The following is a 72089-nucleotide window of genomic DNA, read 5'->3' as shown; positions in this document are numbered from 1 at the left end:
ATAAGCTGATTTGCCTTATCATCATTCTTTGGAAAGTATTTGTGAATGTACACTGACAAATTCTCTCTGTTGAAACCCTCAACATGAATGAATGTGTAGAGCTTCATTAGATCACCATCTGATCTAATCTCTACTGCTCTCCATGGGCGAGTGGTCACCAAGACTGGGCAAGAGGCAAGTTGATCTGAACAAAGAATATCTACAAGTCTAATATCACTAGTCTCAGATGAGCTTCCACATGCCTGATCTGAGGAGGTGACACTTGGCTGCGATGGCTGAAATTGCATTTGATCAGTAGGCTGTGATTCCCAAGATTTTGTCTTCATGATTTTGCCACTGATTTCGTCTAGCCCATCGAATGCAATAAATACCTTGTCAGGATTTGACCGGATATACTCGGTAATCTGAGAAACCGTTGCTGGATTGTTTTTGGCCAGATAAGACTTTGCAATCTCGCCAATAGTGTGTTGCTTAAATTCACGTAGAGGAACAATCAAGACCCACACAAAGTGACTGAAATGCCTCGCTCCAATCCAGTCCCAGGCAATCTTAGCACAAAATGTAGTTTTTCCAGCCCCTGCCTCTCCCTGAACCATGATCCGCTTGGGGAACTCTCCGTTGACTTTGAGATCAAGGATATCATTGTAATCTAGCAATCGCTTCTCTGTCCCATGTTCTTCTTGTAAGACGAGATTAGTATGCATGTCTTCAAACTGCACAATGGAAGCAGGATTGAGAGGGTCAGTTCTGATCTTACAGAGAGTTGACCTATACTTGAACTTGAAATCATTTGCACACCGCTCAACAAGTTCAGGAGAAAGTGGTTTGGTCTGAGATTCAGCTGAAGAAGGTTTGGCCTGTGATTCGAGCAGTCTTGATGGCCCTCCTAAAAATACAAAATCCATATTCACATGATTACAAGTGGTTCTTAAGATCGGATATCGCAATGGCAAAAATTAATGTAGGACGGATGGACAGACAACCCCAAAACATATTTTATCCGGCACCACCTTTGGTGGGTGGATGCATCATTACAGTTATCATAATGGGATGATGCAAAAGAATATAATTTGTTAACAAAAATAGCTGGCAAACATTGAATTCTGCTGTCACTAAAAGTACTGGAACTATATTGGTGTAGAGAAAATATATAGGATTAACAAAGTTATTAGTGCATTATAAAACATGCATGGGGTCTGATAAAATTTGACACTGTAAATTGTGACAAATGTATAAAACACAGAGCACTCACTATCTCTATAGTTCAGTTTTATGCACAGTTTTCTATGTCTTCTGGTGTAGAAGAATTAGTATCTGTTTACCTGTGCTGTTGGGAGTTAGAGGTTCATTGAGTAATCTGTCCGATAAGCCACCCAAGTCAATCTCTCGAAGTGCGTCTGCCAAAAGCTGTCGTCTGTTTGAGTGTGGAGGTTGCTGCTTGACTTTCCATTTCATGAATACCCGCAAAAATGCATTAGAATAATTATTCGACATCTGAATCAGGATTGCCTGTAGCTGAGCTAAGGGGATCCCTAGAGATATCCCTACAGCATCGTAGTAAGATGGAGGGATAGCATGGGCCAGCTTCAGGAACTCCATATCACTGACAGTACTGTAAAATGAATAATAAATCAATTGGGAACAATAGAATACTAGTTAGAGAGCATCCTATTGGCTGTAAGCTATCATGAGACACTTAACAATTTTTATTATGTGCTCGAGCATGCAATAAAAAAGCCTGCGGATGTCAAAATACATTGACGGTGATATTAACATTTGAAACAGTTTGGCAACCTTGGTTTCACTGGGTCACAACATTGCTTGCCCAACACAGCAGTAGTCACCATATTGTGTCCAACTCAAATCGGGTTGGCCAAACTCTGTGTATAGATGGCTCTGGGCAAGGTAAGGGTAATCATTAAAAAAAAAGCAGATTCTGGCAGTGTAATACAATAATGATGGTGATAATAATGATGGTGATAGTAATTAAAATAATATTAGAAGAAAAGGGTTACTACTACTTTTAATAATAATAATAATAAGGCCAAATAACAAAAATAACGTGTTTCTTTTCCGACTTTAAACAAAAATTAGGAGGCAGGGCATTACTATAAACTATTTTGCTATTTTTTGCTATTTTTTCCAAGATGGCTGTCATGCTAATTATAGTTGGCTAAGACTATTTATTGACAGATATTGTGCTTTGTGAGTATACTGACGCAATGTAAGACAAAACATATGATTTGTATCCCTTTAGAAGCTTTTAAAACAAAATTTATATATCCCAGGCTTCTTTGTTGTGTGTGGCTTTATTTGGGGGGTTTGGGGAGCCATTTTTCTTCTGAATAGTAGGAAAAACTAGATGGAATTTTGACTGCGCGTAGTCGAAAATGATGCCTCCGCCACAGAGCAATTTAAACAAGTTTGGAGTTTAAATCTCCAGTGGTTCTTGAGATATCATGATAACAATCTCAATGTATGGAATTTCATTAGTTGACCTCTGTGACCCTTGACCTTTGACCTACGTGCTCCAAAATCTTATCAGATTGTCTTCCTATGGTGATACACACTATCATTAAGTTTGAAGTTTAAATCTCCAGTGGTTCTTGAGATATTATGATATGGTGATACATACTATCATTAAGTTTTAAGTGAAAATTCTCCAGTGGTTCTTGAGATATCGCGATAACGATCTCAATGTATGGAATTTCATAAGTTGACCTCTGTGACCCTTGACCTTTGACCTACGTGCTCCAAAATCTAATCAGATTGTCTTCCTATGGTGATACACACTATCATTAAGTTTGAAGTTTAAATCTCCAGTGGTTCTTGAGATATTATGATAACAATCTCAATGTATGGAATTTCATAAGTTGACCTCTGTGACCCTTGACCTTTGACCTACGTGCTCCAAAATCTAATCAGATCGTCTTCCTATGGTGATACATACTATCCTTAAGTTTGAAGTTTTTACATCTCCAGTGGTTCTTGAGATATCATGATAACAATCTCAATGTATGGAATTTCATAAGTTGACCTCTATGACCCTTGACCTTTGACCTACGTGCTCCAAAATGTAATCAGATTGTTTTCCTATAGTGATACACACTATCACTAAGTTTGAAGTTTAAATCTCCAGTGGTTCTTGAGATATCATGATAACAATCTCAATGTATGGAATTTCATAAGTTGACCTCTGTGACCCTTGACCTTTGACATACGTGCTCCAAAATCTAATCAGATCGTCTTCCTATGGTGATACATACTATCCTTAAGTTTGAAGTTTAAATCTCAAATGGTTCTTGAGATATCGCGCTAACAAACTCAATACAAGGAATTTCATAAGTTGACCTCTGTGACCTGTGACCTTTGACCTACGTACTCCAAAATCTAATCAGATCGTCTTCCTATGGTGATAAATACTATTCCCGAGTCTTAAGTTTAAATCTTAAATGGTTCTTGAGATATTGTGATAACGGTCAAACGGGACGGACGTACGGACGGACAACCCGAAAACATGATGCCTCCGGCACCACCTTCGGTGGCGGAGGCATAAAAAGGAGGTGACGGCCAAAAAGGAGGCGGGCGGGGACGAGAAACACTGCATTTTGGTTATTTGGCCTAATAACAATAATAATGTTTAAATTATTATTATTACTAAATAAGTTGATGATAATCATGTGGTGATGATAATCATGTGGTGATGATTATTATCATTATTATCATCATCAAATTCATCATATTTATTTTCTATATCAAGCCTAGTCAATGTAATTGGCTTACCTGTACTCTGAATCATCAGGTCATCGCTTTGGGTTGGTTGTGGAGTTAGCCAACCTTTTGAAAAAACATGCCCCTTTTATTCACAAAATGTCGGTGGCTAATGTGAAATAAACCCCTCTCATTTATAATTGGTCTGGTCTAATTTGCCAGACACTATGTGAAAACCCTACTGCAAATCTACGAAAGATTTCATCCTGAACTTGCATCTTTACATGAACTTTTGTTTCATGAAGGGTCGTCTAACGCAATGACCCGACCGGACGCGATGACCCAATGAATCAAGGTCAGCCAGTATATGCGTACCTTTCTGCAGTGTCAGGACCTGGATTAGTTTCAACGTCACCAGATCTCATCAAGAGGATCAGGAGCAGATAGAGGAGGCAGAATCCATCCATGGTGTAAGATGTCCTTCTCATTCAACAGCAGTTTAGTTCTCTAGAAAGTGCATGGGGATGCCATATAGGCAACAATACCTGAAAACAATATTCAGAAATATCTACGTTATATACATAAAACAGATTGAATACAGATTCTTGAAATTTGCAGCCGTATTTTAAACTGTTACTGTCAATGGATGACGACATCTTCCTTCATGCGCAGTAACAGTTTAAATTACGTTTGGGTTTGACAGCCCTGTATATTGTAATAAGTTATGCGCTATACAAGTACGGATTATTATTATGGAATAACCATGACACATATGTATGGAAATTGCTGAATATGCATGTATCAAAGAGACAAAACCCTCCTCCACCTCTTGCATATTCAGCAATTTCGAGCGAATGGTGGTCTATATCATGCGCCAATACCGCGCATGCGTACTGTCTCTTCGCCATGTTAAATCGACGATACAACATTAATAAATCGTGAGGTTAGGACGAAGAATCACCCTTTTTCCCATCGAAGACCTCTTGCATTATAATTTCAAATGGTTGGAATTTGGAAAGATGCCCAACCCAGAGGAGTAAAAAAATCATTGAAAGTCAAAATTGTATTACCGGTACTACCTCTTTACATTGCAAAAAAATGTGCCCCAGATCTCTGCAATTATTCCAGTTCGACTGTGTGACCAAAGTTTGCGCGTGACCTAGGTTCGCTATCTCCAAAAATTGGCAAGATTTCGAAAATCTGATATCACCAATGGAAAGAGGAATGTAAAATTACCCACAGAGTTTTCTCTGGAATCAGGTGTGAAATTATGAAAATATTGACAAAAGATTGGCAAATTATGTGCTCATTTGCGCCATTCCGAAAAAATCACTTACTTACTTACCGATAAGGGTCTGGAAATATTCATTTTGAGAGCAGTCCTCAAAATTGTATAAGTAGGCCTAACTAATAAGCAAATTATGAAATCACCTTATTTTTTATGGATCGTATTTTTGTATAAATCGGCTGTAAACCCTGTGCATGAAGTTAGGTCAAATTGTTTTTATGACTCTTTTAGATGCAGCGTGCACGCACGATCGGACACCAAATTTTAAAGGGACTTGGTAACATTGTTCAGATAAGAGATAGTGGTGCTAAGGTAGTGACTTCAATGCTAGATGTACAATTAAAGATAATCTGAAAATTTGAGTGAAAACTGAAAACGGACCATTATTCATGGTACAAATTGGGAAAAACTGATCTGATCAATTCCTTAATTCTCCCAACTATATTATTACAATTTAATTACATTTTAGGTGAATAGAAATCTCACAAAACAATAAAATGGCTCTACATTCCATTCCAGACATTTAAGTGTTGACAGATTATTTTATAGCCTGTTTTATGCCTTTTTGTCATGGAAAAATGGTTGGGAAAATTCAAAAATGGTTGGGAGAATTTACTGTTAATCACTGTTAGAGGGTGTCGTACATCGACGCCTTCAAAGAAAACCATAGGTATCTTCGTGGTTTGAGAATTTTTTTTAGGATTTTTTGCATGTCAGAGGGTTAGTACAGTCTAGAAGGAATATAGTAAGTAACATTTTATACAAAAATTAAGCAATTTTTTCATCAACCTTCAACAATTTTACCAAGTCACTTTAAGATTGCGATATCTCCGAAACCTTTTGAAAATAAATTTTCTAGTTCAACAAATTTGCAGTAAAATAATTTGCCGTCCATTTGGTATTAGATCTAACTAAAATAAATGAATTTGTGTACAATATGAAAAATCATGGATCGAATATCACATTTTCTAATATGTTCTAAAATCTCTGCGAACTTTGGTCACCCCTTCATCCGGTAATAAGGTTCATAAGTTAATAAAGGGGGTAGAAAATCAAGAAAATGAGATCATTGCCATCAATACGCATTAGCATTGACCCTTGGCCCTGGCACTATAGTACCGGTATGCGTTGCTGGTGTGTGTGCGGACATCCAAGCCCCATCATTGATACAACAAACATTTCATTTGTAACAAGCCAGGAACAAGGTTATATTTGAAATAGACTAACCTTGTTTAAGTTTGATCAGGTTTGCAAAGACAGCATGTCGTCGTCGACAGACTCCAATATAAATCTGCTGCAACTGAAGAAAGATCGGATCTTAAAATTTAGTAAGATCAATCACTGAATCGAACTCGGACGCGGCAGGATACGCGTACGTGCAAATTTCTGGCAGCAGAAAGATGGCGACTGGGTGGGTCGCGGGGGGGAGCTAATGAAAGGGGGAATCCCCGGCTGCGCGTATTTTGTCTTTTTTCTTACATTCAGCAAAATAAGTTCTATGTTCGCGCGGGGTACACAGTGTAGACAATCTTCATATCTCTATTGTTGTGTAAGCTTAAAAGTGAATCGCATGACTATGATGTTATATTCTGAAAAACAAATAAGCATGTTTATTCTCTCAAATCTTTCTTCAATTTCTTTTAAAGAGTCTTTACGATATCATTAATTTTCAGAAGACCGTGGACAATTAACCCCCGTTGAACATTACCGCCCCCCACCCATGGAGGACAATTACCCCCACCCCTGAAAATTACCCCCTAGGACAATTCAACCTCCCCCCCTCCCCCTCGGAAAATTCACCCCATCCCCAACAGTGCACGGCCCTGATAATGCTAGGTTAATTTTTTTTCGGAGGGGAATTTTCCGGGGGTGATTGTCCACAGGGGGAATTGTCATAGAACCCTAATTCCTATACAGATTGAAATACTTGTACTATACCTCTAATTTGAGATTAAGCAAAATTTAAGTCGTTTTATATGTACATTAATCCCTTGTTTTACATAATTATCTTTAAATATCGATCGAAACAATATCAAGTTGGGTGCATGGCTCCAAATGGGGTGCCTCAAAGAGGTTGTTAGGGGGAAATTTACAAATAGGGAGAGATACATATGGGGGAAGGGGCGTGAGTGAGGGCGAGGGAGAGAGAGAGAGAGACGGAGAAAAGTCCAGAATTTAGATAAGCAAAGAGAAAGATACGGAGAGAGGGCGAGAAGACAGTCTGCATGAGGCAAAGAGAGAGAGAGTGGAGGAGAGAGCGAGAGAAAGGGGAGGGGGGGGGTCGATGGAAAGCAATATACATTCTACATGAAAGAGAAAGAAAAACTAACTTTTTAACACTATGAGTAATCTGATTCCTTTTTTTTTTGGTCGCATCTCTCCAATCTAATGTCCATTGCTGCGTTGCTGGCTGAAGGATGTGGAAAACATGCAAATTATTATGCATTTCATTATCTATCACATATTTACATCCATGTTGAATTGAAGAAAACAAAGCATTTCCTTTGTCAATAAAAAGGTTTCCTCCACTAAATTCTATCACACCATTCAACACATTGTTTCTTGGGTCTTGTAACTTTTAAGATGAATTAGAAACTTAAAGAATAATTATGTGAACATTAGGCTCTCTTCTTGTCCCCTGCATTCTGGACTGGACATGCTTGCCGGCATGCTTGGGGGGGATGAAGGATAACATTTTCCGACATGTTTGCAAACCTTTGTTAAAAGTCGCCTATAAGAGATTGAACTTTAAAGTGTTTTTGTTGACTTCAACAGGTACAAAATGAGCTCGATGCCGTTGTAGCGTGTGGTCGACAACCATAATGCTGCCACAGGTTACTGAAACCGATGCCTAAGTGAGTATAGAGGGGACACGACCCCCCCCCCCCCCCCCCAAAAAAAAAAGAGGAGGAAAGAGCAAGGCTGGTATCCTGTTTTTCTTGCTTTCCGTTTCTTTCTTTCTTTTCTGTTCTGCTTGGTACAGAGATTGAGGACTTGTGCCCCCTCCCCCCCCCCCCCCCTGAGAATTGTGGAACCCCAACCGAACCCCAATTAACTGCCGGTCTCCGATGTTTATCCATGATAAGATTCTCCACCCGGGTATAGTTACAGTATAACAGCCCCGATACAAATATCAATTGAATAAAACTTAGGCAACTCAAGGACTGGGTTTTTTAATTACGGTAGTGGTTTTCTCCTTTTTTAGGGAAGCACAGTTAACCACACCCAAAACCTCGAAGGGAATTAGATAGTTGTGCCTTTTAATTGGCTTCAAGGCAAAGTTTAGCCAGGGGATCGTCTCTTGCTCATTTACTTTTAATATAGCGAGCAATTCGAGAGGCTATGATTTTTAGATTTAACCGCTCATATCACATTGGGTATCGTATCACTGTGCCCCCTGCCCCCCCCCCCCCCTCCCTCGCGAGAGGGCCGCCTCTGGCTCAACTATTTGAAACAGGTGAACCAATAAACTTCTCAGTAGCCAATTGTTTATTTATAAATGTTTACGAAGCACTAATTAGCAATTTATTTTCGAAAGCAATACATGTCAAAGAATTTTTTTGACACGGGATCCACTGTTCAAACATTTCAGCATTGGTGTATGTGATGTGGAAAGTTTCATTGACATTTTGTGCCATTGTCTCATAGATAGACAGATATTGATATCACTTAATGAAGTTCATTTATCTACTTTTAAAAGATAAGATTTGCTGATTTTTATTCATTAATGCTGTAATATATCTGTGTGTCTTCAACACAAAGCTGAATTGAATGTATGGGTTGTATGGAATAACAATAATTGTATTTGTAATTTTCATAATCCAATTTTCCTGTCTAACTTGTATATTGTATACTAAATGAAAGATGAGAGATATTGAATGGTGAAAAAAGAAAAGAAAGTTTGGATGAGAGGGGAGGTAAGGGAAACGAGTGTTTTACAGTAATTGAATACTCGCAAAAAGATACTTTTATTGAAGAGTTGAATGGGTAAATCAAATTCACTACATTATCTTTTTATTTCACGTTCTCTCTCCGTATGCATTTCTCTTTTCCCCTCTGTATCCCTATCCCTATCTTTCCATCTCTCTCTTTCTCTTTTCTCTCGCTCTCTCTCTCTCTCTCTATAAATATATTCCTCTCTCTCTTTATTGATGAACAGGGATACCCCTTGCTTTTGTTTCTTCTTTCTTGTTATTGATTACTCTACTATTCTTTCAACTCTCACACCCGCCATCATTTTCTGATATGACTGGAACATAAGTTAACAAGACACAAATACTACATTAACCAAAAGAAATAGAATAACAAACATAAACAAAAAGTTACTGTATGAGAGAGAGAGAGAGAGAGAGAAATACAAAAAAATAATGGCAGTCACTGTGGTAAAATATACAAAATTTCCGGAATTCATAAGGGGTTAGTTCAATAAAATATATTTCCTTTATTTTCACACCTAATTAGTATCTCATTTTCTCTTTCATCTCTCATTCTTTTATCCATACTTTTCTGATCCTATTTTCCAAATAATCACCAATAAGATAAATCATATTTCATTTGATTTTCAAATTTATTCAAACTTCGCACTCGAATCTGAATCTTATCAAGCTTAAATATATCAATAGAGTATATATAGATTAAATGAAATATATAAAAAAATATCCCGAACCAGATACAATGAACATTTCAATAAGATGAATATATGCTTGTATGTACATGCATACAGTCATATTTTACATAAAGAGGATATACATCAGCTTCCCTCACCTAAGAATTAGCATAAGCACCTGCATATATGAACCGAAAAAATTCAGAATTTCCTGAGTGATGTTATATTTACCTGAGGCCATAGGCTGAAGATGAATTATAACGGTACGAGGGGAATTCTGAATATGGAGGTGAATAAATGTTACAATGAAAATGCATGCAATATTTCGTGTAGAGAACTAGAAGAAATGTGCACGGCCTAATTCACTTTTGCACGCGTTATAACATGCAAAATAAGGTTGTTATATTGCACTGTTGTGCAAAAATAACAGAATGTCGAGTGTCGCGTGACACCATTTCAGCTATAGGATACAAATAAACCATAATCAAACTACATCTAGTACATTCTTCCGTCTCATTTGTACATCACAATGTTTAGATATCTAAGGCACCGCAAAATATATTTTTGAAATTCATGATCATCCAATACACATAGAAAGACCGTCTCCTTTGTACATCAAAATGTTTAAATATCTAAGGCACTAAAAAGTAGTTCATGATCATCCAATATAGGCCTACATAGAAAGACCTGTTTAGTACATCATTTTGCATTACATAATTCAGAATAAACTCACAGATCTGAGCGATTTGCATTGTCTCTTACAAAAATCAAAGTGGATTATGAAAATGACATTACTTGATCAGAAGAGGATGGTGATAAAAAGGCAAGGTAATGGAATGCTCATCAGAGTAGTGTCTATGTTTGTATCTTATAAGCCAATCAGGAATGCAAGCTTACTAAAATATAAAATATATTTACAAGGCAAGTTTGGCAAACATATACCGGTTCAAAATATACATGTATCATAATCTGGAATATGTATCATCAAAATTATTGAAATCCAGTACTAAATACAATTAAAATACACATGTATGGTAAAAAATATATAGCAGCATATTTACATGTACACTGGAATGATGTAAAGAAAATCCAGGAAAATATTTCCTCAAATGGATTTAATATAGTACTGGTGGATGTAGTTAAACATGTACAAACAATAATCCATTTTAAATTAAATATCACACTGATAACTCAGTTATGCTACATTGACAAAAGAGACATGTATCTTAAAATTATAGAAGCATATTAACATGTACACTGGAATGATGTAAAGAAAATCCAGGAAAATATTTCTTCAGATGGATTTTTAAAATCTAGAACTGGATGTATTTCTAAATTTACAAACAATAATCTATGTCAGACAAAATGTTACACTGATAACTCGGGCCTTTATTCATACACCCTTACCAGACAAAGCCAGTTCTCAACTATCATATTGAGTTCTATCAAGTTCATAGACAAGATAACTAGAGCAATGTGGCTCTTAACATATGGGTCATTTCTGGTAACAAATTCACAAGTTGGTTTAGATTCTACTTAATTATATTTTGTATCGAACATGTGCAATGACATTGACAAATACAGTGACATTTCAAAAGATAATTTGACATATTACATACTTTAACTCATAACTCACTTTGTGAAAGTTGAGTGGTATTTCATACATTGCATGCAAATCACCTAAAACAAAGTGGTTAAAGTCTACAGTACACATGAACTTGGTAAATGCACTACATAAACTTTCTAATGCACTAACATCCTTGACAAGGCATTAATCAACATTTGCCACTCTCCACCCAGGTATAAACGGGCACCCGATATGCCAAAGTGCGACACATTTGGCCGCTGCCTAGGACCACGGTAATAATGATCGAGCGCAAGGTGCGTCATGGCTTGACGGCATCACTATATCAGAAGCCACCGTTATTATCATTATAACAACTAGTTGCTGGCCGTGTCACCTTCTATTGACTGGCATAATGCATGATCTTAGCTGAGAAAAAAATGACCCCTTTTTATTTTCAGAAAACATTTCCACACAACATGACCCCTTTCTGCATAAACAGGTACACAGTTGGCTCTTGATGCAACTCTGTTTTGGGCTATTAAGTACACATTCACAAAACATTGTGACAATATTATGATCCCTTTCTCTTGAAATGTTTATTCTTAACACCAGGGCCCCATTTCACAAAACTTGTACCGTAATCAGTGACAAATGACAGTTTTAGTTATAAGCTAGTGAAATCCTTGCTTCTGATTGGTTATCAGCAGATTTGTCAATGACTTTTGTCATTTGTCATTGAAAAAAGGCTGTGAGAAGCGGGTCGCTGATAGTGGGCTGTACTCATCTAACTGAAAAGAAGAAAAGGCCCTTTTACAAATATTCAAATATTTGCAAACCTGGCCGTAAATTACCCCCTTTTACCCACTATTTCTTGCTACCAGTCCAGGGTCCCATTTCACACAACTTGACAAATGACAGTTTAGTAATAAGCTAGTGAAATCCTTGCTTCTGATTGGTTATCAGCAGATTTGTCAATGATTTTTGTCATTTATCATTGAAAAACGCTTTATGAAATGGGTCCCGGGACTTGGAACTAACAGGCTATCCGAGACACATGGACGCCCAAAATCTAGGTCCGGACCCCCAGAATATGGATGTTTTTACATAGGGCTAATGCATACAGACTGTAACAAGTTAAATCTGAACCTCTTTTCCAAATAACAGTTAGTGTGGAGCACTGTATCATGCATACACAAAGTCAAGATGAAGTGATACCAGTGGGACACTGTCTTACTCTACTGATACCATAGCAATTAGACTTCATACTTTGATTGTTTCTCTGGGATTTCAGGATCATCCTGTGGAACTCTTGACTGAGTACAAGTAGCTTGCCTCTTGTAAGGCCTGCTCAAGCTACTGCTACCTTCTCTGTATCTCTGAGATAATTGAAATACAGTATATGGTGTATTGCCAACATGCTGTTGAGGGTGGTCTGATGAGGGTAATGTCCTTCTTGGATAGTGTACATCGGCCATTGGTTGCTGTTAAGGGTGGTCTGATGGTGGTAATGCCCTTCTTGGATAGTGTACATCACCCATAGGTTGCTGTTGAGGGTAGTTTGATGGTGGTATTGTCATTCTTGGATAATGTACATCACCCATAGGTTGCTGTTGAGGGTAGTTTAATGGTGGTATTGTCATTCTTGGATAGTGTACATCACCCATGGGTTGCTGTTGAGGGTTGTCTGATGGTGGTAATGCCCTTCTTGGATAGTGTACATCACCCATGGGTTGCTGTTGAGGGTGGTCTGATGGTGGTAATGCCCTTCTTGGATAGTGTACATCACCCATGGGTTGCTGTTGAGGGTGGTCTGAAGGTGGTAATGTCCTTCTTGGATAGTGTACATCACCCATGGGTTGCTGTTGAGGGTGGTCTGATGGTGGAAATGTCCTTCTTGGATAGTGTACATCACCCATGGGTTGCTGTTGAGGGTGGTCTGATGATGGTAATGTCCTTCTTAGATAGTTTACATCACCCATGGGTTGCTGTTGAGGGTGGTCTGATGGTGGTAATGCCCATCTTGTAGAGTGTACATCACTGATGGGTTGCTGTTGAGGGTGGTCTGATGATCGTAATGTCCTTCTTGGATAGTGTACATCACCCATGGGTTGCTGTTGAGAGTGGTCTGCTGGTGGTAATGTCGTTCTTGGATAGTGTACATCACCCATGGGTTGCTGTTGAGAGTGGTCTGCTGGTGGTAATGTCCTTCTTGGATAGTGTACATCACCCATGGGTTGCTGTTGAGAGTGGTCTGATGATCGTAATGTCCTTCTTGGATAGTGTACATCACCCATGGGTTGCTGTTGAGAGTGGTCTGCTGGTGGTAATGTCGTTCTTGGATAGTGTACATCACCCATGGGTTGCTGTTGAGAGTGGTCTGCTGGTGGTAATGTCCTTCTTGGATAGTGTACATCACCCATGGGTTGCTGTTGAGAGTGGTCTGCTGGTGGTAATGTCCTTCTTTGATAGTGTACATCACCCATAGATTGCTGTTGAGGGTGGTCTGATGATGGTAATGTCCTTCTTGGATAGTGTACATCACCCAAGGGTTGCTGTTGAGGGTGGTCTGATGGTGGTAATGTCCTTCTTGGATAGTGTACATCACCCATAGATTGCTGTTGAGGGTGGTCTGATGATGGTAATGTCCTTCTTGGATAGTGTACATCACCCAAGGGTTGCTGTTGAGGGTGGTCTGATGGTGGTAATGTCCTTCTTGGATAGTGTACATCACCCATGGGTTGCTGTTGAGGGTGGTCTGATGGTGGTATTGTCCTTCTTGGATAATTTACATCACCCATGGGTAGTAGTTTAGGGTGGTCTGTTAGTGATAATGTCCTTGTTAGATGAAGTACATCAGCCATGGGGTGCTGTTGAGGGTGGTCTCTACCAGTACTGCTTGCACCTTCGATTGGGGACAAAACGTTGGTGGAATGTGATACCTGACTGGAAGAACCTGGTCTACTTGTTCTTTCCCGTCCAATTGGTGGATAACGGGAAGCTGAATGGAATCCTGTAGTGGAGGAATTCTGACTAGGCCGAGGTCGGCTAGATCCTGACAGCTCTACAATCTCTGGTTGAAAAGGTGCATCTAAAACGTGCCTTTTTGACATGGCAGGTTGATGATATCCAGAGACTGGATAGTTAGACAACAAAGCAAGGCTGGATATAGAGGCATGGTAGGATTGAGTGTAGTGATCCTGACTTGACCAAGGCATGATGGTACGTGTAGCACTTGTGCTCTCAGGAACCAGTGGCGGATACTGTGTTGGTGAAAGGTACCCTGCAGACATGGCAGGTTGATCATGTCTCGAGACTGGAGGGTTAGGAGGTGGAGCAGAACTTGACATAGTGGCATGGTAGATAGAATCATACCCGAAATAACGACTGTAAGGAATGATGGGAAAATGAGTAACGTTTGAGTTGTCCAAGTCGGCTGAGCTATAAGAAAATAGACTTTTTTCTTACTATCTGTTTGCCAGATGAGAAATAAGAAATGAACTACAGGGTTAGGAGGTGGAGCAGAACTTGACATAGTGGCATGGTAGGTAGAATCGTACCTGAAATAACGACTGTAAGGAATGATGGGAAAATGAGTAACGTTTGAGTTGTCCAAGTCGGCTGAGCTATAAGAAAATAGACTTTTTTCTTACCATCTGTTTGCCAGATGAGAAATAAGAAATGAACTACTATTGGTCTTTATGAAACCATTTAAGAAACATTTTGATCAGTAATGAAGAAGAAGAAAAAAAGAAATAGAAGAGACTGTAGTCCCTCCCCTCCCCCCCCCCCCCCCCCCCAACACAAAAATTCAAAAATTTTAAGTTGATTGATTCCACTTTAGGAATTTGTTCAATAAAGCTGTTACTAAATATAGATCTGTCAGACAAGAAATCATCAATTTTTTCAGGTAAACAGTATCACAATATTGCATGCTCCAAGCAGGGGTATCAGCATTGTAGCTTTCCTTAGTTTTCCATTAGAGGCTCTTTTTTCTATATCACACTTTTCATGAAAAGTCTAAATGCTGTTATCTGAGTTTTTTACAGTTTTTAAAATCACATACCGGTATACTTTACTGACCTTGAGAGGGAGTGAAGAAATGAGTTCAAGTCATTTTGAGTAAATCCATTCAACCTGAAGTTTCCCTTCCTGATCTGAGGAAAACAACCCTGTAACATATAATAGCAACATTGCTTGTAAACTTTGTATCAGTTTCTAGTAAGTGGATCTATTTCATTCTTGCATATAATCTATTTTCTTGGGAATATACACTCCAGAGCTACAGTTACATCCCTTACAAAAAAATTTAAAAAAATAAAAATGAAAAAAGGTAGATTAAGAAAAATGTTGCGCAGTAGATAAATCACAAATCATCATCTTACATGAGACCTTTAGGGATGAATGAATGTGGCGGGGAGGGGGTATCCCCAAAATGCCTGTTTTTACACAGGAAAAGTGTCCCTTTTTCTTTGTAAGAAGTGCCACTTCCCCTTTAAATAAGTGCCCTATTCACCTCTGATAAGTGCCCCTTTTATTTTGACACCTGCCCCTTTTCTTTCGACAAGTTTCCTGTTTTCTTTGCAATAAGTGTCCATTTAACATTCTCATAAGAGCCCACTTCACCTCTGATAATTGCCCTTATTGAAATCTGATAGATGCCCCTTTTCTTTCAACAAATGCCCCTTTTCCTATATAAATAAGTGCCCATTTTATATTCTCATAAGTGCCGCTTCTCATGTGCGAGAAGTGCCACATTTTCATCTCTGATAATTACCCTTTTACTTTGACACGTGCTCCTTTTCTTTTCTAATAAATGTCTTTATCCCTTTTGATAAGTGTCCCCTTTGCCTTTCACCATAAAATGTGCCCGTAATTTAAAGCAACTAAGGGCACCGTATGTTTCTTATCAAAGGTCTTTTCAGTCTTTCATGATGAGATTGTTCTTATAACCCCATCAGGATGGTTTTTTACTCTTTACAAGATGTAATTTTTCGCACTGCGACCTCACAAATGTCAAAATTTCAAATGAATATTCAGACCATCACACCCAACTGCAAAGTATGATTATTAGCAGTATCTTGTACTATGGAAGGAGAAAAGCATATATTGAAATCATCCCTGATAATTTAATCACAATATAGGAGTATATACCAATGTCTGAAAATAGAATAGTTTTGCTTTGAGATTTCCCCAGTGAGTGCCTTTTTTTGTTCCCCCCTCCCACTTTGGAAGATGCTTCGCCACCCCTGTTGTGGCGGCTCATGCTATAGTGCATATCTGCCATATATGACATGCGATTGGGCTTATTTTAGTGAATTTGGCACGCCAAATTACTTGCTGGAAATATTTTGCATGTTGTTAAACTTGCAAACAGTGATTTGTGGAATTCACAATAGTGAATCCTCACGAAAATAACTACTTCTAAACAGTAATGCAAGGACAATGAGCCTCGGGACAATTACCCCCTAGACAATAACTCCCCCAACACAACTACTCCCATGACAATTACATGTTGCCCCAGGTCAATTAAGGGATGGTGACTAGGGATGACGGGGCTTTCCTCAAGGGAACAGGGTGTGGTGGTATGTGGAGGGGTTCCCACGGAAGAACTTTTTCAATTCAATAAACTTAAATCATACTTTAGCACAATGTAGAAATATTAATTGAAAGTTGCTTTTTTTAACAATTATCTAAAACATGTGCGGAGGAGAAGGGGGAAATAACAGAAAAGGGCAACTTACAGAAGGTGAAAATGAGGTGGAAAAATGCTTTCTAAGACATTAGTATATCCCTACTATATTGTTCTTGAATAGCAGCCCACAACAGCCCATATGTATACCTGCATAGATGATGTCTTTGCTTTCAATGTAGAGTAGAACTCAAGACACACGTCTGATTTTGATCGTAATACATCCATCGGTTCTAATGATAACGCGATCAAAAGCTATTTTTGCATACATAATGAGCCCCATTTGATGGTGACCTTGACCTCATGACCCCAAAATCTAATCAGTTCATTGCCTCAGCAAGATACATACATGTCCTGACTTTCATGGTAATCTGTCCATCTGTTCTTATGATAATGTGATCACAAGCTATTTTTGCATACATATTGAGCCGTGAGCTTTGACCTTTAACCTTGTGACCCCAAACTATAATCAATTAATTGGCTCTGCAAGATACATACATGACCTAAGTAGGTCAGGAATCCATCAATCAGTTCTTGAGATAAAGCGATCACAAGCCTTTTTCGCATATATAATGAGTCCTGTGACCTTTGACCTTTGATCTCGTAACCCCAAAATCTAATCAATTCATTGGCTCCGCAAGTTACATACATGACCAAAGTTTGGTAGGAATCCATCAGACGGTTCTTGAGATAACGCGATAACGAGAGTGGGACGTACGGACGGACGGACAACCCGAAAACATAATGCCTCCGGCTACTTCATAACGGAGGCATTACAATAAAAATAAAATAAAAAAGGGTGACTTGCAGAGAAGAAAAGAAAAGGGGGAGAAGGAGCGTTAGTAATAATACAATAAATCGAATACATCTGCTGAATGAATGCAGGTTCTTTCATGGATGGGTAAACAATGCTTTCACACATTTAAATTTCAACTGAATCAGTACATGTGTAGTTTGCTTTAATTCATTGTTCCAATATACCAAGTGAATGGCCTTTTAAAAAGGGTGTTTGGAGAAAAAAACATATATACATGTGCACTTTACAACTATTACTGCCGTTTCTTTCTTGCAATGACCCTCCATGACATGTACATTAGGACACACATACCTGTATGGATGATGCCTTTGCTTTCAATGTAGAGTAGAACTCCTCATTGAGATGCATACCAAGTGTCAGGTCAGTCAGGTTGGGCATAGAACACAGTGCTTCTACTAGGAGAGGTAATGAGGCTGGTGTGGGACACAGGAGACCATCAAGCTTGACAGTCTGGACCTGCATTGTTTATGAATATATTTAAGCATCACGTCTATTCATCCATATGTTTTACTCACTAATTTCTGACTGTATTCTAACATTTCACCCGAATTCCATTAATTACATAGTTGTATTCATAATAACATTCTCAACAAAAATGATTGAATAGATTTTATTTTCAAATTCAATTCTTGTCTACTAAGAAAAAGAATACACTAAAGTTTCTATGGAGAGGATTATTTAGTAAAGGTAATTTATTTTTAAATTCCTTATGTATTCTTTATAGGGCTTCCAACCTGTTTGCATTAATGAGTCCTACTCCTACTTACACTGAAATGTATAATACCAATAGATATGCATTTGCTATTAATGTATTAAAGGTATTCATAACTCTGGATTTCATATGCACAAGACCCTTAAAGTCAGGAGGTTTGTTGCCATGGTTCAGTTTGGTTAATTCAAGCCTCTATAAAGAATGGCTCCTAAAAAACTATATGACATATTTTTACTACCAATCAAACTTGGAAAAGGTTGAATTTTGATTATTAGTCAAATAAATGTCAATCTTAGACACACTTGAATTTCAACTGAATCAGTACATGTGTAGTTTGCTTTATTCCATGTTTCATAACTGTTCCAAAGGGTGATTGGCGAAATTAATAAAAATAAATAAAGTGGTCTATACATGTGAACCATATAACTATTACTGCTGTTTCTGTCGATCAACGAACCTCCATGACATTTACATTAGGACACACATACCTGTATGGATGATGCCTTTGCTTTCAATGCAGAGTAGAACTCCTCATGGAGAACCCATCCAAGTGTCAGGTCAGTCAGGTTGGGCATAGAACATAGTGCTTCTGCTAGGAGATACGATGAGGCTACTGTGGGACACCGGAGATAATCAAGCTTGACAGTCTGGACCTGCATTGTTTGTCAATATATTTAAGCATCACGTCTATACATGCATATGTTATATTTACTAATTTCTGTCTGTATTCTTACATTTTATACTGTGAGGATCTTATTCAAATTAGGTAGTTCTTTGTGAGCCCATGTAAGTTATACGAGGATCATATGCAAATTAGATGTTCTTTTGTGAGCCCATATAAGTTATGCGAGGATCGTATGCAAATTAGATGTTCTTTGTGAGCCCAGTTATGAACAGGTGCTTAATGTAGATTTCCACTTCACTAGATGAATAGCTAAGTGTATTCAAGTGTACACAATATCTAGGTTCTGTCAGGTGTATAGAATTGCAGACTCTTTGTATGACACATTTTCATTTGTGTGTGCTAGTAAAAATGCACATGCAGACTGCTCACTTGGATAATTGATCTTGAAGAGAGAGGTCTGTGTTACAGTTTTGGGGGTATTTCCAAGGAAAGAAACCGGCGGGGTGTGGTGCCATGCAACCCAGTGCACGCTGAGACTGTTCTTCCCTCTTCTCAATGCCGAATTGTAAGTACATTTTTATACATCATTGCATGTAAACCTAGGTCATTTTTATATGCTTAAACAGTCGTTGTTATGGTCATTTAGAGAGGATAATGTGAAGTTGTTTTATTACCGAATGATATGTATTTTGTTTGGCTGAGTCCTTTAAAATATGGACATTTAAAGAGGATAGATATGAAGCTGTTTTATATCCGAATGATATGTATTTTGTGTGTGGCTGAGTCCTTTAAAATATGGACACTTTTGCTAATGTTGGAAACCGATGTAATACAAGTGGTATTGTGCATTTTTGTGTTAATTTTAGGACCTATGCTATTAAGATTCCGGTCTTTTATTAATTTAGACGGCGGTCAACGTACGGGTCAACCTCGGCCATATATATAGTCAACCTTGGACTACGTATACTCGAGCAACCTCGGCTAGGACAGAGTCGGGTGTTTCAAGGTCATTCAAGGGTTATCTTCAACCAGATCAACGGGGCGCATCTCTAGCTTTCCACTGTTCAAGGCAATCACTCGCCGTCGCTACTGGTCAACACACGTTCGTCGTTACAGTCGTCGCATATAGTTTCATCGAAGTATCAACGTTAAATGAACTCAGAGAAGACAAACATTTATTTAAGCTTCATTGAATGCCAGTATCCTATTTACAGATAATTATTATTTTGTAAACGACAATAATATGATGTGTTCTATTTGAGCAAGGATATTTGTAATATCCTCCTTGATTTGAGTTACATTAAATGTTTCATTCAACCAATATTTCTGGAATCCTTTGGTAGTATTATTCAGAGTGGTTAAGTATAGCCTATTCTAGATTAGTGAGCTAATACAAGCGAGCTATCGCACGTGACATATACAAATTCCTCAAATTACATAGTTGTATTCATAATAACATTCTCAACAAAACAATTGAATAGATTGTATTTTCTAATTCAATTCTTGTCTATTGAGAAAAAGAACACACTAATGTTTCTATTGAAAGGATTATTTAGTAAAGGCAATTTTTTTTTAAAATTCCTTATGTATTCTTTATAGGGCTTCCAACCTGTTTGCATGGATAAGTCCTACTCCTACTTACACTGAAATTCATAATACCAATACATATATATTTGCTGTTAATGTATTGAAGGTATTCATGAATCTGGATTTCATATGCACAAGATCCCTAAGTCAAAAGGTTTGTTGCTATGGTTCATTTAGGTAAATTCAAGCCTCTATAAAAAATGGCTCTTAAAAAACTATATGGCATATTTTTACTATCAATCAAACTTGGAAATGGTTGAATTTTTATTATTAGTCAAATCAATGTCAATTTTAGACACACTTGAATTTTAATTAAATCAGTACATGTGTAGTTTGCTTTATTCCATGTTTCATGACTGTTCCAAAGGGTGATTGGAGAAAAAAAGAAATATAAACTGGTATATACATGTGCACCATATAAATATTACTGCTGCTTCTGTCATTCAATGACCCTCCATGACATTAACATTAGGACACACATACCTGTATGGATGATGCCTTTGCTTTCAATGTAGAGAAGAACTCCTCATTGAGAAACCCTCCAAGTGTCAGGTCAGTCAGGTTGGGCATAGAACACAGTGCTTCTGCTAGGAGATGTATTGAGGCTGGTGTGGGACAAAGGAGACTTTCAAGCTGGAGAGTCTGGACCTGCATTGTTTGTCAATATATTTAAGCAGCACATATATACATGCATATGTTATATTTACTAATTTCTGTTTGTATTCTTATATTTTACACAAATTCCTCAAATTACATATAGTTGTATTCATAATAACATTCTAAACAAAATTGATCGAATAGAATTTCTTTACAAATTCAATTCTTGTCTATTGAGAAAAAGAATACAATAAAGTTTCTATGGAGAAGATGATTTAGTAAGAGCGATTTAAAAAAATTCTATACATGTATTCTTTATAGGTCTTCCAACGTGTTTGCATTGATAAGTCCTACTCCTACCATAGACCTACGATACCCATAAATAAACATTTGCTATTAATGTATTTAAGGTATTCATAATTCTGGATTTCAAGAGCACAAGACCTGTCATTCAGAAGGTTTGTTGCTATGGTTCAGTTTGGTCAATTCAAGTCTTAACAACCTAATGAGGCTGGGGTACCGTATTTGAAGTTTTCCTACGACAGGGGGGGGGGGGGGGAGGAATTTCAAGTGAAGTGTATTGAATACTATGGTAATTTCAATTTTTTGAAAATCCACTCATTTGCATATATATGGTAATTCATGCAAATAATATCATAAAATTCACATTTTTACCCCTAAATCATATATTAGTCGTCCTTCGACTATTTGGAATAATAATACAACTAAACTAGATGGATGTTCAACTGCACGCAGTCGAAAATGATACCTCTGCCATACAGCAACAACAAAAGCGATTTAAAAAATTCAAGTTTGATTGTAATCCACCAACAGGTTCTATGTCTCGCTTTTTGCTACGCAGGCGAGACAAAATGGTTGATTTGAATGCTCTGTTACAAAGTTTTATATTAAAGTGGATATTGCACTACTTCTCCCACGAAAAATCAAAGTGGAAAAAGATAATTGATGTTTTCTTTAAAAAAGTGGGCAATTTAAAATATGTGTTAAATAGTAAATGTACAAAAGATGATATGAAGTTCTGTTTAAAGAATATAAAAATGCCCCAATATTACAAGAATATGGTATAAACTTGGTTTGACTTTAAAGGGATAGTAGAACGTAAGACGCCAATTGATTTACAATGTACTAATGTTAGAAGTGAAGACATATGGTATAACTCAAATATAAGAGATCATAACAAAAATGTATTATTTATTAAAAAATGGTTTGATGTAGGCCTTTTGAAAATTAATGATGTCGTACAAAACTCTAGATTTATGTCTTTGAGGGAAATTGAAGAAAAATTTGAGAAAAAACATGCTTCTTTGTTTCAAGAATATTACATCATAGTAAATGCGATTCCCAAAGTTTGGAAACAGAATATTTTAAGACAGGTACATGTATATGATGCGACACAGGAAGAAAATGAAGGTGTCATGAAAAATGTCTCAATGGATGTTAACACTAAACAAAAGTCGAAGTTTTTCTACTTTACGTTGTCTATTCATTCAATTGTTAGACCTCCAATCAAAGAGAAATGGGAAGAAATGTTAAATAGTACCGAACAAATCGACTGGAAAGTCCTATGGTCATTTAATTTACAAGCTATGAAAGAAAAGGAAAAAAAAGAAAAGAAGAGATATTTTGGTCAGCCTTCGCGCATAGTGCGAGTCTTCGGGCTGGTGAAGACGCACTGGACAAATAGCTGGATATTTTGCCAAATAGCAGCTTATTTTGCAAACTAGCCCAAGAAATCTTGGGATGATTATCTCGACTTAATATCCCGCTAATTGCAACTTTGGGCTGATGAAGACGTAAATTAACTGGATAATTTGCGATCGGGATATTAAAAAATAACGGGATATTTGGCAATCTGGAGCTGATGTAGACAGACCTACATATATGTTTAGATTATAGCAGTTCTTCTCATAAACAAACTAGAATGATATTGAAGATATGCTTCTGATATTAGGGAGACCTTTAACACAATAAATAAACGTCACTGGTAGTACTTCAAGTTAAAGGTACTATGTCCCATTTACAGGCCCAAAAAATGAAAAGGTTAAATTTCAACAGCATTTGAAAGTCAATACTTATTTAGAAATTCCCTCAAAACAAAAGGGCTTGAAGAATTGCCTTTTTGACATAAAATAATGACCATTAGTTGTCGAATCGACATAAGCGATTGAAATAACCTAAGTAATAGTCCGATTTTCAGACCCTTGTCCCGAATGGTCGTACGTTTTGTGCTGCACAAAGATTCAATCAGTTTAATTTTGGCCATTACAAGTAGTGGGTTATTGATATAGACAAACGCTCATGTACCTGTTACAGCTCATTTTATGTATATGTTATTACCAAAGAAAAAAAGATGTCAGTCACTCACACAACAGTGTCTGACAGTGAAGTCTAGAAAGTAAACAAGTTTCCTTGCATAATTTGAATACTAGGACACTGCTAATGTTTAAATTTTACAGATAGGACATACACCCTGTACATGACAAATTCATAATTCCTGCACAGTTCTACAGAATTTGATGTTGGCTGCAAAAGCTGACATAGTATCTTTAAAGGGGAAGTCCATCCTGATATTACGTTGGTTTCAATAGAAGCAGATCTAGACAATAAAGGGAACAGGTCAGTGAAAGTTTGAGCAAATTCCGGTTCAAATAAGAACATTATGAATTTTTTGAAATTGCGATCAATCAAACACAAATTGTCAACAATGTGACGTATCTTGTGAGCCCGCCCCCCCCCCTCCAATATGCTCTTTGTTATTGATGACGGATTATATATTTTTGTCCATACATATTTGAAATATGGGTGCATGTATGATTGAAAATTTACTAGAGGAAATAAAAATATTTCAATTTTCTTACAAGAGACATCACAGATTTGCAAATATGTGTTTCACTGATGACAACATAATAAATTCATAACTTTAGTATCTTTAATCTGATATTACTCAAACTTTCACTAATTTTTCCCTCTTATTTATCTGCTGTTATTCAGACCAAGTTAATATCAGGGTGGACTTCCCCGTTAAGTACATGTACGTTGTGATCTTCCACGGTTTGCACGGTTATAGTATTCACACTTAAATGTTTTTTTCAAGACTGCTGCTGCCTTAGTGAAAAGAACCAGCATATACATATATGAGACATTAAAAGGAATTAAAGAAAAGTAAAATGTATATTAGAAAAGGGAAGAGATGATAATGGAATGGAATGAAATTAAATAAAAACACTCACACATACATGTACATCACAATTGTGGATGAACCGCTCACCTTTGATTCTTTTCCTTTCCTTGCAAGTGTTTCAAAAAAACAATGATGGAATGCACTTTGTAGAGAAACTTCCTTCAAAGATGGCATGGAGCATATTATCTCTGCCACATCCAGTGACGTAGTAGGTCCACAATTTCTCTTAATATAGAGGGTAACCTGGATAAAATGACAAAGTGGTTACTGATGGGATGCAAAATAGAGATGTTCTCTTGGATGTTAGGCATACATGTGTATTACCTACATAAGCGGTTGCCCTAAATGTGCTGCAAGAAATACACAGATTAAGAGGGAAAAGGAAATAAATAAGATGGTTTGTTGACAAAACAGGAGATAGCTGAATATGTTGTTTTCAGGCGCGGATCCAGGATTTCTTAGGGGTGGGGGCCCAAATTTGAAATCAATTTGAAATTTAGTGTGCTGAAATATGAAAATCGTGCCGGCCAATATTTCGTTCAGTGGGGAGGGGGGGGGGGGGGGGGGGGGGGGGGGGGGGGGGGGGTAGTGAGAACAATTTTTTTTTTTTTTTTTTTGCTCCAAAAAATTTGAAAATCGCGCTGTCCGAAAATTCCCTTGGTGGGGGGGGGGGGGGGTTTTGGCTCTCGAAAACTTGCAACCCCCCCCCTTGAGCGCCAAGAGGGGGGGGGGGCCATCTCCAAAAAAAGTTAAAATTAACGTTAAAAAATGTAAAAATACACATTTTTTTCCCGGGGGGGGGGGGGGGCCGGGCCGGGCCCCCCCCCCCCCTGGATCCGCCACTGGTTGTTTTAGTTAGCCAGGAAATGTCAGAAGATAAGTTAGCCAGGAAATGCCAGGAAATGTTAGAAGTAAGTTTATCTTTAAAATATCATGCTTTTCATTTGTGGTGATTTAAGAATGTGTTTTGGTCAGGTTGTTGAAGAAAAATGATATTACATAATCAATGTGTACCGAGTACGGTGTATAAATTGCTATGCACAAAACTGTATAGTATAGTATATGTATATGTATATATAGTGATAGGGTCTACGTTGTATGAGTTACATTGGAAGTCTTATTTCTTTTAGAAATGACAATGCGCATAACATACAGACGCGATGTTAAATATCGCTTCATCTATGTAGATATGTTTAATACAATGTATTCAGGTGCTTTAATACATTATTTAAGCTGGCTTATTGTTGGCCATTTAGAGTGGTAGTTTTAGTGAGAAAGTTGAGTTAGTAAATACATTCCTGGTTTTGATTCCTTAACTTCAGTGATCCATAAGGGTACAGGCTTAAGAGCTATTGCCATGACATTTCATATCAAATTCCTATTTCTGCGACATTAGCAACATCTCATCTCAGTTTACCATGTACTAAACAGAGAATCCTTAAACTAAATAAAAGGAGAGTATAAGTCTAAAACATATTGTTTCAAAGGAGATTATTTAAGTTCACACCATCTGGTGCCTCATACCTTAATCATTTTATAAATGTTAATAGGAATACGATCACTGAATTAAAAGGGTGGATATGGAGCAAAAATCTAGTCTCGCAAAGGAGAAAAGAAGTAAAATGTGGATGCCCCCTGCATCAGCACATACATGTATTCAGTCTTTTTCAATTCAAATGACCATTTATTTTCTTCCAAATCAATTTGACAACATATTTGACATCTGTTCAAACAATATAATTTATACGTAGGAACATAAATATAATCAAAGAACTTGTATTACAAGGAAGAAGGCGCGAATCCCGATAAGCAAAGCTTGTAATGGGTACGCCTGAATACACAAATATATAATACCGGTATACATTATAAATAGAAGAAAGAAAGCAAGGAAGAAAGAAATAGGCAAGGAGGAGAGGAGAATAGAGAGCTTGGAGAAAGAGAAAAGAAGTGGACTGCGACCAAGTCTCAGAATACACGGAGGCAATTGGCGATTCTCCCCCCAATTGAGCTACATGATCGCCTCCGCCAGATTGCTCAAGGGGGCGATTGCAAAATTTAAAATCGCCCCCTTGAATTAAAAATAAAGATTATTTTTTCTGTAACTTTCACACAATATTGAGTTTCAACTTTCGAACCTTAAACCAATGAAATTGGTGTGCACGCTGCCACCCCATCATCTGCTAAAGCTAGAGGCAATTGCGCAAGGACTGAACCATGAAGAAGTTTTTCGTGTGAAAAGCGTGAATCCTCTGAAATCTGGTAATTCCAAAAGACCAGAAAATAATGAACCTCGGCCAGCAAATCAACCGAAAACTAAAATTAGTAAAGGGAAACCTGTTGGCATGGAGGCGACTGTATGGGCTTGAACGAGACATTTCGTACAGTGGGAGGAGCTCTTACCATTAGCTGCATGTAACTTGATAAGTTGTTAGAGGGAAAATGCTGACTTAAATAAATAATAATGATGAAATAGCAAAGAATTTAGGAGTATCATGGGTACCAATTCAATGGAAATTTGATTAAAAAAGAGCCCCCGTGTGAAGGCTCTCGGGGGCTCTTTTCTTTTTGGAAGAGCCCCCATGGAAAAAAAAATTTAATTTGAGCCCCGACTGCGACATAGCAGCAATGGAGTGTATGGCATGCATAAACAACATAAAGGCAAGATATAGGTAAAGGGTATACCGTAATGTGGAAATATTTGACTTTGAGATTATTAAACAGAATATGCAAATACCACGGGTTAAAGTGAAACAGAAGATGAATTGAACTACAGTAATCAAATACATGTACTGTACATGTATGTTAAGAGTTGCAATATCAGTAACCCCAATTATACACAGGGCCAGGAATATCAAACAGATTCCTTTGTGCCCTGTTAAACAATTGTAAACCAAAAATTGGGATTTCACTTAGTCATGGGCAAGAGATATTTTGTTGGAAGGGATGAAAATGTGCAAACTATTGATAAAGTTCCCTTTTCCCAAATTTTATCTCATCTAAAAGGTAAAGATGCACTATACCGTGTGAGTCAAAAAAAAGTTTACACCTAGAAAATTGCTAATTATTTAAAAATTCATCTATGAACAGTAAATTATTATACATCTTATGAAAGAGTGTTTTATCCCAAATCATATGGTATCATTTTTGTGTTGTATGTGTTCACGCTTGGATGAACACGAGGCATTGTTTGTGAGAGTGCAAAAATCGACTTGCGCCAAAGTGATGCGTACAGTATGTATTATGTTAGGATTAGTGGAGTGAGAGAATGAATTAAATGTATCAAATGAAATGCATTGCATACACTTTTTGCAAAGTGCAAAGTCACACCACCCACACACACGCGCACAAATGTTCGTTGATATTTGATATTCGATATTTGATATGTGTGGCATGATTAATTTTGTTGGGGATGTTATTTGGATCTGCAAAGACCGAATTAATACCCAAATCCAAATTGTTTTATTCACAATCACATACATGTAAGTAATTTGGCGCAAGTCGATTTTTGCACTTTCGCAAACAATGCCTCGTGTTCATCCAAGCGTGAACACATACCTGACAAAAATGGTACCAAATGATTTGGGATAAAACACTCTTTCATTAGATGTATAATAATTTACTGTTCATAGATGATTTTTAAAATAATTAGCAATTGTCTAGGTGTAAACCTTTTTTTTTGACTCGCTCTGTATGTACGTGCCAGTACATAGCTTCAATGTTATTGTAAATTTGCACGTTCTGAATTTTTTCAAAATTCCTCTTCCACCGACATCAGATTCGTTTTGTGAACGTTATACCTAGGTCTATGAAACTTGGCAAACATGTGTATCAACCTACTTGACAAATACCTGCCAAGCTCGGTAAAATTTCATGACGTAGATCATTACAATGTGTAACATGCTTGTAGGACATTTCCTTGGATGACAATGGGGTCAAAATGACTGCAATGAAGTACCCCTTCAAATGATACCATACACGGTATATGTTCACTCAGAATATTTTGAGTGAATCGAAATTGAAAGCAGGTCACAATTCGGATTACGCGGGGTTTCTGCCCAACTGTAACACGTATCGGCTATGCATGACATCAATTTTCAGAGTGATTTTTGCCCCTTTTACCCCATTTTTTTCTTTATCTTGAAATTTTGCAAGTGTATTCTGAGTGGCACACCTCAGGGCATCTCATACCCCGATTTTGAAAATCTGCAGAGTAGAACGTCTTAGCTGCCATTTCATATTCTGCATTATAATGTATCGCACTACATGCATCACGTATTAGTTTTAAGCATGTAAGTCCATATAGGCCAAAGTGTATGGAAACCATACGTGTGTTATGACGTGTTACTGGTATTTACATCTGCTCAAGGAAATAGAAATGCGGGCATCAATGCATGCATATCGTTATACAATTGTAGAGAAAAGAGAAGAGAAAATTGGTTGGTATAAGGGGCCATGCAGAGAATAGGACATGTGCTAGTCGAGATGCACCCATCCATAATTATACTGTTGTACGTACTGTAAGCAAACTGCAAAAGACATTAAAGTAAGAACTTGTACAAAAATGGATGAACTAATTATGTTCATCAAAGTGTGATTAAACTTACCACATGTGGTCCAATGAAAGCATAACCAGCTACAGTGTGTGCTGTCATGCCATCGGATATGGTCAGTGCAATTTCCTTTGATGAAACCCTGTCCTTCACCAAGGCTGCTACATCTGGGTCCCGACTCTCAAAGGCTACATCAACAATGAAAGATAATTCTTTACCTGCATCTGTGGGTAGCTGAACCCAACAGGGATCACCAACAAGGATAGGTGACTCTCTACCTACATCTATGTCAAGTCCCTGAAGCATAGAGTTCAGAACGTGAGTTGCAATACTTTTGTTTTGTGACACAGTGAAGTATAGGAGATACCTAAACTCCTCCTTTCTTGGCAGCACTACTTCCTCAATCAGCATGTTGAATTCATTACGATCAGATTCATACAGGGAAGCAAGATGGACTCCAGCCATGTACTCCTGAAAAAGTTTGTGAGGGAAGAAGACTGGCAATTGCACATGAGAATTCCTCTTATGTATGTCCATGCTAGTGGTAATTCTGTCCTCCTGAGACATAATCCCAACCCGACAGGCAGTGTCCTTGGATTCTGGGCATTTTTGGAAATCTTCTTCATCGAAAATCAAGGTATTTTCTAGCAGACCATTGAGGGCCTGCTTGGCAATCGGTCCAAGGAGCTCATCAATTTTTTTCAAATAAGAAAGAAGTGAGGGGCTGCCTACTTTCTTCACCATTTTCTGAGCATAGTGTTCTTTTAGAAAGGCAATCATTTCTTTGAATATCTGTGAAAAAGATTTCAGGGATTTAATTTCCTTTAGTTTTTGAGCATCAAGTTCTTTCCACATAAGACACAACATGGCTACATATATAGGATAGTGGGCCATGTTTTCAGATATGACATCATTCTCACTGGTGAACTGGATAAGCTGATTTGCTTTATCTTTATTATCATTCTTTGGAAAGTATTTGTGAATGTAATCTGACAAATTCTCTCTGTTGAAACCCTCAACACGAATGAATGTGTAGAGCTTCATTAGATCACCATCTGATCTAATCTCTACTGCTCTCCATGGGCGAGTGGTCACCAAGACTGGGCAAGAGGCAAGTTGATCTGAACAAAGAATATCTACAAGTCCAATATCACCAGGCTCAGATGAGCTGCCACATGCCACTGAGGAGGTGACACTTGGCTGTGATGGCTGAAGTTGCATTTGATCAGAAGGCTGTGTTCTGCAAGATTTTGTCTTCATGATTTTGCCTTTGATTTCATCTAGCCCATCGAATGCGATGAATACCTTGTCAGGATTTGACCTGATATACTCAGTAATCTGAGAAACCGTTGCTGGATTGTTTTTGGCCAGATAAGACTTGGCAATCTCGCCAATAGTGTGTTGCTTAAATTCACGTAGAGGAACAATCAAGACCCACACAAAATGACTGAAATGCCTCGCTCCAATCCAGTCCCAGGCAATCTTAGCACAGAATGTAGTTTTTCCAGCCCCTGCCTCTCCCAGAACCATGATCCGCTTGGGGAACTCTCCATTGACTTTCAGATCAAGCATATCATTGTAATCTAGCACTCGCTTCTTTGTTCCATGTTCTTCTAGTAAGACGAGATTAGTATACAAGTCGTCAAACTGCACAGTGGAAGCAGGATTGAGAGGATCAGCTCTGATCTTACAGAGAGTTGACCTATACTTGAACTTGAAATCATTTGCACAGCGCTCAACTAGTTCAGAAGAAAGTGGTTTGGTTTGAGACTCAGCTAAAGAAGGTTTGGTCTGTGAATCGAGCAGTCTTGATGGCCCTCCTAAAAATAAAAATACATATTCATATGACTACACGTAAACATATTTTGATACATCTGAAAGGATTGTAAAGGCCTGAGGCTAATAGTGTGACATACGACTAGGTGCATGTAGTCAAAGACACAGAGTCCTACATGTTTGTCTGAATTAAAATGAATTCATTCAATTTTAAGGGCATTTAGAATCTGACTAATTTGTGTATACATGTATATGTACTTGTAGATGAATATCACTGGAATTATTTTTCCTAGGACATTTCAGCAATGCAGAGGTTCCGTGACAATCACACATCTTATTTTGAGAAGAAAAAAAAAACAAGACAAATATGATTACATCTCCAGTATGCCTCTGCGTAAATTCAGTTAAATGATCAGGGCTTGAATCAATCTCTAAATGAGAACAAAAAGCCTATATATACATGTTGATTGATCTTTACAACCTATGACCGTTGATCTGACAACCCAACATCGGATTACTTGTCTCCCTATGGTGACGCATACCATTTGAAGTGTTTTTTAATAATTTTCAGCTAAAATAGCTTTAAAGTATGTAGTTTTGCTGACTTTTGACCTTCTTAACCCAAAATATAAACAGTTTGTCTCAGTATGGTGATGCATACTAATGCCAAATTTGAAATTCATGGCTCAAACCGTTCTTGAGACATTTCAATAATGGAGCTAAAACCCTAAAAATTAATTAAATTTGACCCTCATGGCCCTTGGCCATTGAAAATTATCCCAAAATCTAATCACTCCATCTCACTTTGGTGATGCATGATATCACCACGTTTGAAGTTCACACCTCAAGTGGTTCTTGACATATCATGAGGCTAAAACCAGTAATTTCACAAAATTACCTCTTTGATCCACTAACACCCAAATCTAATCAAGATTATCTGCCTATGGTTATACATACTATCAACAAGTTTGAAGTTCATACCTCAAGTGGTTCTTGAGATATTGCAATAGCAAAAAGTAGGACGAATGGACAGACAACCCCAAAACATATTTTCTCCGGCACCACCTTTGGTGGGTGGATGCATAATAACAGTTATCATAATGGGATGACGCAAAATAATATATTTTGTTTATAGAACATGTGCATATAAAGAAAGCTGGCATACATTGAATTCTGCTATCACTAAAAGTACTTAAACTATATTGGTTTCCACTATCCAGAAAATATCTGGGATTAACAAAGTTAAATTAGTGAATTATAAAACATGCATGAGGCCTGATAAAATTTGACACTATTCTGTAAATTGTGACAAATGTATAGTACATGGAGCACTCACTGAGTAATCTGTCCGATAAGCCACCCAGGTCAATCTCTCGAAGTGCGTCTGCCAAAAGCTGTCGTCTGTTCGAATGTGGAGGTTGCTGCTTGACCTTCCAGTTCATGAATACGCTCAAAAATGCATTGGTATAGTTGTTTGACTTCTGAATCAGGATTGCCTGTAGCTGAGCTAAGGGGATCTCTAGAGATATCCCGACAGCCTCGTAGTAAGATGGAGGGATAGCCTGGGCCAGCTTCAGGAACTCCTTTTCACTGACAGTACTGTAAAATGAATAATAAATCAATTGGGAACGATAGGATATTAGTTAGAGAGCATCCTATTGGCTGAGAAGCTATCACATGACACTTAACAATTTGTGCTCGAGCGTGCAATATAACAGCCTGGGGATGTCAGAATTAGTTGCCAGTGATATTAACATTTGAAACAAGTTGCCTCAAGTTGCAGGTGAGGGCGGTATTGTTCTGGCAAGGATAATCATTCCCAAAAAATGCAGAGTCTGGCAATAAATACAATAATGATGGTGATAGTAATAATATTAATATAAGGAGAGAAGGATTATTACAACTTTTAATAATAATAATAATAATAATAATGTTTACATTATAACTGATACTAGAATGGATGATGATGATAATGATAATTATTATAATTATCATTATCATCATCATCATTATCTGTATCAAGCAAAGTCTATGTAATCAGCTTACTTTGAATCATCAGGTCATCGCGTCGGGTTGGGTGGTGGAGTTAGCTGACCTTTTGTGAAAACATGCCTCTTTTATTCACAAAATGTCGGAGGCTAATGTGAAATAAACCCCTCTCATGTTTAAATGGTCAGGTCTAATTTACTCAACACTTTGTGAAAACCCTACAGCAAATCTACGAAAGATTGCATCCTGAACGTTCATCTTTACATGATCTTTTGTTTCATGAAAGGTTGTGTAACACAACCACCCGAATGGACGCGACGACCCGATGAAACGAAGTAAGCCAGTATATGCATACCTTTCTGCAGTGTCAGGACCTGGATTGGTTTCAACATCACCAGATCTCATCAAGAGGATCAGGAGCAGATAGAGAAGGCAGAATCCATCCATGGTGTAAGATGTCGTTCTCATTCAACAGAAGTTTAGTTCTCTGGAAAGTGGGGATGCCATAGGCAGCAATACCTGGAAATAATATTAAAAAATATCTACATTACGTACATAAAATATCTCTATCTAATAACAGGCTTAAGATTTAAGGCTTAATAGCTTAAGGTTTAGGATAGAATACTATGATTTTGTGATTTTTTTTTTTTTAAGTCGTCAATCAACACGCCCAGGTTTTTTTTCACCACGCAAAATGAGCATCATTGTATTCTTTTTATTATTGAATTCCTCCGGCTGGTGAAGAACTACATGCATGAGCACAGGGTATCAGCTAACAATAGCCCTGTCGGGGATAGTCTTTAGAAAAGAAACACAAGAAGAATGAAAAATGGAAATAAAGCATAAATAGATCTTGGATATACATGTACATGTAAGTGCAGATTGACTCAGCCAATGTCAGAATCAGGGATAAAAATCATCTTCCCTAGATGAGATCTGTGAGGGCAGCAGACATCAAATCAGGTGTCAGAGGGAGAAGCCTCTCCTGGATGGGTAGTGGGTAGGCTGGTAATAAATGGCGACCTCGCGGTGAAGTAGAGAGGGCATTCCCTAATTAAGTGCGTGACTGCATGTACATGTACTCTTGCGAGAATCCACATAAATAGGGGCTTTTTTGTTTGTGTGGACGAGGCTGCTGTCAACCCGTTCTGTTCACTATAGTTTTCAATTGCTCCTTCTTTCATTTGTTATGTTATTCTTCGTTTATTATTCTATCATTTTTGAGATCTTTTGTTATGTTATTCTTTGTTTTCCTTCTATCAATTTCTCTTTCTGTTTTTCTTATGTTAGACTTATGATAGACTCTGTTTTTCAATCTTTCATCTTCTCTTCTATCTTTTCATTATCTATACTTAATCGTTTTCTCTTTCTGTCTTTCCTTGTGTTATCCTGTTTCTTCCTTCTATTCTTATGTTATTCTTTGTTTTTATCGTTCTATCATTTTTTTTTCCCTACCAATCCTTGTTATTCTTTGGTTTTCCATCTGTCATCTTCTCTTCTACATGTATCTTTCCATTATCTTTTCTTCATAATATTTCTTTCTGTCTTTCCTTTAATATGTTATTCTTTGTATCTTACTTTTTTTTACCTTCTTTTATGTTTTTGTTTTCATTATTCTTTGCTTTTTCCTTCTCAAAAATTATTCTGTTTTTATCATTCTATCAGTTTCTCTTTCTGTCTTTCCTTATGTTATTTTTTGTTTCTTCCTTCTATCACCTTTTCTTATCTTATCTTATCCTTTTTTTAAAAACATTTTATTACTTTCTCTTTCTGTCTTTCATTATGTTATTCTTTGTTTCTTTCTTCTATCCCATTCTCTTTCTGTCTTTCCTCATGTTACTCTTTGTTTGTTATTCTATCACCTTCACTTATGTTATTCTTTGTTTTTCCATCTGTCATCTTCTCTTTTCATTATCTATTCTTTATCATTTTCTCTTTCTGTCTTTCCTAATGTTATTGTTTGTTTCTTCCTTCTATTCTTATGTTATTCTTTGTTTTTTATTATTCTTTGTTTCTTCCTTCTATCACCTTTTCTTATATAATTCTTTGTTTTTATCATTCTATCACTTTTCTCCTTCTGTCTTTCCTTCTGTTATTCTTTGTTTTTTCCTTTGGTGGTTGGAAAAAAGTGGTTGTTGGTTGTTTGTTGTTAGACGCCACAAAGAAGTTGCAATTTGAGAGTGATGGCATGTTGTTGGAGGGGTGAGTAGGCAATTGATGGTAAAAGATAGGCACAGAGTGCAGAGTGCGCTAGGTGACATAAGCAATTGGAGCGTTTTAAATATCTAATTCACCTTTCGTACAGAGCCAAGGGGGAAAGATCTTTACATCTACAGAGCTACCAAGTGTCATGCATTATGCAAGACAGTCACGCATTGAGGGTCTGAAAACGCTGTCAGGCATGGCAACCATTTTTGTCACGTGTCAGGGCCAGACTGGGAAGAAAAGAAAAAAAGGTAGTAATTGCTAGACTACGTACTGGCCGACCGTCTCGCGAGGCCTCAGCTAGCTCCTCGCAGGGTTCGTTTACGTATATTGCGTGCACGTAGCATGCATGCAGACTGGCTATCACGTCACGTCATGTCTCGCACGTGCACGATTTCGAAACGTACACTATACGCTATACCCTTGCCCTCGTGCGCCGAGCGGTGAAAATGTCATGCATAGCTGATCTTTGAACTTGGCATCTATATATATCTGCATCAAGTGCAAGAATTTTGTTGAAACATTACACTATACAGACTTAGAAAAAGGAAGACAAGAATTAAATTAACATCGAAGCAATGTGTTCATTACACACCGACACTGTATGTCACACCTCGTGAGATCAAAATTATTGGAAAAGGTAGATGGACCTTGGGCTTGGAAGATCGATAGACCTGGCCTGAAATCTCGACTGTAGATTTCTGCAATTTGTACATCCGGTAATCAGGTTATAAGATAAAGGGGGTAGAAAATGAGATCAATGCCATCAATACGCATTACATTACCACTAATCACTGCGTTGGTGTGCGGACACGTAAATGTACGTACCCAATTCCAACCCCATCATACCACCACTACACCAGGGAGATCTCCCCGAGGCCTGAATCATTACATTAGTGAATCATGAATGCCTGATTAATGATAGTGATACAACTAGACCTAACATTTTTTATCCGAAATAGACTGACCTTGTTTTAGTCTCATCAGGTTTGCAAAGACATCATGTCGTCGTCTTCAATCTAGACTCTAAATCTACTGCTGAAGAAACATCGGATCTTAAAAAAACGTGCTGAATCGAACCCGGAAGCGAGATGGTGCGGAGCGGCAGTGCAGTACCAGGTAAGTGCACATTTCTGGCAGAAAAATGGCGAATGGGTGAGTCGCGCGGGATAATAGGGACAAATATAGAAACTGAGCGAATGAAGGGGGGAATCCCCGGCTGCGCGTTTTCTTCTATCTGAACTACGTTCGCGCGGGGTACAGTGTTGGTGTTGACAGTAGACCTTTTGAGGGATTGGTCGACCACGGCATCGCTACAAGGACACGATCAAGCGGAGGCAAATTGAAATCAAGACTTAGACAACTGCTGCAGGCCAGCGAGATGTGGAGAACATAGAGTAAAGTAAAGCACTGTAAAGTGAAAATGAAGGCGGTCACAGACAGCTACTACAGACCTTTTGTAAGATTTTTTTTTTTTTTTTTTTTTTTTTAATAATTTAAAATAAAAATCAACGACATCGCATATTTACAATAATCAATAAAGTAAATGGATGTATACAGAACACGGTAGTCGGGTACAACACAGGACAACCAGGGCATTCTCACCTCCCTGATATCATGTAAGAAAACCGAGACTGGACTCGTCAAGGAGATCCTCCACTGAAATACAGTAATGTTAACAATAGAATAACATAATTGACAATAAGGAAGTATACAGTTTATTAAATACCAAGGGACCGAAATTCCACAAGGAAAAAATGACCATTTACTAGTGGCAGCTATTTACCTTTCTTCTCCGCTTTTTTTTAAATTCAAGTTTCATTTTTACAAAAGAAAGAAAGCTCTGGAAATTTTAGGTCTACCTCTTAACATTTACATCGAATGATATAAAATTTGAGTCGCAGGAATAAAAGATTAATATAAATATCATGACTGCCACCACTACCAAATTATGAGCGAACCCAAAGTACAGCGTTGTCTCCTTCGTCATATTATCAATATAATCTGTAAGCTTTTTCCATATTGGAGCAACTACGTACTGTGCATTAACTGTAAGAAAGCTACAAGGGGAATCGCATTGACTGATATATATTCTTGAAACAAATCTTTTTTTAAATATCTAGAGTCTTATATACGATATCATTAATTTGCAAAAGGCCGCGCGGAATATTACCCCTCCCCCTCCCCGAGGATAATTACCAGCACACCCCTGAAAAATACCCCCTAGGACAACCCCCCCCCCCTCTACTCTGATATTAATTTGGTTTTAATAAAAGCACAATTTTTACGGGGGTGATTGTCCACGGGGGTAATTGTCCTCGGGGGTGGGGGAGGGGTGGTTGTACTTGGGGAGTAATTTTTCCGCGGAGTATGGTCCTTGGGAGTTGTCTTCCGGGGCTAATTTTCCGGGGAGTTGTACTCCTTGAGGGTAATTTTCAAGGGGGCGATTGTCCTGGGAAAAAATAGTGCTTACCCCCCCCCCCCCGCTTATTCACCAGCTGGTTGATATTCCCCGCCAACTATTTTCTCACGAATTGGGCAAAACAAAATAAAAAGTAGTGCTCCTTACCCCCCCCCCCCCCCCATCCTCCCGCTTATTCACCAGCTGTCAGATATTCGCCTCTAAATAATTGTCACGAATTGGTGACATAAAAATACTGCTCCTTATCCCCCTTACCCCCGCCCAGGCGCGACGGAAGCAGTTTGGGATTGGGGGGGGGGGGACATTCCAGGGAGCTCACCTTCCAGAGACAGTGGCGTAACGAGCAAAAACGTTTGGAAGGAGGGGGAGGGGGCAGAAGAACAATCTGCATCACCACCACTCTTACATTTTACATGCAGGCCCTGCGGAACTTTTTTCAAAGTGGAGTATTACAGATCAGGTAGAGCGTAAATTGGCGTGGGGTCATGGGCCTGAGCCCAGGCAAGGGATCAAGGGGCTGAGCCCCCGGAAGCTCAGGGCTTTTAGGTATTAAATAACGGTCAGATAAGCATATTTAGATACCTAATATGTGACACTGGCAGGTCACTAATTGCGGGGAGTCCAGGGGGCAGAGCCCCCAAAAGATCAGATGTTTTAGGTATTTAATTACGGTTAGATGAGCATCCAGGGTCCCTCTTTAAGGCCACTATGGTCCGGGGGTAGAGCCCCCTGTAGCTCAGAGCTTTTAGATATTTAACTACGGTCAGATAAGCATCCAGGGGCCTGCCTTAGTAGCGACCCTCTTCTCCTATTATGAATACCGACCCTCTTCTTTGATTATGAATAGCGGTCCTTCTGAATAATGACCCTTATGAATAATGACCCTTTTCTCCAATTATGAAAAGCAGACCTTATGAATAGCGGTCCTTATGAATAGTACACCTTATGAATAGCGGACCTTATGAATAGCGGGTCAATGTCGCATTTCATAAGGACCGCTATTCATAAGGACCGCTATTCATAAGGTCCGCTTTTCATAATTGGAGAAAAGGGTCATTATTCATAAGGGTCATTATTCAGAAGGACCGCTATTCATAATCAAATAAGAGGGTCGGTATTCATAATAGGAGAAGAGGGTCGCTATTCATAAGGGTCCCTATTCATAATATTACAAAAGGGTCGGTATTCATAACACAGAAAGAGGGTCGCTATTCATAATATGAAATGAGGGTCGCTATTCATAATGGAAAATGAGGGTCGCTATTCATAAGGGTCATTATTCATAAGGGTCATTATTCATAATCAATGAAAAGGGTCGCTATTCATAATACGAAATGAGGGTCGCTATTCATAATAGGAGAAGAGGGTCGCTATTCATAATAGGAGAAGAGGGTCGCTATTCATAATACGACATGAGGGTCGCTATTCATAATAGGAGAAGAGGGTCGCTATTCATAATAGGAGAAGAGGGTCGCTATTCATAATAGGAGTAGGGGGTCGCTATTCATAAAAGGAGAAGACGGTCGCTATTCATAATACGACATGAGGGTCGCTATTCATAATAAGAGAAGAGGGTTGCTATTCATAATAGGAGAAGAGGGTTGCTATTCATAATAGGAGAAGAGGGTTGCTATTCATAATAGGACATGAGGGTCGCTATTTATAATAGGAGAAGAGGGTCGCTATTCATAATAGGAAATGAGGGTCGCTATTCATAATACGACATGAGGGTCGCTATCCATAATAATATCTTTAAAAAGAGACAACTATTCAGGGTTACATGACGCCCCCCCCCCCCCTACAGGACCAGGAACGTAGCCACGGGGGGGGGGGGGGCAACAATTAAGAATAGCGATCCTATACTTCTATCATGAATAGCGAACCTCATTTCTTTTTATGAATATCGACCTTCTTTTCGTATTATGAATAGCGACCCTCTTCTCCTATTATGAATAGCGAACCTCATTTTGTATTATGAATATCGACACCTTACTCCTATTATGAATAGCGTCCCTCTTCACCTATTATGAATAGCGACCCTCTTCTCCTATTATGAATAGCAAACCTCATTTCGTATTATGAATAGCGACCCTCATTTCGTATTATGAATAGCGACCCTCTTCTCTTATTATGAATAGCGACCCTCTTCTCCTATTATGAATAGCAACCCTCTTCTCCTATTATGAATAGCGACCCTCTTCTCCTATTAAGAATAGCGACCCTCTTCTCCTATTATGAATAGCGACCCTCTTCTCCTATTATGAATAGCGACCCTCTTCTCCTATTATGAATAGCGACCCTCTTCTCCTATTATGAATAGCGACCCTCATTTCTTATTATGAATAGCGACCCTCATTTCGTATTATGAATAGCGACCCTCATTTCGTATTATGAATAGCGACCCTCATTTCGTATTATGAATAGCGACCCTCATTTCGTATTATGAATAGCGACCCTCTTCTCCTTTTATGAATAGCGACCCTCTTCTCCTATTATGAATAGCGACCCTCATTTCTTATTATGAATAGCGACCCTCATTTCGTATTATGAATAGCGACCCTCTTCTCCTATTATGAATAGCGACCCTCTTCTCCTATTATGAATAGCGACCCTCATCTCCTATTATGAATAGCGACCCTCTTCTCCTATTATGAATAGCGACCCTCTTCTCCTATTATGAATAGCGACCCTCATTTCTTATTATGAATAGCGACCCTCATTTCGTATTATGAATAGCGACCCTCATTTCGTATTATGAATAGCGACCCTCTTCTCCTTTTATGAATAGCGACCCTCTTCTCCTATTATGAATAGCGACCCTCATTTCTTATTGTGAATAGCGACCCTCATTTCGTATTATGAATAGCGACCCTCTTCTCCTATTATGAATAGCGACCCTCTTCTCCTATTATGAATAGCGACCCTCATTTCTTATTATGAATAGCGACCCTCATTTCGTATTATGAATAGCGACCCTCTTCTCCTATTATGAATAGCGACCCTCTTCTCCTATTATGAATAGCGACCCTCATTTCATATTATGAATAGCGACCCTCTTCCCGTGTTATGAATAGCGACCCTTATAAGTAATGAACCTTATTTCGTATTATGAATAGCGACCCTCTCGTCGTATTATGAATAGTGACCCTGATTTCATATTATGAATAGCGGTCCTTATGATTAATGACCCTTAATATGAATTATGAATAGCGACCCTCATCTCACGTTATGAATAGCGGTCCTTATGATTAACGAACCTTATTTCTTTATGAATAGCGACCCTCTTTTGCCATTATGAATAGCGGACCAGGAAGTACGGGAATTTACACGTTATGAATAACGGTCCTTATGAATAGCAGACCTTATGAATAGCGGTCCTTATGAATAGCGAATAGACCCCGCACAGTTAACCATGCCCAAAACCTCGAAGGGAATTAGATCGTCGTGCCTTGGCTAAAGGGCTAAATTTGACCAGGGAACTATCTCTTGCCCTTTTTTTATAATTTAGTGAGCGATCGGAGAGGGCTACGATTTTTAGGTTTAACCGCTCGTATCACATTGGGTACCATAATTATAGATGCACACTACAGTATATTAGGCACGATATTTATTCATTTAAGCAAATTAAAGACCCACCTTTTTCATCCTCATATCAAACTTAAATCTTCTCTGTTTCATATAAGATCAAGAATAGCATACTAGGTATAGGAGACGTACAGGCAGTATAAATATTAAGTTGTAAAAATGTGTATTATTTCTTGTTCCGTACATGGATTCTCGGTATGATATCGACTATGGAATACGTGTCATCATCATTATTAGTAATTATTATCATTGTTATCATCATTAATATTATTATTATTGGTAGTAAAAGTAGTAGTATTATCAATAATAGTAGTAGTAGTAGTAGTAGTAGTAGTAGTAGTCAGTGGCGGACCCATGGTGGATTCCATTTCAATACAACATTTTGTTTTCATTTGATTTTATTCACTGAGCAAATTATCGGCCGGGGGATTAAAAAAATTTCGGGAGCCAAAAATAAATAAATTAGTGCTCACTGCCCTCCCCCCCTCCCCACTGAGCGAATTATCGGCCCGCTATTTCGCCGCTAAATATTTTCTCACGAATTGGGCCCCCTCTCCTGCCGCCGACTGGATCCGCCCCTGGTAGTAGTAGTAGCAGTAGTAGTAGTAGTAGTAGTATCGTATAGTATTAGAAGTAGTAGTATATAGAAGTAGTATTAATAGTAGTAGTAGTAGTAGTAGCAGTAGCAGTAGTAGTAGGAGTAGTAGTAATAGTAGTAGTAGTAGTAGTATAGTAGTAGTAGTAGTAGTAGCAGTAGTAGTAAAAGTAGTAGTAGTAGTAGTAGTAGTAGTAGTAGCAGCAGTGGTAGTAGTAGTGGTAGTAGTAGTAGTAGTAGTAGTAGTAGTAGTAGTAGTAGTAGTAGTAGTAGTAGTATAGTAGTAGTAGTAGTAGTAGTATTAGTAGTAGTAGAAGTAGTAGTAGTAGTAGTAGTAGTTGTTGTAGTAGTATTCTCCTCATCATTATAATTAAAATATACAAAAAGACCAATTGCTGGACGAATAAATAAAATCAAATGAAATCAAATTTATTGGAATAAAATCCACCATTTTGGAGAATGTACATGCAAAAGTATCAGAAGTATCAAACATTTTCATAATGGGTTACAAGTGAATTGTTGATCAATATGCAATAAAAATAAGAGAAGCAAATACAGTTTGATAATAACTTTTCTTGATAATCACTAGTAATTATAAAAGAAATATCAAACCAAGTTAAAGTGAATAGTCGAATTTCAGATCATCATTAAAACAAGAAAACAAAAGCAGAAGAGTAATAATAGCAGGAAAGAACATAAGTTTCATCTAGGAAAAAAGTTGATGTCGCCATACCGCAAAATTCTTCCTATAATTACAAAATACTTTGAAACAAGTATTCCTAAATCTATCAGCCAATATGTTACTGATAGAGGTGATATAAATCTTAATCATTATATTGCATTGTTATACAAAAAATTCTTCGAATTAACTGCAATGACATGAGAGGGATGATTCCATTTGTCTTTTTGACAACTCTCAGAAAATGTACTCTTTTGTGCAATACGGCAGTTTTAGACTCGTGAAGGCGGCCAAACTCAGCGTTCAATGGCACAAATCTTGTAGCTTTCTGGAGGCATAGAGAGCCCAGGGTGACCTCGCATGCTGTGGGTTGGTTGGTCGGGAGGAAGCTTGAATTCGAATTGCTGGAAGAGGTTGGTGAAGAGCAAAAATGATTCCATCTTGGCAAGTTGCACACCCAGGCAATCACGACGGCCTGCCAGGAGAGGAGGAAAATGCCGATATCTAGTAAATTGATGAATGGGAAAATTATTGTAACCATTCTTTTTCTCATTAGTCATTTAGTCATTTACTAGAATGCAGACACCATTTCTGCAATAATCTATAACGCAATCCGCCCAATGCCCCCTCGCATGGTGGATTCGCTTACAAGTAATTGAAATAACTATCAACACGACGTGAGAACCTTTGGCACAGACTTGAAAACGATCAATACCTCATACCCTTCACTTTTCATTTTTTTCAAAGAGTTGCTTTTATGTTTGTCCATACAACGCTTGCATAATATTGTGAGTATCAGGTGTAGATCATACAGTATATACTGTTTCCCTTTAAACTGTTTTCATGCTCCAATTGTCTCTCATGGGAGAACTCTACTATGATAGCATATGGGAGGAAATGGGCGAAATATGAACGGTTTATGAGGATTGATGATATACAATAACGAGTTCATTCCCTAAGAAGAACACGAGCTATCTTACCAATGCTGAATGGCATCCAAGCCTCGTTCTTCACGACTGTTTGACCATCAGCACTGAGAAATCTGTCTGGGTTGAATAGCTGAGGATCACACCACTCCTTGGGGTCATGATGAACAGCCCACAGGTTAGGGATAACGATGGTCCCCTTGGGTATGGTATAAGGTCCAATGGAGACATCTGCAGACGTCATGTGAGGCAGAGCGACCGGGAGGACGGGACGGATGCGCATAACCTCCATCAGGGTGGCGTCGCAGTAGGGAAGGTTTGGGCGGTCACTGGTGTTTGGTTGTCGGCCACGCCCAACAACTGCATCCAACTCATTTTGTACCTATTGGTGGAAAAAAAAACACTTTAAGATTTAACCCCCCGATACGCGTATTTAAAGAAATGTCTGCTCACTTGTCGGAAAATGTTATTCTTTATTAGAAATTATGCAGGTTATTAGCTTTCATAGGTCACACTGTCAATTTATTCTCTCTGTCATGCTCTCCCCTTTTCTCTTCTTTCTCTTTCTTTCTCTTATGTCTTGTAAATTCCATGATCTAGTGATATCATGATTTTAGTGCTTGTACTTATACTTGATGAATAAGATCAATCAATCGATAATTCAATTAATCAATCAATCAATCATTCTATACCTTCTTCTGAACATCCGGGTGAACAGCTAGGTAGAGTATCGCCCATGAAGTTACCACCGCTGTGGTTTCAGTACCTGCGGCAAAGAAATCCAACACAATCCTCCAGAACGTGTCCATGGGGTAATCGTTCGAGATGTCGTGTGCTAGGAACGCGTCAACGAAGTCCCGGATATTATCTTTCTGGAAAGTTTCTTGATGGTTGTAGAGATGAGACATGATGAAGTCCCTTAGCTTGAACGTGCAATCGCGGTAGGGTTTGTACCACGGAGTATGAACAAGTGATTCAAAGACATTAACTGGATCAGTATCTGAGACGAGGGCAAAGATATCCACCATTGCCTGCAGAGCTCCAATAAATTCGGGATCGTCGTACTCATATCGGCGACCGAAGACTAGCTGAACTATGATGTTAGCAGTTGCTTTGTTCAACAAAGCCGATGGATCCATGGGTTCACCATGTAGAGCCTTGATTTCCTCAGCCAGATAACGAGCTTCAAGGTTGATCTGAGGGACGAGGCTCTTCTTACCAAAGCCGAAGGAGCGAAGAGCAGGAAGAGAGAATTTCCGCTGGTCATCCCATGGCTTGCCATTACTCCAAACAATGGCAGCTGTAAGAAAGATTAAGCAGATTTGGTTTTAAATAATATAGACACAAACAGCCTCAACTCTGTTTGCCTTCATACACATGGAATTTTTTAAGCAAGAAAAATGTCTACGTTTGCAAGGTTAGTTTCCTTTTACATCGCAAAGGTTATACTTTATTATATACAAATTTTATATACGCCTTTTTTAGAAACCACAAGCGGGATGCGGTATATACTAGGCATACTTTACCATTCTTTTCAGCATCTGGAATTCCCCATCTGATATGCCCTGGTACGAATCGGTCTGAAAAGAATTCTCCTGACTTCACCAGAGCTTGTTTCATACTCGCCCTGTCGTTCAAGACAACAAAGAGAAACGGGCCTCTCCGAACGCTAAAAACGGGCCCATACTTCCTCGCCAAGTCCACGAAAGCCTCATGAATTAGACCCCAGTCGAATCGGTATCCGATGATTGGCAGCGACCATGGCCCGGGTGGAAGGTTTCTTGGACGCCGAACGAACCATAAACAGAAGAGAAACCCTAAAACTCCGAGTAATACTGACGTTGATGATAAGAAAAACATATTTAGTTTTTTACGAATGAAAATGACATTAAAATGATGAGTATACTATGAATAGTGTACGTAAATATATCCCATTAAATCGTAGCGACGAATCTGTTAGGCCAACGCACAACACCAATGTTCGATATTGCCAATAAAAATTGATATAACAAACACTCCAGTGCGCTGTTCAAAGTAACAGACTGGCATTGATAACACCCTGTGACCTGTGATCTGGCATTTTCACAGGCATATAAAGATGACTCCGCATATTATCACGATGGCCTGGAAATTTATTTTGTGTTTTTCTCTCCATTCACCCAGTACGTACTTCATGTCAAAGTCCGGGGACATCAAAGTGCAGCGTGTAGCAGACAGAGTTCGAAATTGTACTGTAGTACGTACGCGATCTCCAATTTATTTTGTTGTAGGTACATATATGTGATCATTGTTATTAATGATAAGGGATATATTATGATAATAATACAATCAAGATATACTTTCTTTTCACATGATTTGCAGACATTATCACCTTTGAAGAATTAAAGTGAATGTCTAGACATCAGAATAAAGTTTTTGATAATTGATCATTCAAGTTTTGACGCGGGAGACCGTGGTGGTTTATTTCTTACATATATTATTTTGTAATGTGTAAATGAATAGTACGTCAGGAAGACCCTAGATGTTATGACGATGGCCTGGGAAGTTATTATGTTTTTTTTCTCCCTCTTTTATAGATGTAAAATGAGCTTTACCCATCACATACTTCGTGTCAAAGTGTTCGAAATTGTAGTATACTCGATCTCCAGTTTCTTTTTGTTAAATAATTGTTCTTTCAATTTCCCATGTTCGCGTTTAGGAATTAAAGGGGCGTGTTCCCCGTATTCCAGAGGGCGCTCAAAATACGTACGCGCTGGCGGACCGCGCTATATAGTTGCCTATTGACACCAACAGAATACGGCTCTTACGCAGATGGCATATGTTGCGATAACTACACTGGCGGGAACGTGCCCCTTTAAAAGACGGGTGGCTGATCTATTGCACATCGCTATAAAACTATATTTTAGTAACACGTTTTATAAGAACTTCCTACTCCGCCAAACCAGGTCCGTTTTACGTACGCCATGTCATTTATTCAAATGAAAAGAAACGTCATCTGCCGGGCAGTTGCCTCAGACACCAACACCTATTGTTCTTCGCCCCACCATGATCGGTGGGTACAGAGAGGATATTTTTATATTCAAACACAGACGGCGGAATTAGTTGGTTGGGTAGGGAAAAATAAGGAGGCACGGCAAACTCAATCTAAATGCAAAGTCCAATCTGGCACCAAATCAGTTTGAATAAAAGCATGGCAAGACTTAGAGACAGGTCAGAAAAAGTTTGAGGAAAATCTGACAATGGGTACAATGGGTATTGTCATAATCCATAAAAACGCGCGATTGGCAATTACTCTTTCTCGCCCTCTTTTTCTTTGACGTCCCCTGTTTCGTTTTCCCTCACATGGTGTCCACGCCTTGGCGTAATATGAGCCAACAATTTTGAGGGGGCATAGCCAGGAAGAATTGAAATATTTCCTAAGCTCCCGGAACGCAATTCATATACGCCTCGGGGTATCAGTACGTTGGATGTGGGGGGGGGGGGGGAGTTCTCACTTCACCCCTCCACTGATACACATTAGTTACCTCCAGGCGCGTACGCAGGGGGGGGGCGGGGGCGGGGGGGGGGGGGGGGGTTGGGGGTTGAAGCCCCCCCTTTAACATTAATGTGTACGTTTTGGATATAAAAAAAACCCTTTGGTCGTTATTGATGTTTTTTTTTTAATAACACACACACACAAAAAAAAAAAAATTGTGATAATTGGTGACCCAAAAGAGCAGACCTTACCCCCCCCCCCCCCCGCTTATTCAGCGGCTGGCCGAGTCGTTGCAAATCCCCCCCCCCCCCCCTCCCCCTTGAACAAATCTTGCGTACGCTACTGGTTACCTCCCCATAGCTAGCCCATACGACGCACTGCATATGCGTCTATATAGCGGTGGCCAGTGGAGCCAGACGTAGTTTTCGGTCTATCCCCATATCCATCCCCCCATGCCAGCCCCGTTCTAAACTTCTACAACACTTGCTGGTTCCTCATTCGTATATATATTTGTATTTTATGTTTATCTTTCGTTATGTTATTTGTATGTTCTTTACTTATCTGTAAATATCAATGTTATAATCATGTATGTTTTTTATATGACGAATGAAATAAAAATGAAATGAAATGAAAAAATGAAAAACACTCGCTAGCTGCATGCTACCCTCTGCCCTTTAACATGAGCCAACCAAAACATTCCTAGGCCATGGTAGTTATCCAGGGTCGAGTATTTTTCCGTGTTGCTTCATTGCATTTTGCCACCTTGGAGAACTGAACAGCAATTTGGTTTGAGAACGTTCATTCGGCGTCGATCGTTAAACACAGCTAGACCTATAGTTTACGCTTCGTATCAATTTTCAGATGTCATTCGTTTGTAAGAGAAAAGAAAAATGTTTTCGCTGTTATCTACATCAATAATACTTGGAGCTTTGGTGTTTCTCATCTGTTTCTGGTTCGTTAGGCGTCCCAAAAACCTTCCACCCGGTCCATGGACGCTCCCCATTATCGGATATCGATTCAAAACGGGTCATGTTCACGAAGCTTACGTAGAGTTGGCCAAAAAGTATGGACCTGTTTTCAGTATTCGGCGAGGCCCGTTTCTCTTTGTTGTATTGAATGACAGGGAAAGCGTGAAACAAGCTTTGGTAAAATCAGGAGAATTCTTTTCAGACCGATCTGTGCCAGGACCAATTAACTGGACAATACCAGACGCTAAAAAGAAAGGTAACGTATACAGTTTTTAATAATATACATGTACATGGAAATGGGTGCGCCGTTAGATAGCTTTTACTGAAGTGGGAGGAGCCGCACAAAACAACAAACAAAAAATAACAAATAAATATATAAAAGTGCGAGAATTCTCAACTCTGACATGACAACGGGTGTTCCAGAATATATATATATTAATTTTCCGACAAACAATTACAAAAAGGAAATCTATTTACCAACAAACTTATAGATAACGCCTAGAATTGACAAATTTACCGATAATATCCATCAGGCGCGTACACAGGGGGGGGGGGGTGTTAAATCCCCCCTCCCCTTTGGTATTTTTTATGTGTGTATTTTTGAGGAAAACCCCCCCCCCCACATTTGACATTTTGCTCCGTTGGGGGGGGGGGGGGGGGCCAACGGAGCAAAATGTCAAATTTGCAAATTTCGAGACCAAAAAAAATAAATAAAAAGTGTCCTCTTACCCCCCCCCCCCCCACCCTCCCGCTTATTCAGCGGCTGGCTGAGTCGTTGCGAAATTTTCTGCCCGATAACCCCCCCCCCCCCCCCCCCCTTGAAAAAATCCTGCGTACGCGCCTGATATCCATAATGACCATTGAGAAGACGATAAGAGTTCATCCTCTTCCCTACATGGGAACGCTTTTGATCTAATTCATTTGGAATTCCATATGAAAACGGATAAAGGGGAAGGGGGCGAGATAGCGAGAGAGAGAGAGAGAGAGAGAGAGAGGGAGAGAGAAAGAGAGAGAGAAAGAGAGAGAAAGAAAAAGAAACAAGCGAATTAAATTGTCAAAAAATCAAAAAATTAAATCAAAACAATTCAAAACAAACATATTCTTTCACATGATTGGTAATAACAGCTTCCATTTCATTTTTTGAGAGGGGGGCGTTTCCAAAAAGCTCTTGTCCAAAACGGGTTTAAAAAGAAAGTTGGACCGAGGTCTAAGTTTGTTATTCTTTTAAACGGAAAATTAGACCCCGGCACAGGTAATTTTTTATTTTCTTATGCCTCCCGCCAGTAATATACTTTTTGGCACTGGGTTCTTGAGGGATCCTGTTTACAAACGTTGTAAACGTAAAGCATCGAAGCTTTTTGTGTTGACAAATGAGTATCGCCCGTATTCGACTAAAATTTAAACCTGAAGTTTGGCTTGATTTTTTGTTCAAATGCGTTTTAAGAAAAGACATTGGTATAGGGTCTAAGTGTCCCTTTGTTAAACGTGATTTAGAGCTACTGTTGGGTTGAACTGAATTGATAGAAAATAGGCCATTATGCGTTAAGAGTCATGTTGTTTTTTTTATTAGGGGAGGGGGTAGGTTTAAGGATATGGCCTTTGCTCTTGTCATCCATTTACAGCAATAAATGTAGTCTCACATATCTAGTATTATCATCTATTGTTCAATCGATTTCCTGTATCTTTCGTATGCATATAGCTTCCATTGTCTGGAGCAATGGCAAGTCATGGGTTGACTTACGGAAATTCTCTCTTCCTGCTCTTCGCTCCTTCGGCTTTGGTAAGAAGAGCCTTGTCCCTCAGATCAACCTTGAGGCTCGTTATCTGGCTGAGGAAATCAAGGCTCTACATGGCGAACCCATGGATCCATCGGCTGTGTTGAACAAAGCAACTGCTAATGTCATGGCTCAACTCATTTTTGGTCGCCGCTATGAATACGACGACGCCGAGTTTATTGAAATTCTACAAGTAATGGTGGACATTTTTGCCTTTGTTTCCGACAATGATCCAGTAAATGTATTCGAACCACTCATCCACACTCCATGGTACAAACCTTACCGAGAGATGATGATCAAGCAAAATAAGTTTATTCACGCTCAACTCTACTTCCACCGAGAAACTTTCCAGAAAGACAACATCCGGGACTTCGTTGACGCATTCTTGGCAGACGACATCTCCAAAGAATACACCCTGGAGGATTTTGGGAGAATTGTACTGGATTTTTTCACCGCTGGTACAGATACCACAGCGGTGGTTACTTCATGGGCGTTGCTCTTCCTTTCTGTTCACTCAGACGTACAAAGGAAGGTACTAAAGTAAATCTTGCATTATGATGGAAGCCGTTTCCGGGGCGATGATAAGCATAATATCCTAATTTTAAAATCCATGATTTATTCAGAATAGTGATATGCCTTATAATGTGTAATAATCTTGGCGAAACAAATTAATTCACTAGAGGAGTTTTCAGGGGAGGCAAGAAGTAAATTGTGATGGGGGAGTTTCTTTCCATCCCTCTTTCTCTATTATCCTCTTTCAGGCGATTGATATCGTGCATTTTGTACTATCAAACCTACGGATGTCATACATTTTAACATAATTTATCTATCAGGAACATTTTCAAAATGTTGATAAAATACGGGTGAATTAAGAGTCCTCGAATTCAACATTCGTTATGTTTATCTCAACAGGTACAAAATGAGTTAGATGCAGTTGTTGGGCGTGGCCGACAACCAGACACCAGTGACCGCCCGAACCTTCCCTACTGCGACGCCACATTGATGGAGATTATGCGCCTCCGTCCGGTCGTCCCGATCTCCCTGCCTCACATGACGTCTGCAGATGCCTCCCTTGGACCTTATACTATTCCCAAGGGGACCATCATTGTCCCTAACCTGTGGGCTGTTCATCATGATCCCAAGGAGTGGTGTGATCCACACCTATTCAACCCGAACAGATTTCTCAGTGCTGATGGTCAAACAGTCGTGAAGAACGAGGCTTGGATGCCATTTAGCACTGGTATAGGATACGTAGAATAGTATAACGGGAAGAAGTTTCAGCTCTGAAACTAATCATTAAAAGTCAATCATCACCTGTTTATATATATTTTTAAAAACGATATCACGGGATGAATAGAAGGCGATTAGTGTAGATTATTTAGCATTTAAGACGTATACATGCCCTCACTGTTATTGGCGCCAATTAAAGCTGTTGTTATTTACTCTCACCTATTTATAACTAAAAACCTGCAGAATTATTCACCTACGTCTTCCTAACCAGCGTCCCGCGATTAGTCGACGCTTATATCATCTACCAAACATCAACGCCATCAAACCAGTGATTTCATTTTCCTAATATTATGACCGACGTTCTAGGAAAAAATGAAATCGTTGGGCTTATAGTGCCTATATACGTGTAGGTTTACGAGACATAAGCAAAATCAGCTTGATTTTTAGGTCGTATATCATTCCCCGGAAAACCTCGACGAATTCGCCCTTGAAAACAGAGTTTTCTGTCAGGAATAGGAACTGTCAATTTTCTTCCAAAACGAAAATTGTCTTGAAAAGATGAGAGGGATTAATTGTGGAAAATTGAAGGTAAGATCGGTTTTGAATTTCTTGTTTTATTACCTCTCCTGTCAGGCCGCCGTGATTGTCTGGGTATGCAACTCGCCATGATGGAGACATTTTTGCTCTTTACCAATCTCTTCCAGCAATTCGAATTCAAGCTTCCTCCTGACCAACCAACCCACAGCATGCGAGGTCACCCTGGTCTAACAATGCCTCCAGAAAGCTACAAGATTTGTGCCATTGAACGATGAATATCACCCGTATCAGTGCAGTAGAGAAGCCTAAAACAGCAGCTGTTACGACTAATTTCAGTTGTTCATATCCTTCATGAGCTTCATGTCTTTATCAAGCTATTATTTTCGTAACTTAGTTGCTTTAACAGATTTTTCTCAACTTATTCGTACATGTATATTATATATACAGTGCGTCCCAGAAAAAACGAAACCGAGAATTATCGATGTTTTATCATAATTCAATCACAATTATAATTAATAAATGACACATGTTTGTAAAACTTAGATCCTTCTCTTTCATTTGGTGCAACTCATATGATGCATAATTCACGCATGAGCGATTAAAAACAATTTGAAGAGAGGAAATCAGAAAGTCATTTAGCGGGCGGTATATCTGAATTTCAAAGAGTAAATAACATTTCTAAAAATTTCAATTTCTGCCCTTTCAAATGACACCTCAATCAGGAAAAATGAGCCAGGACTAACAAAGTTCTGTTTGTTTAAAGTACTGCTTGCATTTCCATAATTTGATTGAACGAGTTCATTGTCACTGGCTGTCTGCCGTAGCAACAATTAAACATAGTTGACAAAAGACTTGACTCCGTTTTGTTGACGATCAGCCATGCACAAAGAAGACGAAAGAAAATTTTCACGGTCTCAAATTTACAGTGAAACTATCCCTTTTTCGTGCTCTGTACAATCGCAATGCAAAAAACTATACATGAGGGATATAATATTTAACATTTACCGCTCTCTGTGCACCCAGGTGCTGATTGGGTACCAGGTATAGGATGCGAAAATCATTGTATATTTCGCTCATCATTGTGCGCGTATGTAAAATGGCGCCTGGCTGAAATGCTCCACAGGGAGTGAAGAATGTGCATCCACTGCGTACGGGCAGCGTCTTATTTTTTCGTACCACGGCGAGCCCAGATTGAGCTCGCAAGGGGCAAGTCTGATCCGATGACCGAGGTATATATATCGTTAAAGTGCATAGAGAATCCCGTACATGTATAAAACGCTGTAGACTTCGCTGTATAAACCCAGAATGTTATCATTATATCATTATAATTATTATTATTTTAATTATTATCATAATTATTATTACAATTATCATTATCGTTATTAGTATTATTAGTATCATCATTAACATGCCTTTCACCAATGCATTTGTTCTAAATAGTTTGTGATAATAATCATCATTCAGTCCAGAGGAATTCATTCTATTCTTCTCCAGACCAGTCTTTGTCGAGCTATACGTATATCATTCACGATACATGTAGATATTTTACTTTTCACCTCTCTGTAATCGATTTTCCTGCGCTACTCATGAATAAAATGCTGAAAAGGTGTTAGAAAAAGAATCAAAACAATATAATGTGAAAGAGATTTCAAATATATAATTATTACTTCAATTAAGGATGGATATATCAAATATAGCCTGTAAGTTTGATAAATATGGACTCAGTAGTCAGTACGTTCGAGTCATTGATATTACATCAGCCTGCATGTAGGAAATGTTTACCAAATATTGATGAAGAAATCAAATGTTATGAATATTTTTACCGGTTTCGCATTTGTAAATTCGTGATTAGCTCCCCTATTCTCATATTATTTCAAGTTCATCTGGCCCTTCTACGTTTGATGCTTTCTTGTGTGCCGTCCAGTTTGTATTTTGTTCATTTTCCTGGTAATTGTTTGCTTGGTTTTCCTTCAACTTTCATACCTTTGTTTACGTTTTGTGTATCTCCATACGTATATTTTTTGAATTGGTGCAGTTCGTTAGTTAGAAACCCGGGAAGGGGGGGGGGGGGGGGTACTCACATATTACGACATACGGGGTGTGCCGCTCTAATGGGTAACTTTTTCACACAAAAATCCCTAAACATGGGTCCAATTTTCAACAAAAATACCCCTAATATAAACATGGGTCCGCTATTTTGTTTGCCATGCAAACACTCGAAAAAAAAAATGAAAAATGGGGTTTACTTTGATAAAAAGCCGCCAAAATGACGGTTTCGAGGCTTCAGCGGCACACCCCCGTCAAAACCAAATCTGAGTATCCCCTCCCCCCCCCCTCCCTCTGGGGTCAGAAGTACACTTCGTTTATGAAATTGTATGTATAATGTTTTGATAAACAGATTTCAACTATATGCTTCAAATGTATAAACAAATTAAACTTCGATGAAATAAAACTTCCTGATGCACAATAAGTTGCACATTTCTGGTTTTATACAGATGTCACATAAAATAAAATATATTTTAGACACACTATATAAATTATGATTGATTTATTGAATGATTGGTTTATTATACTGGATTTGGCAACCCGTCATGTTTTACTTAGACGCAAACAGGGGATTCATAGTAACAGCTGAATGAACATATAACAAAAAGAAATTGGAGATCGCGTACATACCCAAATTTCGAACACTGACTGCCTCTTGCTGCACCTTGACACGAAATATGTGACGGGTGAAGCAGGGGCGGATCCAGCCGGTGGCAGGGGAGGGGGCCAAAGAGGGGGCCCAATTCGTGACAATTTTCAAAACAGCCAACAGGTGAAAAAGAGGGGGAGGGGGGGGGGGGGGATAAGGAGCACTATATTTTTGTTTTGCCCCCGAAAATGTAAAAATCGCAGGCCGATATTTCGCTCGGGGGGGGGGGGGGGGTTCTGAGCTTAAAAACAATTGCCCCCGCAAATTTGAAAATCTCAGCCCACCCCCCTGAAGCACCAGGGGAGAGGGTAAAATTAACGTGTTTTAACCCTTTTTTCTTCGAGCGGAGGCCCCCCCCCCCTCCTGGATCCGCCACTGGGGTGAAGGTCATTTAAGTTCCATAATAAATTGAGAGAAAAACACAAATAAATTCCCAGGCCATAAGATCTAGGGTCTTCTTTATGTCTGTCGGAAAAACACAAATCAAAGTTCTCTGGGTGTTTTTCTATTCCAGTGGGTGACTTTGAACAGCACTGGGATGTTTGTTTATTAATTTCAGACATTGGTGTTGCGCGTTGGCCTAACATATTCGCGAAAATTTCGCAACGAGTCAGCCAGCTGCTGAATAAGCGGGGGGGGGGGGGGGGGGGGGGGGGGGGGGGGTAAGAGCACATTTTTTTGGTGTTTTTTTGGTCCCGAAAATTTCGCAACGACTCGGCCAACCGCTGAATATGCGGGGGGGGGGGGGGAGAGCACTTTTTTTTTTGGGGGGGGGGACCCACATTTTTTAACGACTCAAGGGGGGGGGGTAGGGTCGCTTTTTTTGGTCACCCTTTTGCACCAATTTTTTTTTTTTTTTTTTTAAATTGAGGGGGGGTTCAACCCCCAAAACTCCTCGCTGCGTACGCGCCTGTACATAATACTCATCATTCTTATCTATTTTTCATTCATAGAAGACTAACAATATTTTTCCTGTCATCAACGTCAGTATTTCTTCTTCTTCTTCTTCTTCTTCTTCTTCTTTCCTCTTCCTCTTCCTCTTCCTCTTCCTCCTCCCTCCTCCTCCTCCTCCTCCTCCTCCTCCTTTTTTCTTTCTTCTTCTTCTTCTTCTTCTTCTTCTTCTTCTTTCTCTTCCTCTTCCTCCTCCTCCTCCTTCTTTTTCTTCTTTCTTCCTCTTCCTCTTCCTCTTCCTCTTCCTCCTCCTCCTCCTCCTCCTCCTCCTCCTCCTTTTTTCTTTCTTCTTCTTCTTCTTCTTCTTCTTCTTCTTCTCTCTTCTTCCTCCTCCTCCTCCTCCTCCTCCTCCTCCTCCTCCTTTTTCTTTCTTCTTCTTCTTCTTCTTCTTCTTCCTCTTCCTCCTCCTCCTCCTCCCCCTCCTCCTCCTCCTCCTTCTTTTTCTTCTTCTTCCTCTCCTTTTTCATAAAAACTTTGCATTTAAACTGTGCACAACTAGACTGAAGTTCACAAGGGAAACCTTGTATAATTGTTAATTAGTAAGAATCTTTATTCATTAAATTGGAAGTGGTGCTTCAAAGAAGACAGGTGCATACAAATTGTTCACTTTGGTTAAGATCTTTATATCACATTTCACAATCCTATTGTGTTTAATTTGGAGAAGAAAAAATCCATAAAAAGTGATAATATAGTGGATTCAAGAATCTCTTCATTAGTGAAAGTTTACAATATATGGCACGAATATAAATAAACATGTTGAATTGTTAACATCCAACAACTAAACATCTGCTATTAGCTCGAGGGAGCGAAATGGAAGTGTTGATAAATAAGACATCACAGTTACGTTAACGATTTGTTAATATGAAGTGTCCAATATAAATAGTAATCAGAACTTGTGAAAATGCACAACTTTCTTATTGGTCACCTCATCAAGTCCAATTTCCCTTTAACATTAGATATATTAGACACAAATGTTTTCTTATTAATAAAGAAAAAAAGAAAATTTGTTCTAGGTCCTTCTAAAGTGATGAAAACAAACAAAACAAAAAACAAACAAACAATTTTCTTCCTGTACACACTCTTCACATAATCTAAAAAACTTGCAAAGAATTCTAATTTTGTTCTTATTAATAAAGAAAATTTGTTTCTGGGTCCTGTTGAAGTGATACAAAACAAACAAAAAACAAACAAACATTTTTCCTCCTGTACACACTCTTCAAAGAGATGTAGGAAAACTTGCAAAGAATTCGTGACAAGAAATTAAGGTTTTATACAAAATTATGATTGTCAAATGTAAATATAGAAATCATTTGGAACAATACCTCGGAGTGCTTAAAAATTTAATATAATAGGTAGACTATCTATTCTACAACATGATTTTCACTAAATAAATCTGCAATACTGACATTATGAACATGTATAATGCTATACATGTTAAAACAAAGAAAAATACTTGCAAATTTCTGACTACCGGTAATGTATTTCAAAAAGGCAAAAAATATGGCACTATTTAGTTTGGCACGTAGTACTTTTGTACAGATTTAGTTGAGTACTTGCAAATACAGTTATAGCATCACGGGTTGAAACACAATTCTACCTCACAATCTTTCTCTCTAGGCAATGCATTTATAGCAATTGTTATTATAGTTTGAAAAGGTCTATGACTTAAACCAAAACAACAATTACTTTTTCTTCAATGAAAACACTCTAGAAGCTAGCTGCAGGCTAGGGCCTATAATAATCAGTCTACCAGGACAGTCCAGAGAGCTTAAATCCTGCATTGTCACCACTAAGCATATGTTGTGGTTGAGTGGATATGTCACCAGACTGTGGATCACAGGGTCGGCGGTTTAAGTCTCACCGCGGCACTAATGTCCTTTGGCAAGACATTGATCTACATTTGCCACTCTTCATCCAGGCTTTAAATGGGTATCCGGTAGGATGCGAAAGCTATGTGGTTAGATTAGCAAGTGTGCCTTGTAAAAATGACGTCTGGCTGGAATACTCCCCAGGGAGTGGAGAATGTGCATACTTTGTGTGCGGATAAGCCTGAATCCCATGACCGGGGTAATAATATATATCCTTAAAGCCCTTTGAGAGGGTCTGCGATCCTGAAAAGCGCTATACAAGAACGAACTACTATATTATTATTACTTCTTTTACACGAATATCAAACAATCTAGATGTACAGTAGGCTTGCGGTTGCACCTGTGAGAGAGTGGGGGGGGGGGGGGAGGATTGGGGAGTCTAGATGTATTAAACTCTCAATATTTCCCCTATATTCCCACTGAATACACATAATAATAATAATAATCTGGATTTATATAGCGTTTAATACAGAATAACGTCTCTTAAGCGCTTTACAGATATTATTACCCCAGTTGTCGGATTCATTCACGTACAATGTGTACCATCTCCACTCCCTGGGGAGTATTCCTACTATATGGTCACCGTTGGGGCATAGGCAATTACTACACGAATGGTTTCATCATCCTACCGGGTCCCATTTCTCTCTTGGGTATTGAGTGTCAAATGTAGATTAATGCCTTGCCAAAGGGTATTTGTGCTATGTCGGGATCGAACCATAACCTTTGAATTTCAAGTCAAGTGCTTAAACCACTCGACTACGACACATATCACTTTTCATAACACAGATAAAAAGTGGCACATATTTCAAGTACACAAAAAAACAATATAATAAATAATGAAATACTGTTAAGATTTGATACTAAAAAGCACTGGACGGGATATCATAGATTTGCACGTGTTCATTTCAGTGTATCAATAAAGAAATAATTAGTAAAATTAGTACTAAAATGACATATTACCTAAACATGGCTATATATAAAATGATCGTGCAGTAATAGAAAGGTAAATGGACAAAATTTCAGTACTTTTTAAAGTTGTAATAGCAATAAATGATGAACACATAAATTTGTTGAATCAAGCATTTTGATCTCAAATAGGATAAAAAATTATCCAAATATTCTGGAAGTACTGTCCAAGCAGGGAAACTTTGTTTTACTCCAAATTAACATCTTTGTAGTATTAAAAAATGTCATTATATCCTCCTTCACGTTAAAAATGATTAATAAATTTAAATTATGACACAAATCTATGCAAAAGGTTTACAGACACGAATATCAGTGAGTTGTTAAAATTGTAGATGTACATTGAAAATAGAAATAAAAATTGACTTTCAAGTGAAAAAGAATATCCATTAGTACTGATTATAATAATGATTATTCTTCATAATTTAAAGGACAGGCATAATTGTTAGTCAATTAACAAAATTCACAAAACTTTCTTTTTTCTTTTAAGATGAATTGATAGAAAACTTCTGAGATGCAAAATCACAGGATAACCACGCACAACAAAAGAGTTGCAGATTAAAATGATGTATAAAAGTTAAATGTGAAGGGAAGTTACAAGGAATATTTCTTGTATACATGGTGCGTGTACATTTCAATCTTTAAAATTAGATGGTTGTGAATTTGTGAGAACTAAATGAGAGGATTCAAAATTTATGAAAAGTGGTTTCACTTGACAGCAAGCTTAAAGATATATATGTTTTTCATGTATACATGGTACATGCACATATGCCTTATCAAATAATTGATGGTTATGACAACATTGACAAGCAAATTTTTTAAAAAAGAGAAAATAAAACGAGTTGAATAAATCACTGATCTCAATATAGGTCCAGGTGAACCTGCAAATATAGTATACAAAATGTACAATTACTGTTACATTTTCTATGATAAAACTTTTTTATAAAGCATCCACATGAAACAAGAATAAACGTATGATTATTTAAATCATTCTATTTGGCACCAACAAAAAAAGTAAAATAGTATTGAAGGTTCAAAAGAAGCTATTCTTAAAATATCCCTCCTTCTTCTTTCTTCTCCTCCACTTTGAATTATTTCAGATTATCTTTCTAAGAAGTAAGATATTGTACTTCTCAAATTTCAATTTGAATGGATTAGTGGCATTTATAAAAATTGTATATAAATAAGTGGGGAAGGATACAAGATAGATTGCTGAATTTTTTTAATCAATAATTGTTGCCTAGTGTTTTGTGCCCATCTGCACAGTTGGCAAACAAGCAACAGTACAGAGAGGCTCAGAAAGCAATTCAAGTGTTCACACCAGTTTCAATGTCCAATGAACTTCAAGCAGAATATACCTGCTTGTGTGTTTCAGGGAGATAACAATGGACAATCCCAGCCCAAAATACATTATTCAACAATGAAATGGTTGGGCTGGGTTAGCTACAAGTACACAGGGCAAGCAGTGAAGAAGGCCTTATTCTCTGGCCTCCAAAAGCAGCAAATTAAGAAGTACATCTAAAAGTAATGTCGCACTTGAGATCTACCAGTATACATCATGTTATTGCAAGACCGTACATCAAAGCGTTTTGACAATTTTTTGATCCCAAATAGGATAAAAACTATCCAAACAGAACCTGGAAGTACTGTCCCAGAAACAAAACTTTGTTTTACTCCAAATCAACATCTTTCTGCTATAGAAAATGTCAATACATGTATATCCTCCTTCACGGTTTAAAATGATTATTACTTCATTCCACACAAAGATGGTTGGGCTGGGTTAGCCACAGGTACACACAGCACCGAAGCAGAGACGCAGGCTGTATTCTTAGGACTCCAAAAGCAGAAAATTAGGAGGTACATCTACAAGTAATGTCTGCACGCTTCAGATCTACGGTTAGACATCGTGTCATTGCAGCTGATCAAAGCGTTTTGACAAACAACAAGCCATTCCAGGCCACTGTTCAGCACCAACTTCATTTAAGGCACCTACCGGTAAAGAATGTTATCTGAGACAGTTGCCTCAGGGAAGGACTGAAGCCTGGGGTGTTCACTTGGTAAATACAGCTAACAACTGAATTATTCATACCCCTTGAGAAAAAAATGTTGTGTGTGTTTTTCGTAACTCAAGAATGAAAGTTGACCTGCTTTAATAAAGTCCTGTTAGATGTAAGCTTTGATATTTCATATTCTCAAGAAACATAAATCGGGATAAATAAATTTCCACATACTGAACAAAATTACAAAACTTGGTAAGGGTATGAATAATTTAGTTCTTAATTGTAGATAAGATGTTGCTACACATGACTGTTCAAGAATTTCAGAGTAAACAACTATTTTGAAGAAAACAAGGGGAAAGTTATGCAATTAACCTCCTTATCTAACATGGACACAAGAATATTATGGATTGTAATTTGTAAAACCTCTTCTTTCCAGAGGATTATCATCAAAGAACCTGTGCTCATGTGAAAATCAAGGATCTGCTTTTCCAAAGCTACCCTAAAGTGCTTGTTCGTGGACTGTCTGTATTGGTTTTCAAAAACACCCCGAACTCATGGATATCGCAGATCTTGTTAAAAATTGTTTTAATTTTAAAGTACTCTAACTCTGGACAATCACGGACTGCGAAATAGATATGGAAAGCTCTGAAAAAAATCCTTTTCTGTGGATTTGGAACAGTCATGCATAGATAATGCGATTGTGTGTGTGCCAAGCAGAAAGGACAACTTGTGACAATACATAGACAATATGTAATTCAAAGCTTGTAATTTTTTTTCTTCACTTTATCCTTAAGTCAAAACATTGCCTGCGTTATCAACAGAGATATTTTCTGCCCATACACTATTTCTCTATCCTTACAATTTTGTTTTATCATCGAGGAGGCGCGATAGCTCGGATGGTTGAGCAGTGGTCTCGTATTCCGGTGACACGGGTCGAAACCAAGTCAATGCGCTAGTGCCCTTTGGTAAGGCATTAATCCTCATTACTAGGTCCCTCGGAGAGCAGTCAGGTAAAATAACCACCACCACAACCAGCACCACATACTAAGGTAAAAAAAGATGGCCAACTTTTCCCTTCTGCAAGGCACACAACAACTTGATAGCGAGTGAACACCCCGGCACGACTGAAGCAATGTCTTAATTGCTTCAAGTGCACTGGTCTAGGTGCATTCTTAACAGGCCATCTTTGTGCATCTTCAGCATGGTGCTGAACTCCTCCGTCAAGCTGTGTACAGAGAGAGGCCCATCAAGGTCGTCGTAGTAGTGGTATTTTAAAGGACGCAGGTTCAAATCCCTGGAGAAAGGCCAGAAGCCGTACAGGTTGTCTCGTCACAGAGGGAGAGAGCCAGAGTGACCACGTACAGACCTGAAAGACAGATAAAAAACTATTAATGGCGACTCTCAGTCATATAATTCTATTAAAGACCCTGTCGGAAGTGAGAAAGGAAATGGATAAAGCATATATCGGAAAGCTAGAGGAGTAGCAGCTCTCTGAGAACCTGACATTTATAGCTTTGAAAATTGGAAGTTGACTAACTTCCTCTGATAAGCTCATTTTGAACAAAAGATTAAACCAAGCAAGTGTTTAACGTTTACTAGAATATGGGCAATTTTTTTAGACAATATGAATAGTTTGGATATTATGGACAATTATGTGACAATAAAGCATAGATAAACATCCATGGTATTTTAAGTTTTTATTTCACTGATCCAAGTGGTTACTTTTTTTTTACACTGTACATTTAGTTTTCCACTCCGTTATGCTTCAGCGCACTCCTGACCTACATTCATTCTCTCATGTCTGCTAGCTCTTGGCTTCTATTGTTCTGTCCCTATTCATTCATCCTCATTCACATTACCTGCCATAGCACACACACACACACACACTCTTCCTATCTATTGCCTATTCAACCCAGCACACTATAGGCACATGGCACTCTATTCTTTACAAGCTTTCCTATTGGTTATTTACTTATTGTCCAATCTTGTGATTGGATATGATTGTTTGATGGACTAGATGTCAGCCATCTTGGCAGCCATTTTTGTGGTTGTATTAAAATATAGCAGTGCAGCTCAAGTCATCAAACATGTAAGACTAGTTTTGTCTTGTGTGGGTCCTTACAGTATGAATCATACACATTCCTGGTATGTAGGGGCATCATATCTCGTTGAGCTGCTCTTCAAGCAGTGTTCCGGACTTTTAAATCTGTTTGACTGATAGATCATCTCTAATAACTATATTGACAATGAAACCACGAACCTGTACTGATTCTGGTACTGAGAAACTTTGTCCTCCAAAAATCTTGGACTGCAACAAAATGCTCTGGATTGCCGATAATCAGCTTCAGGTTTGGAATGTCTTTGGACAGGTGCACGAGTCTCGCTACCCTCATACTGTACGAGAGTCCCGATTTCAGTCCAATAAGGGCATCCACAGGTAACCGTGGAAACCTTGCAACTTTCGGATGAACTTCTTACTGTCACTCATTGTCTGCATAAAATTGTACCTATGTAAAAGTGAAGGAAATATGATATACACAAGGTCATATAGAACTTACTAATAATCAGGTATTGCCCCAAATATTTCATGATTTTGCATCAGTATTTCTTTATTTGCAATATGACTATATGTAAGTAATTAAGTTTAAGTTCAAATACATGTATAACCCAAAATATTGCATAACTGTTATTTTCTTGTAATGTGTTTATCAAATAATCAATCATGAATACTCCATAGTTGATATCTGATAATATTACAGATCTTAATAGATACCATATTGACAACAAATGGAATGCTGTAAATCATTTAAAAGTAATACCTACTTGAAAGTACATTGTTTTTAATCGACCAAAAGAGGTTATTTACTGTTTAGTTTGTTTACCAATCTGTAAGTTTTTATAAGCCTTGTCACTTAATTTACTTAAAGATAATAAAATCAATTGGAATTTACTGACCTTTTAGCAATGATTGAGATTGTGTTTAGTGTAGTAAGGTTTGATTTCCTGCCAACGTCCATCTCAAATCCTTTAGATCTGGTAAATTACATCTGTCAAACAAAAAATGAATACCAATGGGCGAGGTATGAAATTATATTATCTAGAATGAACATAGATAAAAAGAAAACTCATGTACATGCATCCAATTCCTTAATTCAACTCCCTAAACCTCGAGACATAGTAAAGAGGCCAGCACCAAGTAAGATTCTTTGATATTGCAATATCATACACATATATGTGTGATCATTCATCTTTCATTTCAAAATAATTAAAGACCTTGTCTTTGAAACTTATATACAATACAAGTAAAGAATAATTATCTATTTATTTATTTATTTCTGATATTTATACAGGTTGGCACATATCACCAATTTGATGGTCTTCGATGAGCCCCTGTTTGGTAATACACAAGTATACAAACAGGTAAAATACAAATTAATTGGTATCCTCATGAAATAACTGATCATTCAACGACTATCCTTGATCATTTACAAGAAAAATGTGAATGTAATTTTCAGTTTAAATAGAAAATACATTAAAATTAAATAAAAATTAAATAAAATAATAATCATTTATCATCTTCATATTGACTCTCTTCAGCATGTGTAGTTCATATCAAATGATCCCCATTGAAGGTGATACACTGAAGGATTACCTGAATATAAAGTCTGCACCATCTATACTTTCACCACATTTGCTGTTCACTAATATCCCACTACCGCCAACCACTGAGCACTTTGGGAACCTGACCTTTGAAAATGGAGATTCCTGCAAGTTAGGACAGACAAAGAAATACTTTAAATTCATTGTTTTCCTATTCAAAGTCAATATTGCAAAAATATTCAAAGAGTAATATTCTTTAAAGTATTTTGTAAAGAAAGTATGGTGGCCCAGTGGACAGAGCGGGGGTCTTGGGACAAGGGTGTCCTAGGTTCAAGACCACTTGGGTACAACAGTCCCCTCTGATTGGGCATTCATCCTCCATTACCAAATCTTTGGATACAAATTAAAACTTAAAGCAGTAGGTCCTCTTGTTGCTTGTCTATTATCTTATACTTGATTTGTTAGCAGCAAAGGTAAATCAACATCAACATCATACCCAAATATCTCATATTTCCGAAAGCTGTTCAAATACCATCCTCATCTGAATATGTTATTTTGAGAACTGATTCCTTCCTGAAAAGGGACTTTGAAAGCAATCCCCAACCTCCACTCGCAACTGCTTCATTGGCCTAAACTGAATTCAAGAGAAAATACCATGGTGCGGAGAATAAAAGCATCATTGCTGCATTGTGGGGGCAGTCCTGGAGTACCAAACGCAAGGCAGATATCACTTGATCAATAAGGACCCACTTTCAAGACAGGGCGTGCCATTTAACATTTTCAAGCAACACATTAAAGCTGTAAGCATTCTCAGGTAGGTTAAAACCAAATTGCAAGCAGAGTAAAATCTGTGAAGTAAAGACTGCTCACTTGAGACGAGAGAGGTGGTCTTTACAGAAAGGTGGAATTTGTATCCACGTGGTTGCTAAAGCAGGTCTACACTGTACAGTGCGAGTCAAAAAAAAGTTTACACCTAGAAAATTGCTGATTATTCTAAAAATCATCCATGAACAGTAAATTATTATACATCTTATGAAAGAGTGTTTTATCCCGAATCATTCGGTATCATTTTTGTGTGGTATGTGTTCACGCTTGGATGAACAGGAGGCATTGTTTGCGTGAGTGCAAAATTCGACTTGCGCCAAAACTGCTTATGTGATGTTCGATTAAAACAAGTGGGATTCGGGTATTAATTCGGTCTTTGAAGATCCAAATAACATTTTCCCTAACAAAATCAATCATGCCACACATATCAAATATCGAATATCGAATATCAACGAACATTTTGTGCGCTCGCGCGTGTGTGTGTGTGACTTTGCTTCTGCAAAAAGCATATTGCATTTCATTTGATACATTCAAATCATTTTCTCACTCCGCTAATTCCAGCATAATACATACTGTAGGCATCACTTTGGCGCAAGTCGAATTTTGCACTCTCGCAAACAATGCCTCCTGTTCATCCAAGCGTGAACACATACCACACAAAAGTGATACTAAATGATTTGGGATAAAACACTCTTTCATAAATTGTATAATAATTTACTGTTCATTGATGATTTTTAAAATAATTAGCAATTTTCTAGGTGTAAACTTTTTTTTGACTCACACGGTACATGGACCAGAGAACAGAACCTGTCCTTACCTTGGGGAGGAAGTCAAAGATTTCTGATGTGATATTGGCAAGGGCATCCCGATTGAGAGAATACCTCACTTGCTGTCCAGGTTTAGTGTTGTTCTGAGTCAAGATGGTGTTCATAACGCTTGCTTTATATTCCTCTAACTGTTGCCTGCAATGAGGATTTAGAAGTTCAAAGGTCATTTATCATTCTTGCTTTCATCATAGATGGCTTCAATACTTGACTGGAAGCTTTGAACTCTCAAGAGAAAAACACTGCTTGTTACATTCTTCATAAAAAGGATTATTATGGTCAAGATGATATCTAAACTTGAGTATTAAAAGCTATAAGCTTCCTTTGAACAAATAATTCAAGAAATACAACAATTTGGGGGGCCTATAAAATTGTCCTAAAAACAATTCTCAACAAAAAAAAGGAAAAATTGAATGTGCGGCAACATTTATCAACACCAGAGTATGCCTCTTAAATAATAATTTACTTGTTCATTCTTAAAAATAAGTTACATAAGAATTATTTTCGTCCAAGTATATGTTATTATTACTTCTGCGTCTGGTGCATTCAATTGTCAAGCCTTAGTGGCTTTTACGAATGCACCATTTTCCATTTGTACTATGGTTTATACCTTCATATTTTCTTTATATTTTGAATACTATTATGTCAATTTATATGAAATTTTGATATTGTTATCTGTTATAAAATTCCATATTTTATGTTTGTTTATATTGTCAAGATGATGTAAATGTCAATTCAATCTTAATCTCACCTAAATTTTAAGACTCCGTCTCTATTTGCCGTCCAGCTCTTGTAGGCTAGCGCCCTCATCTCCTCAATCTGTGGAGCAGAGTGGTTGGTAATCTCCATCCACAGGTCGCCTCCACCTCGGGGTCAATGACCTTGGGGTCATCGGGGTTAACAAACTTTCTGGACCTCCATGAATCTTGAATCAAGTTACTGCCGTTCAGGTGTTTGCCGTCAGAGAGGGAACCTTTGATATTATCTTCTCTGGTGTGATTTGAATCTGGAGGAATTCTCTTTTGGCGCCACTGTTACAAAAAGAAAGAAAGAGTAAAAAACAATTACTATAAAGTTTGGTGATAATTATGAAATTTGTTTAAATGTTATATCTTTAAAGCCAATCTGCACTAGTTTTGCCAGGAGGGATTAGACCTCCCTGCATGGTCACTGACAGGTGGTTATCTCATCAAATCAGCTTTCCATTAACATAAGAAAAGGGGACCATGGGTGACCAACTGTTACCGCTTAGGCATCGTTTGCTATATAGAGGGCACAATTAACTATAAGTAGTGCAGTGGGGCTTTAAATAAAGGGAGGTCCGGAATACTGTACATCATGAATAGATATTTCATAAGCTTACCTGTATCATCCCTACAACCTCCAATGACTTCTACAAATTCAGTTGAAATGAACTTTATGAGGATCACCTTTATTATTATATTTATTTAATATAATATTTTTCTACCAAATCACATACTGTACCTCTTCTCAACAAGAAATAATTTTAACAGGTAGGATAAATGTAGAAGACTGTGGCGTTGCATTAACAAAATTAATTTATAGGCAAATTTACAGCCCATTTCATTCATCCGTTTATCTCTGAAAATCTCTCATTGATTCTAAGGGATGATCAGATGATTTTATGGAGTGCACCATCCAGAAACCATGTCCTTTTGAATTTGCTTCTTTCTTCTGCTTTTTAATCGTAACAGTGACAGGATTTATGGGAAAGATTTAAGTTTCCTGATGATTTTGATAACACTCTTCATTTAGTGTGGTTGAACTAGGATTTCAGATGAAAACTGTGATCATTTCCATACCTTCTTCCTCTGACGAGTGCTGATAAATGTAAGTCCAACTCGGAAAAATCTCTTTCTTCCTTCTTTGCTCTCATCTTAGTGCAGACTTTCACCAGGACCACAACCAGTACCACCGTCAGGATAACCCGCGTCCATTTCCGGGTGAGCATGGTTTCATGAATGTCAGGTGCAAACGCTCATAAATGTTAGACGTTAACCAAGTTCTGTTAGTCCTGCTCCAATTTCTTAGGCCTTGCACTTCATGTAGTCAATCTGAAATGCAAAGTGAACAAATCAAGTTCCATCATTCACGGACAGAAATAGGTGGATGTAGATCTACTTGAATTTGTGCATTTTGCCGTGAAACTGGACATATTCATTATCCAGACAGTTTATTTCAAACAGTAATTGTAAGAATCTAACATGCAATATTTCACAAATATTTTAGGAAGCTTACATTGAATATTACTATACATGACATTTATGAATAGTGTTTGATGCATATTTTTCTTTAAATCCAAAGACAGAGGTGATATCTTGTTACATGTCAAGAAAAAGTAGGGTCTACATGTACCAAACTTCTTTGAAAAGTACAGTATAACAAGTAACACAGGATCTGGAATATATCAGATCCAAAACTCTGCTGATAAGAGCGCCTACAGCTTCTGACAAAGGAGGAATGGAAGCTAGAGTTAACAGGACGATTGTCAGGCCAGCAAAAGCAAAATTGACATATTTCTACATCGAAATATCAACAATGCAAGAATTGCATGCTCCCCACAAACACAAAAAGGAAGGAAATAAAAACGATCCTCTGAAAGTTTACGTTAGTGTGACTCTTATGAGGTCCATTTCTTAAAAAGATAATTTTTACCATTGCATGGTCCATGGATTGCTTTGATCATCTCATTTGAAAGGCTTTGTTAAAATGTAACAATAAACCTAGCCTAGGTTTAATTAATATAAGGGTCTAGACTAGACAACATCATGAATGCAATGTCAATGTCTCACCATCTAAAGACTAAACTAAACAGTCACACATATTTGACAACTGACACACATTTATTTTTTATTTCAAATAAGTTAGAACATGTACTTACTTCTAAAGATCTGGAGTCACAACAGTAATATGACAAGATAGTGATTAAAATCACTCTTACAATGCATGAGTTCAAATTTTCAAACCATAAAAAATATCCACATCAAACTAAGAAGTAATGAAATTGAAGGTGTGTCAGAAGGTGTGTCAGAAGGTGTGTCAGTATGCGGCAAGACAACTGAAGAAGATCAACAAAAGTAAATTAGAAATAGAATCTAGATCTGCACAAAAAATTATCTGACCATGGCCATTAAAGGTAGAAACTTTACATGATGTACTGGCGCACACCATACACATGCCGTCACGAATCAATGGATTTCAAGATTGAATTAAACTTCCAATCAATTCACACGAAGTTGACGAACACTGCGAACACTGCACTGGGATGATGTTAACGGCAGCGTTACAACACTTGAATAACAACACATGGGACTGTACAACAAATTACAGGCTACAAATTCAACCGAAGATAAACATCAAAGGGGCAAAGTTCATACCTACATGTATTTACTCTGATCTGAAAGGAAATGGCGACATTCTACTCACATTGATGATAACAACGTCTTGACTCTTGATTCAAGGCAAGTAGCCCCGCCCCTTCTCAAACAAAGTCAGTTGTTTACGTTTCTTCTGACTCACTCCCAGATAACGGCGAAGTCCTCCGGGGCGCATCTCCGAACACTTCGCACTGTGATCCAGCAGGCCAGGCTGTATGATATACTGTCCGTACCGTATACCGTCCAGCCGTACCGTCGGATAACGATGCGATCTCTCTTTTTTTCGACTTCTGAAGTTTGGGTCAAATAGAGCATTACCCTTTATCTTTTTTGTTTGTTAATGATGGCACAATGAAGGCATGATTTTCACAAAGTTTTATTTGTAAATGGCTAGCTAGGCCTACAGGCAAAGCTATTGGAAGGGTCAAGGAATCGATACTGCAGTGAACTCCAATGGAAGAAGAAGAAGAAGATACAATGAAATAGTCGTTGAACTTGAAGGGTAAACATGATGAATGCATCGGCCTTCAGGGGCTGCACAATTCCAAGCAAAAAACAATAATGAATAAAACAACAATTATGTGTCTCAGTCGACCCTGCCCCCCCCCCCTCTCTCTCTCTCTCTCTCTCTCTCTCTCTCTCTCTCTCCTCTCTCTCTCTCTCTCTCTCTCTCTCTCTCGCTCCCTCTCCATCCATTCCCCGCCCTCTCCTGTAATATGTAACATTTGGACTTAAAGAGATGAAAACAAATAGTCAGAGAATAAGGTAATGAAAAGTAAATTTTTTTTTTTTAAATGTTTATATATAGACCTATATATAATTATATATGCATAATTTTCTTTTTAAATCGACTTCTCAAAACTCTTAAAAAACGTTTCGTAATATTGTAGAAATCTTTTTTAAATCAACATTTTAATTTCACTTTCTTACAAGAAAGGAAGTAATACGTCTCTTTCCAATTTTCAATCAGAGCAGTTGGTCAGATAATAATTTGTATTACTGAGGCCTTTTTTCTTCACATAATTTGGTCTCTGCTTATAAGGAGGCAAACGGCATATCCTTTTAAAGCTTATCTGCCGTAGTTTACAGGAGGGATTAAACCGCTCTACAAGGTCACTGGACAGGTGGTTATCTCATCAACTCAGCCCTCGGTAACATAAGAAAAAGAGGATCATGGGGGACCAATGGTCACCGATTAGGCATTGTTTGTTATATAGAGGGCGCAAGTAGCTACCAGTAGTGCAGTGGGCCTTTAAGTTTAAAATTCAATTCAATTCAATTTTTTTTTAATGGCCAATAATTCGGGATTGACATAATTTATTATAACCTTTTTTTTTTAAACATTGGCCTACATTTGATTTGTTTTAGGTTATCATCCACTTTTATTCTTGCAGTCTCAGTCTTTCCTGGGATAGCGAGGTGAATCTTAATTTAGCTGGTGGAGTAAAATGAGTTAGATGTCATGTCGCAAAGGTGACTTCACAAGAAACTACAATTTTTGCATGAGGCGAAACCATTCAGAGCTGGTTCGAGAATGGGCTGGTCACAAAATTCAACCAACAGCAAAGAACACAGGGTTTTTAATCGGGCCATATAGTGAGGAAATTAATTTCAGAAATGCAGGATAGTAATATGTTTATATGTTTTCCTTTTTTCTTCTTCTTCTTTATTTATTATTTGCCATCCTTCTCTTTCTCTCCTCCTCCTCCTCCTCCTTCTTTTTCTTCTTCTTTTTCTTCTCCTTCTTCTTCTTCTTCTTCTTCTTCTTCTTTTTCTTCTTCTTCTTCTTCTTCTTCTTCTTCTTCTTCTTCTTCTTCTTCTTCTTCTTCTTCTTCTTCTTCATTCTTCTTCTTCTTTGCTACTTTAATGTCCTTCTCTCTCTTATTCAAAGGGCTTAAACTTCTTTTAGATTTCTTTCTCTTTCTTTGATAAGGCCCAGGACAATTTGAAGAAAAAAGCTGTCCTTAGTAAGTCGGTATACACTTATTGTACAAGTCTATATTTCCATGTCGATGTTTTACTAAATATAGAGTATCATTTTAAACAAGATATGCCAAAAATGAGATATGTACATACATAAGTATTTATTTCCAGCAGTGTTGCCAGGTCCCAGCAGAACAATATTCACCAAACGTAGGCCTATGCCATGTGAAAAATCACAACAAATATCGAAATTCAACCGAGAAATCACACAATATTGAAGAAAAAATGCCCGACATCAATGCGAATATACGGGCTAATAATTGTATTTTGTATACAAAATTATATGTAGGCCTAATAAACAAAAACAAGAAAACCAACAAACAAAATATTATTTTCTGATTGATATTGTGTGCCCGATGGCATGCACATAAGTGACATAACCATATGAAATACCGATCAGGCTGAAGACAGCTATAAGCCTAGAGGTGTATATTAAAAAACTGATTATTTTTGTCCCCTCTTACTTACTCATTGGTTTAAAAGTTAAATCTAATATCTAGGTCTAGATCTATTTTTTCTTCCAAATCACAACATTTTGGATTGGCGACAAGCTCTTATTTTTTCTCGCCAAGGCTTTACAAAAAAATCACACATTTTCGGTTTTTTTTTTGTGTTATCGATGTTGTAATTGGTAATTTTTCATAATTATTTTGCCTTTTCACAGACGCCGTATTAATTCAAATTTGCGACGGTAGCGTACTAAGGTGCCAAGGTACCGGTATTGCGGCCTCATGAATAAACATGAGTATATGACGTCACGAACTCGCTACGAACTCGCCACGCCTACTCTACCCTTACCATTTAGCGGCTATCTATGTTAACGTTGTCGCCTCTATAATCTATTTTCGTTGTACGGCCGTACCTACACCCCGACTATATATATATACCTACCTATATACCTACATATACTTACCTACCTACCTACCTATCTACCTACCTACCTACCTATATATATTATGTCTCATTTTGAAGAACTTCAGTCATTAATTGTTCTCGCTCATATATTAGTAACTAGCACCCCCTCCATTAATTATATTGAGCAATAGAAATATTAACTCCATCACTATCCATCATTTAAACTTGCTCGAACTTCATCCAACCTAGCACCTCCTCTATACAGCCTAGCACCTCCTCCATATTAAGCCTTAGAAATATTAACTCCATCCATCTCCATCATTTAAACTTGTTCGAACTTCATCCAACCTAGCACCTCCTCAATACAGCTTAGCACCCCCTCCATCTCCATCATTTAAACTTGTTCGAACTTCATCCAACCTAGCACCTCCTCTATACAGCTTAGCACCCCCTCCATTGAGCCTTGGAAAAATAACTATATCTCCATCATTTAAACTTAATTGCACTAACTTCATCCAGCCTAGCACCCTCTCTATACAGCCTAGCACCCCTCCATTGAGCCTTGGAAAAATAACTATATCTCCATCATTCAAACTTAATTGCACTAACTTCATCCAGCCTAGCACCCTCTCTATACAGCCTAGCACCCCCTCCATAATAGGCCTTAGAAATATTAACTCCATCTATCTCCATCATTTAAACTTGTTCGAACTTCATCCAACCTAGCATCCCCTCTATACAGCCTAGCACCCCCTCCATATTAAGCCTTAGAAATATTAACTCCATCTATCTCCATCATTTAAACTTGTTCGAACTTCATCCAACCTAGCACCTCCTCTATACAGCTTAGCACCCCTCCATTGAACCTTGGAAAAATAACTATATCTCCATCATTCAAACTTAATTGCACTAACTTCATCCAGCCTAGCACCCTCTCTATACAGCCTAGCAGCCCCTCCATAATAGGCCTTAGAAATATTAACTCCATCTATCTCCATCATTTAAACTTGCTCG

The 72089-nt window shown here is 38.1% G+C and overlaps 4 protein-coding genes, 1 long non-coding RNA gene and 1 pseudogene across 5 annotated transcripts in view; 2 read left to right on the top strand and 4 right to left on the bottom strand.

Moving 5' to 3' along the window:
• Positions 1-6400, bottom strand: part of LOC105444906 — a 14637-nt gene extending 8237 nt beyond the window's left edge. The window contains exons 1-4 of the mRNA XM_011679745.2: positions 6227-6400; positions 4087-4256; positions 1323-1612; positions 1-886 (exon numbers count right to left, since the gene is read on the bottom strand). The exon at positions 1-886 is cut by the window's left edge and continues 832 nt beyond it. Of these exons, the coding sequence (XP_011678047.1) occupies positions 1-886; positions 1323-1612; positions 4087-4199 (1289 nt within the window). The 5' untranslated portion in view covers positions 4200-4256; positions 6227-6400. The remainder of the gene's footprint in view (positions 887-1322; positions 1613-4086; positions 4257-6226) is intronic.
• Positions 6401-18682: 12282 nt separating this feature from the next.
• LOC105439837 lies at positions 18683-36078 on the bottom strand. The gene is made up of 6 exons (XM_030986125.1): positions 35890-36078; positions 33072-33235; positions 32064-32326; positions 29006-30771; positions 24489-24644; positions 18683-19043 (listed from the first exon to the last, which is right to left on the bottom strand). The coding sequence occupies exons 2-6, from the start codon at positions 33182-33184 to the stop codon at positions 18864-18866; spliced, it is 2478 nt and encodes an 825-aa protein (XP_030841985.1). The 5' UTR covers positions 33185-33235; positions 35890-36078; the 3' UTR covers positions 18683-18863.
• On the top strand, positions 19043-20338 carry LOC115924214. The gene is made up of 2 exons (XR_004064215.1): positions 19043-19580; positions 19921-20338. It is a non-coding gene; the product is annotated as an uncharacterized LOC115924214 (long non-coding RNA).
• Positions 36079-41931: 5853 nt separating the features above from the next.
• On the bottom strand, positions 41932-45482 carry LOC752399 (cytochrome P450 2J2-like). Its single transcript, XM_003725133.3, has 4 exons — positions 44655-45482; positions 43821-44428; positions 43183-43510; positions 41932-42677 (listed from the first exon to the last, which is right to left on the bottom strand). The coding sequence occupies exons 1-4, from the start codon at positions 44986-44988 to the stop codon at positions 42499-42501; spliced, it is 1449 nt and encodes a 482-aa protein (XP_003725181.2). The 5' UTR covers positions 44989-45482; the 3' UTR covers positions 41932-42498.
• Positions 45483-47319: 1837 nt separating this feature from the next.
• On the top strand, positions 47320-51587 carry LOC763895 (cytochrome P450 2J2-like). The gene is made up of 4 exons (XM_030986124.1): positions 47320-47827; positions 49271-49878; positions 50259-50586; positions 51210-51587. The coding sequence occupies exons 1-4, from the start codon at positions 47494-47496 to the stop codon at positions 51386-51388; spliced, it is 1449 nt and encodes a 482-aa protein (XP_030841984.1). The 5' UTR covers positions 47320-47493; the 3' UTR covers positions 51389-51587.
• An 8792-nt stretch (positions 51588-60379) lies between these two features.
• Positions 60380-68414, bottom strand: LOC115917986 (annotated as a pseudogene).
• Positions 68415-72089: the final 3675 nt, after the last annotated feature.

The sequence above is a fragment of the Strongylocentrotus purpuratus genome, unplaced genomic scaffold, assembly GCF_000002235.5.
Source record: "Strongylocentrotus purpuratus isolate Spur 01 unplaced genomic scaffold, Spur_5.0 spur5_scaffold_15, whole genome shotgun sequence".
Lineage (NCBI taxonomy): Eukaryota > Metazoa > Echinodermata > Echinoidea > Camarodonta > Strongylocentrotidae > Strongylocentrotus > Strongylocentrotus purpuratus.
The sequence above is the reverse complement of the archived record's forward strand: the minus strand, read 5'-3'. Positions and strand labels throughout refer to the sequence as shown.

Bases quoted from the DNA above. Each gene is read 5' to 3' on its own strand.
- LOC105439837 (XM_030986125.1), bottom strand. From the start codon at position 33,184: ATGAGAACGACATCTTACACCATGGATGGATTCTGCCTTCTCTATCTG. The intron at 32,327-33,071 runs GTATGCATATAC...TTCATTTTACAG, and splicing joins GGTCCTGACACTGCAGAAAG to TACTGTCAGTGAAAAGGAGT. The intron at 30,772-32,063 runs GTGAGTGCTCCA...TTTTATTTTTAG, and splicing joins CTTATCGGACAGATTACTCA to GAGGGCCATCAAGACTGCTC.
- LOC752399 (XM_003725133.3), bottom strand. From the start codon at position 44,988: ATGTTTTTCTTATCATCAACGTCAGTATTACTCGGAGTTTTAGGGTTT. The intron at 44,429-44,654 runs GTAAAGTATGCC...TCTTTCTTACAG, and splicing joins TCCAGATGCTGAAAAGAATG to CTGCCATTGTTTGGAGTAAT. The intron at 42,678-43,182 runs GTAAGATAGCTC...CTCTCCTGGCAG, and splicing joins TTGGATGCCATTCAGCATTG to GCCGTCGTGATTGCCTGGGT.
- LOC763895 (XM_030986124.1), top strand. From the start codon at position 47,494: ATGTTTTCGCTGTTATCTACATCAATAATACTTGGAGCTTTGGTGTTT. The intron at 47,828-49,270 runs GTAACGTATACA...GTATGCATATAG, and splicing joins ACCAGACGCTAAAAAGAAAG to CTTCCATTGTCTGGAGCAAT. The intron at 50,587-51,209 runs GTATAGGATACG...CTCTCCTGTCAG, and splicing joins TTGGATGCCATTTAGCACTG to GCCGCCGTGATTGTCTGGGT.